Below are 72,089 nucleotides of genomic sequence, written 5' to 3'. Positions count from 1 at the left end.
TTCAATATGAATTCAACCCCAACCTCTATTGGGTGACTATATTTCACATCGACCACATTATATTTCTTTGTAGATAGCTTGGGTGACATAAAGTTTTGGCATTGTTGTTAGCGAATACAATTATAGATTGATTGATTGAAATTGTTGAGGCTATTGGGTTTTACTATTCTTTTATTCTTGTGGTGTATGCACAGTACTAGGAGTCAAGCCATCCTCTATTCAGGTGAAGGGCCGTTGGTCATTAAGGTTGAACTTTTAATTTTTGACAAATTAAAAAGAGAGCTAGGTTGAAAAAGGGGTACCTATGGAAAAATCCCTTAGAAGAATTGTATCTCCATAAAATTGGTCTGGAGAATCATTCTCAAAGAATACAAGTCCATTACCTCATCCCTTTGAGTTTTTATGCTCCTTTTATCCATTGACTTTTGAAAAAAAAAGACTTTTTTGTAGTGGATATTGTAATGACCCTTTAGATCATTTCCTCTATTTACATTAATTTCTAGAATTTTAAGCCTCCCACAGCTTTTAAAGATCATTTATGTCTTGTTGAAATTATTGATTAAGTTATTAGACAAATCATTTGAGTTTTAGGCTCATTTCCTTATCTTTTAGGTTTCGTTGTTAATGAAATTTGTCTCAAACCAAAATTCCTAGTAAACAACCTCAAATGAACATTTAAGGACACCCTTGGTTTAGGCCCTAAGACTTCTGAACTTATTTTAGGCTATTGGGTGGATTATATTAAAATAAAACTAATGTGTGGCCCCCATATTTACTCGAAACAATCTCAAATAAATGTTTTGATGGTTCTATTGAGTTTAAATTTTGAATTTTGAATGGTAGCATAGTTTGTATGCATAAATAGGATTCTAAATGAATCTCGAGCCCCCGATGTAGTGCACTTAAGATGGTACTTGATATTTGGGTTGACCAATTTATAAGTCAAAGTTCCCCTTAGCGACCTTGAGCCACTTTAGCGGGCATTGCCATTTGGAAAAGGTCCAGTTAAGAGGTCAAGAACTACTTAAGCAGACATTGATTTAGTGGCTATACGACCATTATAGCACTCCTCGTACCCCTGGTACATAGCATCTTTAGAGAACTTATGCCTCCTAAGCAGACAAGTGGTTGCTATTGCGACACCTGGGGGTTTGTTAAATCCATTTTATTCACCTAATTTTCCTTATTTTTCTCTATCATTTCACATTATTTTTGGGAGCGTGAAGAGTGGAAATTGTGGGAAACATCCATTGAAGCTAAGGTAAGCTAACATAATACTCCTTTGTCATTTTCTTTTATTTTTCCCATCAATTTCATTTCAAATTCTTAGAAACTAGGTATTTAAATTACTAGACCTTAAGATCTAATTTTTTTCCCGATTTATGCACCATTTGTGTTCAAATTTTGAGCATATATTCTTTGTCCTTTGAGGGACCTCATGATGGATTCTATGTTCTTGCCCAATGGTCACGTATTTGACCTAAATTTTGACCTGAACTTTTATAAGTAATATAGGTATTGTTTTACTCCTAATGATTTATAGATGACTATTATTATCGAATGGCAGCATTTCAAGATAGTAAAGCAAAGACATACGGTTTATGGATGATGCAAGGACTTGTAGTTCGGCATTGAGATACGCTTAAGTATACTCTTCTCTACGATATAGTGAATGATATATATTTTATGTTAAGTAAGGAGGTTAGGAAATGATTATGGGTCGAATACAATGACTTAGCCTAGTTTAGGAGTTTGAGGAAAAAATAGTGTACCAACTTTAAAGATGACATAGTTGTTATGACTATTGGATCTATTACCTTAGGTTATTAACATGTTGATCATAGTTGATACTAAGTACGGCTTTAGTAAAAGGTTTAATACTTCAGTAGGTTAATTATAATAGTTTCTTAAATCATAGTATTTTTATCATGTTAGAGGTTGATATCGTTGTTATGATACCATTTGGACTGTAGGTGTGTATTTTATCTTTTTAATGGATATGGTTTAGTCTATAGATTATTGGATGGTAATGATTATATTTTTTGGATACTGGTGATGGCATGAATAGACTATGGTACATTCATGCTCACTTAGTTATACGGTTCCACCTAAATGTTGGCTTTACTACAATTTTCCTAAAAAGGGATTTATTCCTCTTTTTACCTTTAAATTGGATTTTGCATAACAAAAATTATACCACCTTATGGGATGATTTATGAACTTTTGTAGCTAAAAATTATCTTTTGGAAATTCAATCGAGATGTATTTTGATAGATAATTTTACCACTTCTATTTTATTCAATTATGAGAGATTTTAAACCTTTCTAGTATATTATGATGATTTAGTCCAGGAGTTGACCATAGGTAATTGATTTATAGACTTACACTTTTAGACATAGTTCAAATTCATGCATATATTATATATACATCTCTCCGGTACTGCATAGGAGAGATTCATGATGATGATGATGATTATTGAAAATCCTCGATTGGGACTACGTTAGTGTATATGTGTTCTCCTAAAACCCCTAAGGAGACCTTCATCCGTGAGTCTTCATGTCAGAGTATAGAGGTCTTCATAGGTCCTACTTTTTTGAGTCATCAAGTTGGAGGAGGTGTATACACTAGGTATATTATTGAACTTGGATCGATTATGGTATTATGAATTTAATTTTCATGCATTTATGTGTGGACATTGCCTATCACTAGTATGTTATTTGGTTCCTATATCTGTCAGCCTTATGGGGGCTTACATAGGTATAGGTTATGGGTGCGATTTGTTGAATATTGATTGAACTTTCTGGTTTATGGGCCCCAATTTGGTATTATTTTTTTTGACTAGTAGATTACTGTATTGTTGTTATTATGATTAATTCGTCGTAAGCTGATTGTGGACTGATTCTAAGATTCGAGGTATGATCCTGATCCTTTGTATTTTAATGGTATTTTATACAATGGATAATTATCTCATGGTTAGATACTATGAATAGGGACCCTGATTATGCTAAAACAAGTTCCTATATGATTAAGTGTCCTTGAGATCTTAGAATGAATACCTTAGGTTATACCTTTGTGTTAGTCTTGTACACCTATACATACATATATATCTTGCTTTGGCATTATTGTATATCCCCCTCTTCCTTTATTTATTCACATTATATATTGATTCCCTGGCCTTGTATAGTGCTATATATGATCTGTTTATTCTTTATTTAGATATTTTCTAGTGATATATGAAATAGTGCTTTAGCTCCTATATACAACTAGAATAGGGTAGTGTATCCTTATTTCCTCTCTAGCCTTATTATGTTATCTTCATGGATAGTTGCTTGTTATTTATATTACTGCACTTTATGTTATCTATAATTGTATTATCTTTGTATCAAAGTCAAAAGTTGTCTATTGAGTACTACATGTTTGGTACTCATACTATACTTCTACAACCTACATATCAAAGTGGGTTCTCGCAATTATTGTATGCATCATGTGAAGTAATTATGGGTTAGAGATTTGAGGTGAGCTCCTAACATTTGGATCATTATTACTCTCCTTCTTGTTGTTTAGGCTATCTTTATATTGTATTTAGAGATGGGGTGTACATTTATATTTTTCTAGTATTTGTCTTTGTTCCTTTATAGTGTTAAAAGATCTTGTATTTATTCAACCAAGTTTTGGAAATGCCTTTTGTATATCAGTCTTCCATCATTTTTTCTGCTAACCTTCATTCATTTCTCTTAATAGTGTATTACTAGCTATTTTGGACTAAAACTTGGCTTACCTACTGGTAGTTTACAGTAGGTGCCATCATGACCAAAGAAATTAGGTCTTGATAAAAGATTTGTCAAAAAAAATAGACATTCTTTTATAGAATTCAAAAAGGAAATAATTGTAATTACATCCTCAACATTAACGTATCACTTTCTGCTAAAGTAAATATATCCCATTCGAGATTTAAAGAATCCCTATTTTATGTACTAATAATCGCGAGCCTTTTACATATCATTAAATTGAAATTTTATGGTCTAAACATATTTTTGGATATAGGGCATTTTACATACAATTTCGAAGGATAAAATATCTTGGGTTTTCTTATACTTTGAATTTCCCAACGGCTCGTAACAGTCCAATAACTACAATTTAGATGATGGAGAACAAAGAAAGAGATATACACTATCTCAGCCTTCTCTAACTCTATTTTCTTCTTTCATTAAACATTGTACTCTCATCTAGTTTATTGTGTCATTAGTAAGAGTGAAAATAAATGCATAGTTGGTGAAGTTTTTGTATCAAAGAGAGAAAAGAAAAGAAGAGTGAGTTAATTTGAAAAAGCTTAACTCAAATCTTGTAACTTTTTATTTACAAACAAAAATCTAGTAGAGTCTCTTGTAACCCAAGGGGACCGGAGTGTCACCTATTAGAGATACAAACCAGTATAAAATATTTCATGTAATTACTTTTCAACACTTTATTTTGGGCACTTTATATTACTACTTCAGTAGTTGGCTGTCTCTCAAATTAAATCGTTTATCTAATCAAAATAAGTAATTCAGCCTCTATTCTTACCACTTTTATGATAGAGCTCAAGAAGCTACAGGATAGGCTCACAAATGTTTAGTATCATCCACCCCCTAAATGATCATTTGAAGGAAATAGAGGCAGTAGAAGAACAAGTAATGGAGTCTGAGGTAGCGACACTAACTTGAGTTGCAACCTTACCTCAAATGTCTTCTGAGCTTGTTCAATAGGTGTTAAATTTTCTATGTAGTTTGGATGGTATAAAATCCAATCCTACTATGACAACTGTTTAGGCTCTAGGTGTTTATCCTATAGTAGATATGGCTTCTAGGATGGATGATGCTTTAGGGATTGATACTTTGTGTCATCTTATTTTGGGTTCAATTACGAATAGTACTAAATATGATCTCCTGAACATATTTCTAAAGAGGACAATCTAACATTCTAGGGTACTATGTTTGAGGATGCTTTTGAGTTTATAATTGACAGTTATGAGAGTTTACACAATATAGTTTTTATGCAGCAACATAGATTTGAGTTTGTAACCTTTGTACTGGTGAAGGGTGCAAAGAAATGGTGAAGGGTGTATATTTAATGTTTCTCATTTGTTTTAGCTCCAATGAATAGGGATAAATTTCATACTTTGTTCTTAATGAAGTATGTGACTCGATCCCTCCATGATTATCAGAAGAATGGTTTTTGGCATTGAACATGGTGATATTTTAGTTGCATCTTATGGAGATAAGTTCCATGATTTATCTTAGTATGCTTCTCAATTGTTAGCTACTAAGAAGGAGAGAATTTGATTTTATGTTACGAGTTTGAATTATGATCTTCAGGTTTTATTTTAATATATGACTTCTGTAACAAAGAGGTTAAATGAGGTGTCAGATTATGTAAAGAAGTTTGAGGTGGTTATGCATGCTGGTCAGGCTAAGATGTTAGTTAAGAAGGCCCACAATGTTGGAAATTTCAGTGGATTGTACTCGAAGGGTCATTGTCAGTAAGCCTACCCAGTTGTCCCTATTTAGTCAACATCACCAGCTTTTACTATAGTCTAGCTAAGGTCTCTTCTTAGTCAAAGGTTATTATAAGCCAAGGAGCTTCTTAATCTTCTACTAGTTGACATTTTCTCGAGTGGAGATGTTACTATTATGGTGTTGTTGGTCACATTAAGAAAGAGTTTCCTTTAAGATAGGCAAATATCCAAGTATAGTGAGAGTTGGGATTTTTTCCAATGTGTAGAGAAGGAGGTAACGACAGGTTCATCCATATGGTGGATGTGTGAGGCTACGGATATACCAACCCTATCCATATCTGCCATGTACCGTAAGCCCTAGTGAACATAATTCTGGTTATTTCATAAAATCTTGGTTAGAAACATTGAAATTAAAGTGACAATCAATCATTTGTGAAAATTAAACCCCCATTTCAGGAAACATTAAACTATCAGTGAATTAAATCGCAAACGACTTGACTTCACACCATATTACCTGTGGGATTCGACCCCAACCTCGTTGGGTTTTATATTGACAACGATTGTTTATACCCATTCAAGAGTTTAGTTTGAGCGTTATCAATTATTTGAGAGAATAAAGAAAGATGATAGAAGAGAAGAGAGAATAATGAAAAAATAAATAAAAAATATATAACTTTAAAAAACTAAAAAATTTAGGGTTTGTTCGGCAAAAAAATAGGAGTTTTTAATGTTTTAACAGTTTCACGTGATCAATGCGCGTGACTAACATGCAATGGGCCAAGTGCCAGATATATGCCATTAAAGTAGCAAAAAAAGTCGGGGGGGGGGGGGGGGGTAATAGGACCCTTGCAAAGTTTAGTATGCTCAACTAGTAATCCGGTCAAACTTCAGGTATTTTTTTGAGTATTCTCCTTTTATTCTTTGAAAGTTTAATTAAAAGGTCAGTGAATACTATTATACCAAACCAACAATAAAAAGAGTGATGATAACGCTTAGTACTTGAATTTTAGAAGCCAATGATTGAAATATTACTTATGATATTTGTATTGAATTATGTTAATTTATCATGATTATGAAGCAATAAGTTGAATTGAAACTATACTCTTATTAATTATCCACAGTGGATGGGAATGATAAGAATCAGTTTACGTGAATAAACAAGACAATAATTTAAAAGCAATACTACGAATATTAAAGACAAGAAAATAAGAATAAGTGAATTTTATTCTTAAGTGAATAAGTATTAAGACTTAAAATCTTTATTGATCTTAGTGTTCAAAATTAGCAGATTAAGATTAATTATGATAGTACTAGAGTGAATTCAAGAACTTAGATCTCAAAAATGTTTTAGATTCCTAGTTTAAAGAAAATAAAGAAAACAAATAGTATAAGAGTTATCTGCTTCTTTAATTAAATTTGATAGAAGTCAAAGACACCAAGTTAAGAATTAATCTTACCTACTAAAGAGTTTATAGATAAATTCATAGTCACCACACACAAAGGTTTAATGAAGAAAAACCTCTCAAATAATATTAATCATGTTTTATTGAAAATAACAAAACACATTCCTATCTATAGAGATAAACCCTCCCAAATAGCATGAGTATCAATTCCTGCTTTAACGAAAATAATAAATAAAAAAAGCTAAATAGAAAACTTTTAAACTGGAAAAGGTATAAACTATGAAACATTTTTACTAGTACCCCTTTCAACATCTTTACTTGTTCATAATACTAAAAATAAATGTCTACAATATATGTTCAATTTAAAAAATCAATGAATAATTTACCCATTTATTCCTATTTACCCTTAATGTTAAATGCTATTCACGATGCAATGCATTTTTCATAATATTAAAGAGTAATTTAATAAAAGCACCCCTATAATTTATAGTTTCTTAAGTTGTGTGTCAAGTCGATATTGAACAACTGTTCTTGGACAAAGGGAATAATTTTAAACAACAAAAATAAGTAAAAATGATACCAAAAACCTTTCCTGAAAAGATTAGAAATAATTTTCAAATTGTTTATGTGCCATCTATAACACTTTTCGTTGAATGTGGATACCGCTTCTGTAACTCTTTTTGAAGTTCATATACTTAATGAATGAACATCATTAATTCTTGTAGCTTAAGAAGACACCTGCCACTTCAACTCTTTTCCCTTCTCTATCTGGCTCTTTGTATCACATATACTTCCCAACTAATCTGAATTCCAATAGCTAGAAATTCTCTTGATTCTATCATAGAATTACGAAGTTTGTTCTTAATTCTTCTCAAATATTTCATCAGAGTTGATACCATCTTCTCCCGTTAGTCAAAACCTAGAAAATACTGATAGAGTAAGAAGGTTTTTTTAATAAAAATTTACTATAAAAGAAGAAACTTATAATCTCTTAGAGAAAAGATGAAGATAAGAAATAGATTTTTTTGAATTTATAGGGAGTACCCATTAGTTTGATTATATTTTGCTTACTTTGTTTTCCTTACTGCAATACATTCTTAACTAATTGCTGGTCAATTTAAACGTGATTTTGATAATTTTTTTCCACTTTGTTAATGGGTATTTTATATTTCTTTTTCAATTTAGATTTTTGGTTTTCTATACAATTCAGTATAGTTTACAAATTGGTCCTCCTCTTTCCTTTCTTATATTTCATGAACTAGTATTACTAAACGTTGTTTGCCTCCTAAAAATAAGAAAGAATTTAAGTTCAGATATTCCAGGTATAGTAAGGAGGTGACTCACACTAAAGATCTCACGTATATAAGTATAAAGGTTTTGAAATGCCCAAGACTATCTCCTGAACTTCATACGGTGCTTAGAACCACAAGCGATCTCAATCTAACCCATGATACAAATATAATTCATGAGCAACTGAATAAAATTCATAAAACTGAAAATAATAAGATGAAATAAAATCATTATCTGAACTTGTTCAAATACAATATTGTTTCAAATATTGACAACATGGGTTATCCACGAACAAAACTGAAAACTAAATATATAAAGTCCGACTAATTGTCTATGAAGCTTTTATTAATAATGACTATAGGTAGCCAGGATATTACCTCAGCTATCCCTAATTAGTACTATTAAATAAAATAAAATACTGAATCTACAAACTAACTAGTGCCTTCGAAAAAAAAAAAACTTATAACCTACTGGTTGGAAGCTGTAAACTATCTGACCATGCTATTGTAAGAAACAACTGGTACCTACATTAAGCAACAATGTAGCCACACAGACATATATGTTTTCAGTACTTCTGGAATATACTGAGTATGAGGGTGAATGGAATAAGAAAAACTAAAACAATACATAATCTAAACATGCATGCTAAGTGAAAATAGAATCACCTTGTCCGTGATAAAACCGAAAGCTGAAATAACATAAACATAAATCATAAACAATATTTGAATAAAGCTTATGAGTCATTACACTTAGTTCAAAAATTGTTTCTTCTGTAGGAGATTCTTATAACCGACATAAATCATGTGAGCTAACATAGAGTCCAACATCTGATCTACATTGAAGGGAGAGAGGTTATTCTATCCTTGCTAATGGTATAAAACCTTGATTTTAACTAGAGTGATTACTAAACATGAGCCCATATGGTCTAGAGGGACACTCTCTACCGAGATCCGTAAAACCCATAATGACACGTAGTTTCTAAAAAATAGAATGCATCAAACCCATATTTTCTGGGCAGTCAATAAAAGCCTATTTTCTCAAATTTTCTTTTATTTTTCAGACTTTGAACTTTGGGTTGTGAGATTTTTGGACAATTTCTTTTACTTTCGAGCTTGGGTAATATCTAAATCACTATTCCAACTATTTAACTTCTATTATGTCATTTAAAACATATTTACAACATGATTTCCTTTAGGATTTTTAGCCCAAAAGGCCTAAAATGGTGTTTCTTGGATTAAAAGCCTATTTTAACCCAGTTTTACTTTATTTTTCTGTTAGTTCTTCCTTTAATCATGGATAAGGCCTTCCTAAAAAATCTAATTTTACCCTTTTGTATAGATAATCCATTTCACAAGTTCATTTTTACCCAGATCTAAAAATTGGTGATATAAATATTGTTGGCATTCTTTTAATATGAAAATTTTATATTTGTATGTTTTAGTTGATTCTGAGGCAGTTCGAGAGAAAAAATCTTCATGTTGAAGGGCTTTGGGCATGGATTTTAATATTGATGGGTAGGTTATGACTCAATTTTCTTCAGACTAGGCTAAGTAGCAAATATATATTTAAAAGTATGCTATGGGTATGGGTAATCAATCATGGAAATCATCTTTCAATTATATTATTACTATTTTTTGCCCCTGTGGAGGCTTCTATTATTATTGTTGGTGACTTGAAATGATATTTACAGTATGGTGCCCATTTGGTGGATTTTATCTGATATTATTGGCCTTGTATATGCATTGCTTTCTTTCTTCATGATAGAATACCCTAGTTGGGGCTAATGTGATATTAATGATACTTGCATGCATACTTATTCAAATGATACATTTCTTATACTAAATCAGGGATTGTTAATATACTAAGTAGATTTTGAGCTCACGTGTACATGTCTTAACTGGATTCAAGATCTTCATATGAGTTTAATTTTGATCATTATATCCTCATATCATTCAAACATTCATGAAACATTAGTACTATTGAGGAAACATCATTTTGACATAAATAAGAAACATTTACAAAACCCTCTGTCATAGCCCAAGAGTCAAGAAAATGATATGGATATTGATGTTGGGATTGAATATTGAGAAAGTATGTAATGATCCTTCAAGTCATTTCTCTTATTTCCACTTATTTTTTCCACTTGATCTGTCCCAAGTCATTTATAACTTACTAGGGCTGATCGTTTTCTTACCAAGCAGTTCGTTGAGTTTTTATAACTAATTCCCTATTTTGAAGTCTTTACTAGCTCCAAATGTCCACCGAGCAAAAACTTTGGTGAGACGATCTTGGATACAAATTCTGACAGTATCAGTAGATTTGGAATATGATTTTAGGCAAGGTAGACCATTGGCTTGAGTCCCAGTGCATCCAAGCTTATTTTGACCTATTAGTCGGAAAGCTAAAATTTTGAAATACAGGTATGGAACCCACATTTGGTCGAATAGACATCAGATTGATAATCTAACTTTGCCAATGCATCTAAAACATTTATTATAGTATGGTTACATAGTTTATTTACAAAAATTTTATTCTGAATGTATCTCAAGACATTATTGGAAACATGGAAGACTTCCAAGTTGTTGGTGCTATTGCAATGATGATCATGCAAGGTAAATGGCAATCACACCATTGCAATTACGTCGAGCATAGAGTGATTGTACTAACATAATAGCGACCCTCCTAATGATGATCACGATACCTCTCTACCTGGTAGGGGTACTTAAAGGCCCCTAAGCCAGGATTTTGGTCATTTTCTCTTCACCTTTGAGAGCCAAAATCCCTTAATGGGTGAGAAATTAAAAACTATATTGTATGGATGACCTAGGAGCTTGATTATCATTAATTAATACAGATATCTTCAAATTTAAGGTAAGAATCCTTCGAATTCATGCTTCAATTTCTTAGCTTTGACCTAAAACTACAAATCCACTTAGGGCTTGGCTTTAGCCCAAAGTTTGGTTGGCTTGCACCCATTTATTGAGGTTTATGGTTCCTTGTTAATGTACGAACTTTGGTTTGATCTCAAAAATTTATGGATGACCTAGGAGCTTGATTATCATTAATTAATACAGATATCTTCGAATGTAAGGTAAGAATCCTTCGAATTCATGCTTGAATTTCTTTGCTTTGACCTAAACCCACAAATCCACTTGGGGATTGGATTTAGCCCAAAGTTCGGTTGGCTTGCATCCATTTATTGAGGTTTATGGTTCCTTGTTAATGTACGAACTTTGGGTTGACCTCAAAAATGCATTTTCTATAAGTAGGATCCACTTGGGGTTTTTGGTGTCATTTTTGGACTCGAAACATTATGATGCAATATGTATATCATTAAACTCATATTGATGAGTAGATTTCTATTTTATAGCATGATGATATTTTGGGGATTTATGAAGTAAAGACGGGTAAGTGGTGAATGGTGTAACATTTTATGGTTCGGCTTTGAGGTAGGCTTCTATCTACTCTTCTTTGTAGATGATGTTTGATATATAGTGCATGTGAATATGATTGTTAAGTTTGATTATGGGTAATATAACTAAGTCTTTATTATTGAAGTGTATGATTTAGATGCAATTTTTGGACCCATAAAGTGATATGATTGCGGATTTTTAAGAATCCAATGGAATTCTCCCTCAATTGGACTTTATTGTAGCATGGATATAATATTATGCTAGGTTTTGTGATTTAGTTTATGTGTTGGAATCATGGTTAGTAAGATTAACCTTAGTTTGGCTAGCCTAGTGATCTTGAAACCATAATGTGAGTAGGATTTACTTTAATGCGCTGGTTATACACAATGTTCCTATCTTAGAATTGGTTACAACTTACTTAAAATCTAGAGTTACTAGATAACTTAGTCTAGTTTGGGGCATAGATTGCCTAAATATGGAAATTTAAGATTAGATATGGGTTTATTCCTCTAACTTAAGCCAAGACTTTTGTTAGCCTTTAAGAATCCATTTATGGAGGTTAGGCTCAGTTGAGACTAGTAAACCTTAGTGTGAGGTTACTTTGTGATTTGATGAATAGTGATGGTATTTTCCCCCAGATAATGACTTATGTCCATAAAATCCCTCTTAGAAATGATAATAGGCCATTGGAGATGCTATTTCCTCTTAGATATAATGTTTATCCTTTAGTAATGCTTTTCTCTCTTAAATAGGATATTGGGGCCTTTAGATATGTCATTTCTCTTACATATATAAATTGTCATATAGAAATGATATTCTTATTAGTCATGATACATGACTTATTAATACGAGTTGACTCAAAAATGAGATAAGCCTCGATGTTATCAGATATACTTATTGTGGCATTATAACTCATAGATGTGAGATGCCTCTTCTTATGCGTGAGATGATTATAGATATGTATTTTGGTTTATAAAGATTCTAGGACTCGTGACTATGTTAAGGATTATATATATGAAATAATGTATGGATATGACTATAGACATGAGTTCTAGATATGTATATGGTCCTAAGGCCGTGATCTCAATGTTGTGAGTATTTTGGGTATATTATTAGGCCAAGGGCCATGTTATGATATCGGTTGGACATCCAGGAAGTAATTACTCTTGTAAATGATACAATTGTAGTTTATGAATATATATATATATGTGTGTGTGTGCGCGCTTATACATTTTTCTCTAATATGGGATGGAGGAGGATTCGATATCATGTTTATGATTCCAATGTTTGAATACTAGTGGCATGAAAAGATTTGATGCATTCATAATCGTTGTATCGATGTTTGATAAGATTCCGATTAGATTATTGTATTATTATGGTTTCCACTAACTAAGGGTCAAAGCCAACTTTATACCTTAATAATTTATTTCTTCATAATGATAAATGGAAATATTTAATGGGTAACTTATAGGTAAAAGAGGTTAATAGTGTTACTTTAAAGACTTGACCGAGATAAGTTTTGGTCTATGATTTGATACTACTAATAACTTTGGTTGTGAAAGATTCTAAATCTTTTTACACTTTTGTAATGATTTAGTCCCGAAGATCACTATATGCAATGGATTTACAAACTTATACTTTTTTATCCATGGCTTGATTCCATGATCCTTTCATATATACATGCTTATTGATAATGTTATATTGATGACGAGCGATGAATTATAGAAATATAAGCTACCTTGCTTCACCTTTATGATTCTTTATTTTAGCCATAATAGGGCTTTTTATTTACTCTAGCCCTTGTGCAGTTTGCACTTTACTTTATCCCTTAGGGGGCTGGCTTTCTATTATTTACATTGACTTTGATGTTATGATGATGATATTGATAACCGACAAGTCCATAGAATATTATAATAATATGATGATACCCGTTAATGATGAAGGATATTATGATGATATGATAATACCCAATAAGGCCAGAGAATATTATGATGATATAATAATACGCGACAGGGCTGGAAGATGTTATTATGATGATATTGATAACTTACAAAGACAGAGGATTTTATGATGAGGTTGATGATTATGATGATTGTTATGGTATTTTGAATTCTATTGCATTCATACTTTCATACGCATCGACTATAACCAATAAGTACTTATGTCTATCAGCCAGTATGGGACAGTTTCCTAGATATGGGTGATTATTATGCCTTGTGTTTATTGTATGTTGATGAGGTTTGATTTTTGCCTCTTCTATCTTTTATATCATTTATTCCATAATTTTTTTAATATATATTGGGTAGTCTGTTACATGTCGTTCCAAACTACTGGTATGGCTTGCCCACTGGTGGATTATTGTAGGCGCCATCATGACCTGAGAAATTACATCGTGACAAATTGGTATCAGATCCTAAGTTTCACCGGTGTGTTAGTAAAAGAGCTAAGTGTTTGGTAGAGTTTTATGGATTGGTGCAGAGACATCCATAACCTATCTTTGAGAGGCTATAGGGACATTTTTGAGATTTTACTTCTTGACTCCTTATTGTCTGTCTGTATTTCTATGAACCTAAACATATTCTTTGACTATATTATATCCTAAGGGATGATGCGATGTTGTTGACAGATGCAGATTAGACTTCAATACATGTTTCTTGAGTTCCAGTGCAACATTACAATAGAGAGTCAAAGATGGATGTCAAAGATATTCAGTGACAGCCAAAATGATTTTTTGGCTAGCTCAGGGCTAGTTGAGCTTGTGACTACTTTAGCTCTTTGAGGTTCAACATTGGGGATTCGAGTCATGATTGTAGATTTCTCTCAGCTATAGATAACATTCGAGTCATCAAATAAATCTTCCACCAAAGTTGGGTCTTTTGGTATTCATCAGGGTTCTTTACTAGTTTTGAGTAGGAGATTTGGTATCTCTAATGGGATTGACTTATTCTGATACTATATATTTAAGAGCAGGACTTGGTGCATGGATTTTTTAATGGAATAGCATTTCCACTCCATTTGGTGTCGAAGAATACGATAGTAGTTTGTTCTTTCTTCTTTTATGTTGTGTATTATTCGAGGGCCATAGAGAGAGCATGTACTGGGACTTATGGAGGTGGTGACAAAAGGCCATGCCATCAGTATAGTGCTATTGTTATTCTATTTAGGAGCATGTTTTAATGGTGGAGATATAAGACATGGGTTCAAAAGACACCCCGAAGGTGAGTTAGTTCATCAGTGAGAGACAACATTTGTTCCCCGCCAGCCTAGAGTTATGAGATAGGATATGATTACAAGAAGGTTGGATACCTACTAGAGTTTTCTCACAACGTCAATTGGCCAGCCATTTGGTCTTAGATCATGTTTCTCTCAAGGATTAGATCCTCAAGAGCTTGCTACTACAATAGAGAGATCGGTTATTGGCCTAGAAAGTATCCCCGACATGGGATGTCCAGTCATTTTAGCTTATTCAGACCAGCCTCATGATGTTGTGGAATCTTTAGTTAGAGATAGTGAACTTGGCACCTCAATAATGATTTAGTCGATCAATTTGCGTTTTGATTCGTTCTGATTTATTCTCACTATACTTGATAACGCTCAAATTACACTCTTGAATAGGTGTAAGCAATCGTTGTCAATATAAAACCCAATTAGGTTAGGGTCGAATCCCACAGGGAATAAGGTGTGAACCCAAGTTGTTTGCGATTTAATTCATTCATATTTTAATGTTTCCTGAAATGGGGGTTTTAAGTTTAACGAGTAATTGTTTGTCGCTTTAATTTTGATGTTTGTAATCAAGAGTTTATGAAATAACCAGAATTATGTTCGCTAGGGATTACGGTACATGACAGATGCAAAAGGTGATTCAAGATTCTTATGGTGGGTAGGATATCAAGCTATCTTTATCGATGTTATGCTCAAATGTCTCTCGACCTACTTAAGCATTTAATTTCCTAATCCTCTCGGACTTAGGAAATTTCTATTCATTTCCCAGATTTTACCTCAGGTTAACCAACCTTGTTATAGCGCTGATTATGAAACAAAGTATTTTCGAGTCCCTATTGATAATTCGCTTCCTACTATATTTGATTTCTTTCTCAAGAAAATCAAAGCAGGTGTGTCTACTATTTGCAACCAACAGACGTTAATTAAAGCTTCAGAATTATCAAGAAATCCTACCACCTACTGAATCTTGAATACTTAGCACCTTATCAAGACCTAACCCTAGATCCCATAATTTAGGTTAATGGAGTTAAGCCACTCATGATGCAATAAATAAGTACACAAGTTGAATTCATAGTTGGGCAGATTAACTTACAACGATGATGAAAATTCAGAGTGTAACTTGAACTGAATCTTAATACAAAACTCCCAAAATATTATCGACAATCTTCTCTCAACAATAATGTTCTGGAGCGTATTGGAACTCGAGAGAGAGAAAAATCGTGAACATATATATTACAAGATATGTCAATGATAATTAGAAAACCCTAAAGGCTCCTATTTATACTTGAGTCTAATTAAGGAAATAAAATAACAACTTAAGTAAATTTCTCAGACAGGTGACGCCATTAGATGACACTTTATCAAGGGTCTGATGCCTTATTAGGAATGACGTCAGATTTCCTTCAATGTTTAGAAGCTCTGCCTAAGGATGAAGATGTGAATGGCGACGTGTCAAGAGTCTAATGAAGTATCATGGATTTTGTTAGCTCCTCTTCCCTTTTTATAATTTTTGCCTAAGTCTGATGATGATCCCGACGCCTTTTCACAACTCTGACGCCTTTTCACAAAATATCATCACAACTTCTCTTAAATTTTATTCTCTGGTTAAGTCTGACGGTGGCCTTGATATCTTATCACTAGGCTGATGACTTATCATGAATGTCGTCATCCATACTTGTCCTTTATTTGCTTCAGAATTCAGCCTTTTTGCTTCCATTATTATTGGTTCCCCTGCACCTTATCTTTTACTACAAAATTAAAGTAAAACCAATCAAATACGACTAAAGTTGATTAAGACTTCACAATTATTCATGTCTAAAAGTATAAAATGTCTTAGCATTTGCTCACACATCAACACCATAAACTTAGAACAATTTCTTTTCCTCAAGGAGCTAAACACACCCAAGGCGATAAAGAGCACTTTTATCAGTCAGTTATTCACTTAAGCTCAAAGCATATTGACCATCTCCAAGGTTAGCCAAATTAAAAGCAATTGTGTCTCATATTGAAAAATAACCAAGCAACTCATAAGGATCGAGATATGGCAAAATTTTAGCAATAACAACCAAGCATATATCCAGATTACACTATCCGAATAAGTCAGTGACTAGTAATATACCTGGTGTTCCCTCACAACAAAGGAATCCCCTTTTCACTCATATCAGGATTCACATACATAACATAGGGATAATCACAAAACTTACTCTCAGAATGAAGTTCCAAACATTATATGTCAAATAGGCTTGCCCTTATAGTCGTGCCCAAGTCTTCAGATAGGTCAGTTAGGATCACTATAAGGCTTTTCTTAAGCTTACAACATAGGTCAGGGGATGGTATGATATTCATGGATATTTTAGAGTGATTATTCCTCCTTGACACTACACTAAGCTCTTGGGGTTTCAACTCCCAACCTTTTTTCATTCCTCTCTTTTATTGATCACACATGCTCAAGATGGATGCGGTCTTTTCAATTATCATATTATCTTTTTATCATCTTTTACGCAGCTTTCTCTTTTCTTATTTCTTTTTCTCAGCACCTAAATTTTTATTCTTTTCTTTTATTTTTCCTCTCTTCATACTTATTTTGCATTATTCACCCCTATGATAGCCACCCTCAACTTAGGCTGTTTACTGAAGTCAAGTGCATAGTGTCCAAGGAGGACCAGGGCCAAAATAGATTCATTGTGATGTAAACAGAAATGTGAGAGGTGTCGTAGAAAGAAATAAGCTAGTTAGGCTCAAAACACGGATCAAGAGATATTATGCACATATGGAAGATCATTTTAGCTAAAGTGGGCTAAAATAAAAAATGGCCTATGATCCTTTCCTAACTCCTATCCTATGATCATGGCAAGACTAACAGGGCAAGTTCTAGATTCAACACACAATTGGAACTGAGTAAGAGCTTGCACACACATGGCACACAAGTATCTCTCGTATCACTACTGATCTAATTCGTGCACTCGTTTAACAAAGGTTATTCAGTTGCCAGACTAATGCCACAAAAAGATACACCATGGTCACAAATGGATGTAATTCACATAGTAAGATATCAGTAATATATCAGAACAATGGAGAGGTGCTCAACAGTCACAAAACAAGCTAACTGCCTCAAATACCCGTATTACTCCTAATTATCTACCACAACTTTTTACAACAACATTCTGCCCTACAGCCTCAACTTAAAACTGAAAATAAAATGAACTCAAGGTTTAGGGCATACCTGGAGTGAATCAAGTGTGAGGCTTATGGATTTCCAACCCTGCTGCTGCATCATCTGTTTTTTTCTCTCCTTCGGGAGCACCTGGCCTTGCCGTGGTTGGAGCCTTGAAAAATGATGCACCGACAGCCCTAGCTCGAATGGCTGCCTCCCATTTCTCTTTGTCCTCTAGGGACTCCATTATTTCTTCCTTTAATTCCTTTTTTTCAACTTTATTTTTTGCCTTTTTTTCTCCATTCTTTCTTTCTTTAATTCCTTTTTTTCAACTTTATTTTTTGCCTTTTTTTTCACTCTTCTTTGTTCCTCGCTTTTTGGTTCTTCTATCTTATTTTAGCCCTTCTTCTCCCTCTTTTTTTTCTTTTTCTTTGGTGAATCTCCTGTAAGGTCAAGTATTGGAATTTCTTCCTTAGATTCATCCACAGTCGGACTCGTCGACACCATAAATTAATGTTGTTGCAATACCCCAACATTTGCCTTTACTTTGTCCAATGTCGCTCTGAATTTAGCAAGATGGGCTCCTGACATTTCTTTTGCCCATGCATCAAATTAATTCTTTGAATCTGCAAATAGTTCAGGTAATGTCACAAAAGGCTCAAGGGAATCCTTGATTCTCTTGTCTACTACAACAACAAACTATTTGGCAAAGGCATGTAGCTGTGCCTCACACTGTTTGGCTTGTTTAGCCACTTTTCTGATATTAATTGGATGAATTACAAATCCTGCTACTGCTGTAGGAGCTGAGGGGTTGGGTTCATTCTAAGGCACTAAACCTGCATGTGCTAAAGAAGTTGGGTTCGTAGCCTCAAAATCTTGCACCTCCACATTAGGTGCTAAACCGACATCTATATCTGGAGGGTCTGCTGCTACCCCTGCACCTCTATCAAGTCTCAGTCCTGGCTTATTTTTATCATACCATATGGGGTTGTGAGTTTTTTGATAAAGAATATCATCATCAATCCCTCCAATCTTTGGCACATTAGAAGCTCGGCACAACTCTGTGATAAGATAAGGAAAAGGATAATCAGTGTTGGTTCTTGACATTCTAATTTTCATCTCATCTGCAATGATTTCCTCAAAATTTAGGGGGAGCTTCTGCATTATGCTTTCTACTAGGATAGCTTGATCATCACCCAGAATGTTGTCTCCATTAGTGGGCATCAACCATATACATGCTATACACCACAAAAACTTTCCCTCTTGAGTCAAAGAGGACTTACAGATTCTCTCATATGGGTTGGTAACCTATGCTGGTTCTTCTTTGGCTATGATGTTTGCCAATCACGAATGTTGTTTTGCTTGATTCTTAATCAGAGCATAGACTAATGGTGCAATGGCCTAAGGAGTAAAGTTGGGGCCATGCAAGAACCTATTGATGGTTCTGATTGAGACATCAACCCTTACGCCCCTTACCTGAACTCTATCCACCAGGGGCTGGTCTGCAACTCTTTCTCCTGGTCTACACATGTTTTCTAACTAAACTTGGTAGTTTGCATAAAACTCCTGGACCAGTGTAGGGAAAAACAAGCCTCCCCCTTTTATGGTCCATCCTAAGTCGTACTCTTGGAACTTCTATTCCACTTCATGGAATCTACTCAACCCTTGGGTGATAATCTTCTTTTCTTCCTGAATCGGCCTTTTAGCTGTTCTTCTATCAGTTCTGCGAAGCCCTGCAGTGAAGATGCCCTCTGCTTTGGGAATTTTCCATCTAGGATTGTCTCAAAATTCAGGGTTCTTACATTTGATAAGTATTCCCCGAGCTGGAGACTCTTCATCATCTTTTTGTTCAGTGGACGGGGATCAGGATGCTGTTCCCTTAGAATCAAACTCCTTGGTCCCTTCCTATTCCTTTTCTTCAGATCCAGCATGCTGAGACTCATGCTGCTCATGTTTAGAGTGTTTATATGCCTCCTTCTCAGAAGCTATTGTTATTTCAGAGTCCTCACTATCCTCCACCTTAACTAGTGGGAGTGGTGGAGGTTTTGTAGGGATTTGCTTCTTCTTTCGCTTCCAGAGCATAGGTTTTTCATCATCATAATTTGACTCTTCGTTCATGACTTTTCAACATACACTTTTCTATTGTTCCTTCTTGGCAAGTTGATGAATCTTTCCTTTGGGTGCCATTATAAGGTTCCTATAGCATTAGAAAAACATTAGTCAATCCTCAAGAGCATAAACATAAATACATTAATCATTTAAGCTTTACATCCGTTCAGAAGGCTTATTCATGCTTCAGGTTCCAAGTGTGACGATATTTCTTGATAAGCCGTCATGACTGTGATAGCTTATCATAACTATCGTCAACCTCATATAGAACCTACGAAACTTTATTAACTTCTGATGACATTTTTGATAAGCCGTCACAATTGTGATAGCCTATCATAAATGTCATCAGCTCTAAACAAAATCCACTTTACTCTTAGTAGCCTTTGATGATATTCCTGATAAGCCATCACGATTGTGATAGCTTATCATGAATGTCGTCAGCTCTTATCATAACCCCACTTTTAACTTTAACTAAATTTTTGGTCCTATTATTCCTCAAATTCCACTCGAGTTCTAATTTATGAGCTGACTTTTAAACCTTGGGCTTGCACAACAAACCCTAGGTTAAATTTTTATCCCCTTTTCAAGTTGAATTTGGTTCAATCCTCTTAGGAACTTGGGTTGTCATCCATCTATCACTTACCACAAGAAAAGAAAAGTCAAATTTGGAGCATACCTGATGGAAGCCCTTAATATGATTACACGCATAAGAGAAAGTAGGAAGAAATTCTTGATTTTGAATTTTAAACCCACACATAAGGAAGATTGTTCTTCTTGATAAACTTGGGGAAATTAGTTGAAATGGGTAAGTAAATAAACTAAGTAAATAAATAAATAAACTAAAGAAGGAAATAAAATAACATATGTGGGAACATGAGGAGGTTCAATTGTGGTCCGGGTCAGATTTTCTGAACTGGGCCCAAAATGGTTTACCAATGCATTCAAGGTCTTCTTGATGACATCTTATGATGTCATATCACAAGTGTGATAGCTTATCACTGATGTCGTCATCCCTAACAGAAACTACCTTGAGTTTGGCCTATCAGACGACATTTTTGATAGCCTATCACAGTTGTGATGGTTTATCAGAGATGCCGTCATGACCTTTTAGCTGACCTCCTCATTTTTCACCTTCTCTGTACTAAATCATAATTATAAAAGTAAAAACACTTGCTTAAACATAAAAACTTTGGGTTGCCTCCCAGTAGCGCCTGATATACTGTCGCAGCACGACTTGGTTATCTTGACTACTCAGACTTTGCCAAGAAAACCAGTTGATACCCCTTTAGCATCATCATAAAAGACATCAACAATTGAGAAAACACTCATCTATTTTTGCTGAATCATGGATAAGTGTATTTTGAAACGTGCTTCTTTGTCATTGAACCTGAACTTTAGCTCATTCAACTCTATGTCTACTAGTACTCTCCCAGTTGAAAGTAATGGCCTACCCAAGATGATGGGCACTTTAAAATCCACCTCACAATCTAAGACCACAAAATCAACAAGAAGAATAAAATCGGTTACCTTTTTCAAACATCGTGTAGTATACCCACAGGCCACTTCACAGACCTATTTGCCATTACCAACTACATATTTGTTAGAGTAGGATTCACCAAGCCCAATTTCTTGTACACAGCCAGTGGCATTAGATTTATACTGGCTCCCAGATCGTATAGTGCTTTCGTGAATTTCTAGGAACCAATAGTACACGGGATGGTAAATGCTCCCGGATCTGCCTTTTTCTGCACTAAAGACCTTGTAAAGATAGCATAATAATAGAGAAGATTGTTTCTAGCTCATGGATAACCTTTTGTTTCTTGGTTACATGGTCTTTCATAAACTTTGCATATCTTGGCATTTGCTCAAGCGCTTCAACCAGAGGCATATTTATTGTCAGTTGATTGAGCATTGGTATGAATTTGCTGAATTTTGCATCATCAACTTTATTCTTAAATCGTTGAGGAAAGGGATGTGGTGGTCTTGGAATAGTTTTCAACACCACTTCCTCTTCCTTATCTTTTTCCTTATCCGAAGCATCAACAAAACTATCCGGCTTCTCAGACTCCATTGGACTGCTTTCTTCGGATTCCTCAACAACTACTTCACCATCTATAGAATTTCTCACAGATGGGCCAAGTAACATCTTGCCACTCCTAGTGGTAATCTCCATTTATGAGATATTATTCCACAAATTCTGAACTGTATCACTAGGTAAGTACCACTTTTTCTCTAGATTAGTGTTACAGAAAATTGACTTATCTGCTGCTCCAACTGCTTGATAAAAGTGGAGTGTGAATTTACGACTGACTCAAGGTAGAGAATTCACTCTTCATAGTAGTTACCCCTGAGTTGGTAGCCTCAACTCCCTTCAATAATTTTTCCATGGACATCTTGTCAGAGCTAGTTGCAGTAGCTTCTCAATTTCTAGGAGGAACATATAAACAACTCTTATCATTATTGCTTCTCCAGTTTTCTTTCTCCCTATCTTTATAATCAGGTATGTCATAAAAGTTCTGACCTTAATTCCCTTGGCTACTGCCTCAGAAATGCCCCTGATTACTCACATAGTTTGCCTCTTTATCTACATTAGTAGCCACAGTGCTCTGAGATTCCACAGCTTTGACCTTTTCAGTCTTGCCTTATAATAAGTGCTTGGCCAGCAAGTCCATCGGTGTCTTTTAGTGGTCCATGTCTTGGTCTCCCTCCTCATCTCTTCTGCACTGCTCCGTAGTTATACCAACAAAAACATTTGGGCTAGCTACCATAAAATTCCTAGTATGCCAAGCCCGACTCTGTTTGGTCATCCTATTCAGCATATTTGAGGTATCTTGAAAAGACAAATCAACAAATGAACCACCAATAGAATTATCTACAATCGGCTTTGTTACAGAGTTGAGAGCCCTTAACAAAGTTTCCATCAAGTGTAGGTCCTTCATATTGTTGTTCGAATACTGTGTCATCTTCTTCTTTAACCTCTCCCATGTCCCATGAAAACCTTCGGTAGGGAGCTGTCTAAAGTTGCTGATCTCGTCTCTCAACTGTACCTTTCTGGAGGGTAGAAAAAACTATTCTAGGAACGCTTCTTTCAACTCCTTCTAGTGGGTGATGGAATCAAGCGTAAGATTATTTAACCACATTATTGCCTCTCCAAACAGAGGTAATAGAAACAGTCTCAATCGAATTGCATTCTGGCTCACTCCTAGATTATGAAAAGATTTGTAGATAGTGCTAAAGTTCACCAAATGCATGTTCGGATCATTACTAGGCAGGCCACCAAGAAATGCCTTCAGATTCAGGAGTTGAATCATGGTACTTATTATGCTGAATTTTGCACCAGGTGCCAACAGTGGAGGAATGATCACACTCATTGCACCTGCTCTGTCCATTACTTCATCATCGTCATCCACCTCGTATTGGATAGGATTTTGACCATACCTTCCTCTGACTAGACGATTTCTATTGAAATTTCACTGCATTAGTGTAGTAATTTGCTCTACTCATCTTGGGTTTTAAGGATTCAGCAATTCCTCACCACCCCCGTCTTCATCACCAAGGTTCGGATAATGTACTTGTTGACCCTAGTTCTATACGTTCACCTGATCCTCGACGACGACATCATTTTTGATAATGCTCAAATTACATTCTTAAGTGGGTGTAAGCAATCATTGTCAATATAAAACCCAACTAGGTTGAGGTTGAATCCCACAAGGAATAAGGTGTGAACACCAGTTATTTGCGATTTAATTCACCGATAGTTTAATATTTTCTGGAATAGGGGGTTTAAGTTTCACGAATAATTGTTTGTCACTTTAATTTTGATGTTTCTAATCAAGAGTTTATGAAATAACCAAAATTATGTTCGCTTGGGCTTGCGGTACATAACAAATGCTAAAGGTGATTCAAGATTCTCATGGTGGGTAGGATAAAAAGCTATCTTTATCGATGTTATGCTCAAATGTCTCTTGACTTACTTAAGCGTTCAATTTCCTAAACTTCTCGGACTTAGGAAATTTTTATTCATTGCCCAGATTTTACCTCAGGTTAACCTGCCTTTTTACAGCGCTGATTATAAAACGAAGTATTTTCAAGTCCCTATTGATAATACACTTTCTACTATATTTGATTTCTTTCTCAAGAAAATCATAGTAGGTCTGTCTACTATTTGCAACCAACAGATGTTAATTAAAGCTTCAGAATTATTAAGAAATCCTACCACCTATTAAATCTTGAATACTTAGCACCTTACCAAGGCCTAACCCTAGATCCCATAATTCAGGTTAATGGAGTTTAGCCACTCATGATGCAATAAACAAGTACACAAGTTGAATTCATATTTGGGCAGATTAACTTACAACGATGAAGAAAATCAAGAAGTGTAACTTGAACTAAATCTTAATACAAAACTCCCAAAATATTGATGATAATCTTCTCTTAACAATAATGTTCTAGAGCATATATTGCAAGATATGTCAATGATATAGAAAACCCTAAAAGCTCCTATTTATACTTGAGTATAATTAAGTAAATAAAATAACAACTTAAGTAAATTTGTTAGACAGGTGACGCCATTCGGTGATGCCTTATTAAGGGTCTAATGCCTTATCAGGAATATCAGGAATAACGTCAGATTTCCTTTAATGTTGACAAGCTCTGCCTAAGGATGACGATGTGAATGACAATATGTTAGGAGTCTGATGACATATCATGGATGTCGTCAGCTCTTCTTCCCTTTTTATAATTTATGCCTAAGGATAACGATGATCCTGATACCTTATCACAACTCTGATGCCTTGTCATAAAATATCATCACAACTTCTCTTCAACTCCCATTCTTTGGTTAAGTCTAACAGTGACCTTGATAGCTTATCACTAGGCTGGCGACTTATCATGAATGTCGTCAGCCACACTTGTCCTTTATTTGCTTCAGAATTCAACCTTTTTGCTTTTATTATTATTAGTTCCCTTGCACCTTATCTTTTACTGCAAAATTAAAGTAAAACTAATAAAATACGACAAAAGTTGCTTAAGACTTCATAATTATTCATGTCTAAAAGTATAAAATATGTTAGCATTTGCTCACACATCAATGCTCATTAGGCATATGATGGAATATTTTACTATGATAGGTGTGTTTTTATTTCTTGCATTTATCTTTTTATTATGTGATTAGGGTCTTCATATCCATTGATGATTATATGACTTGATGAGTTTATATTGGTTGATTAAGTGCCTTGTTAGTAAATTCATGATTTAGTGACTACTCCATGGTTTTTTCTTTTTAGTAGTGGATGGAATAGATCTGTGTTGATATTTTTCCTCTATGGGTGTAGCTTTTGTGTTCAAGTCCCATTTATCTTGGCACATTGGCCATATTGTTTCCCTTGGGTAGTATATGATATTGATGTTTATTTTGGTACCTCCTATTCATTATATTCACCTTGATATTATTGTTACTATTGTTATCACTATTTGAGGTTGTTGATATTATTTGATATTGTTTCTTGATGTAATTGATCCTCACTGGGTAGTTATATAGACAAGTGTTATATAGTTATAATTTTATATCCTTGCGATTCTTTTTCAGTGGCTTGAGTAGATATTGCCTAATTGGATGATTTCTTTTCCAAAGCATGGTGAGGTTGATTGTTTTCCTTCTTCGTTAACTATGTTTGACTAATTTAGGGATGTATTATGGTGTTAATGGTATGTTGACCTTCTGTGGTTTTCCTATGACTCTAGAGTTGACAATTTAGTTATATTGCATGTTATTGAGTTTGAGATTCTTAGAATTGCCTTCTGAGTTACGAAGGATTTTGTGTTGGTTGTCCCTTCCTATTTAGCCCATTTGTGAGATTACCAGTTTGAGGCCCATTCTTCAATTGTGACTATTTCATCACTAATAGTAGTTTTGATATTTAGATTGCGAGGTCTTGAGTTCATCTCTTAGACTTGGTGGGTTCATTTCTTGTGATGGTTTTCCCTTTTTATTAGTATGGAGATTAGATGCTCCGTTGTTAGTGTGCTATAGTTTTGTATAGTGGTGTTGGAGTGTTAGAGGCAGGTGTTGTTTCCTATGATCACTTCTTGAGTTGGCAAAATAGAAATTCTTTACCCTGAGTTGTTTGTTTTTTAGGTGGTGATCTTGATATTCAATTTGGTTTTGAGATGGGTGTTTTCATTCTTTGATGTTGTGATTCATAGATGGATCGATTGATTATTGTCCTTCTTGGGTGGATTCAACAAATCCCTATTTCTGTATTTTTTTAGCCTAATGAGACTTGGTGGAGTGTTTCTCTTTCATGACATGTTCTTATGGCTATTCTTTGCTGAGATGTAGTGCTGGATTAGATAGTTTTTGGCTCAAGTTTTATTTCTTTGAGTTGCTAGAGTTCTTGCCTTTACTAATATGGTTTTTGGCCTTTATGAATCCTTAAGTATTCCTTGATAATTCACGCCCTCCAACGAATATAGATTGGGTTTCATGTGTTTCCAGCCGGTGATTTATCCTGTATCACAATTTTGTTCTTCGGCTAAGTTTGGATTTTTGCTTGGTATAATCGTATATAGACAATATGGTTGATATTAGTATTTGGCCTTAGGTAGGGTGTGTTGGATCAATTTTTAATTTGACGCCTTCGGATGGTGATTTGGAATTTATGATAAATTTGGAGTATGGATGCCTACTGATCTTCAGGTTTGATTTTGGTGTTAAGATTTTATCTAAGAGTTAAGGCGATCATTGAAACCTTTATTTTTAGATTTGTCTCTGTTCAGATTTTATTTATAGGCTAGTTGAGCTTACTATTCAGTTACCTATTCGGTCCTCTCGACTTCAGATGAATGATAGTTGATAAGTGTTCAGATGATATCTCATGGACCCGATATTGGTCCCTTCAACTTTGACCTTAAATCTTTTGTTTTTTTGTGGGATTTTTGATGATATAATCAGTAGGAGTAATGTACTTGAGATGGTTTCAGTATGGGCCAATTCTTGTATAATTGGACATCCAGGGTTGATTGTCCAGTGATGAATAGTTATGCCTTACTCTTTTGGACTCCAGTTTTGATTGCCAATTGGCTAGTTGTACCATTTTCTTTGACCACATTCCTTGATTATCTATGATTGATTGCCCAGACAATGCCTTATGAGCTTATTCTAATTTTTCCATATGGACTTTCAGCGTATCGACTTTAGTTCTTTGAATTATTGTGATGAGATTGCACAAAAAAGAATTCAATTATTTTCCTCCTGGTTCGAAATAGATAATAAGTATGGTTTGATAAGGGAAGTGTATACACATATTTAGAGTAGACTGCATTACTCATGTCTTGGTTTGTTTTGGCTTAGATGAGACTTTAATGATTTGTGCGAGTTTTGAGATGGTATTAATGTGTTGTGGTTCAGATTTGTGTTCATCAGTCTTTTCAGTTCAGTTGGAGGCCAGTTAGTGGTTAAAGTTGAGTTTTGGTTGTTTGGAAGTGATGTGAGAGAGCTGGTTGCTAAATGGGATACTAGTGGTAGAATCCCTTGAAGTTTTCCCTCTTTGTAGAGGTTGTCTGGGAAGTCATGCATGGAGCATATAGGCCCAATAACCCGTCTTTTTAATCTTCTGAGATTCTTTCAATTTGTTGACTTTCGAGAATGAAAGTCCTTTTAGTAGTGGATATTGACCCTTCAAGCCATTTATCATATTTTCACTTATTTTTGCTGTTTTTTCTTCTCTATAGCTTCCCCAAGTCATTTATGAGTTGTTGGGACTGACCATTCGGTTATCAGGCAGTTTGTTGGGTTTTTAGAGCTAATTTCCTATTTTGAAGTCTTCTCTAGTTCCAAATGGTCATGGGTGAAAACTTTAGTGAGACGATCTTGTATACAAATAATGACTGCGCCAGTAAATTCAGAATATCAATTTTATTCTAGTTATACCTATGGCTCGAGTCCCAATGCATTGGAGATTATTTTGACCTATTAGTCGTAAAGTTAAAAATTTAAAAATATGGGTGCGGGACTCACATTTGAAGGAAATGACCTTAGATTGAAAATACGACTTTATAAATGCGTTCGGAACGTTGAACTTGGTGTGGTTACACAGTTCATTTGCAAAAATCAAATTCAAAATGAATACCGAGGCATCATTGGAAACTTGGAAAACATCAAAGTTGCTGGTCTTAGTGCCACGATGATCATGCAAGGTGGATGGAAATCTCACCATGGCAATCACGGTGAGTATAGGGCGATCTCACTTACACAATAGTGACCCTCCTAATGGTGATCGCGACACCTCTCTACCTGGTGGGGGTATTTAAAGACCCCCAAGCCGCAATTGCGGTCATTTTCGCGTCACCCTTGATAGCCAAAATCATTAAATGGGTGAGATAACTAGAATTTGAGTTGCGTGGATGACTTGGGAACTTGATTATCATCTATTAACACTGATATCTTCGAATCTAAGGTAAGAATCATTCAAATTCATGCATGAATTTCTTAGTTTTGACCCAAAATCCCAAAGCCACTTAGGGCTTGATTTTACCCAAAAATTTTCTTGGTTTGCAACTATTTATTGAGGTTTCTGGTTCCTTGTTAATTTATAAATGTTGGGTTGACCTCAAAAATGTGTTTTCCGTAAGTGGGACCTAATTGGGATTTTTTGTGTCATTTTTGGACCCAAAGCACAATGGTGCAATATAGATATCATTAAATTTGTATTGACGAGTAGCTTGCTTTTTTGATAGTGTGATGACATTTTAGGGAATGTGAAGCAAAGATGGGCGCGTGGTGAATGGTGTAAGGTTTTGCAGTTCATCTTTGAGGTAGGCTTCTATCTGCTCTTCTTCATGGATGATGTGTGATTTATATTGCGTGTGAATGTGAATGTTAAGTTTGATTGTGGGTAGAATAAGTTAGTCTTTATTATCAGAGTTATTGGATTAAATGAGGGTTTTGGAACTATAAGGTGATATGTTTGGGATGCTTTCAGAATCCTATGGCATTCTTGGGATGTGGTTTAGGTGTAGGAATCATGGTTAGTATGACTGACCTTAGTTGGTTAAGTCTAGTAATCTTTAAAGTGTAATGTGAGTAGGATTGACTTGAATTCCCTCATTCTAGATAAAATTCTTATCTTAGGATTGGTTGCGGCTTACCTTATATCAAGAGTTGAACTAGATACCTTAGCCTAGTTTGGCGCATAAATTGGCAAAATATGAAAATTTAGGATTAGACGTGGGTTCATCTGGCCCACTAAGGCCAAGACTTTTGTTAGCCTTTGTGGATCTATTTATGGAGGTTAGGCTCGGTTTAGACTAGTTAACCTTTGTGTGAGGTTACTTTGTGCTTTAATGAATAGTGATGTATTTTCCCCCGGATAATAAGTTATGCCTGTAATATTCCTCTAAAGATACTAGGCCATTGGAGATGTTATTTCCTCATAGATATGATGTTGGGCCTTTACTGATGTTTTTCGCTCTTTATTGGGATATTAGGGTCTTTAGATATGTCATTCCTCTTAGATACGTAAATTGTCCTATAGAGACGATATGCTTCTTAACCATGATACATGACTTATTGACACGATATGCCTCATAGATGTGATATGTCTCCGAGTTATGAGATATGCTTATTGAGGAATTATGCCTCCTACATGTGAGATGCCACCATGCATGAGACGATTATATATATGCTTTTTGATTAATAAAGATGTTAGGCCTCGTGAATATGCTACGACTTGTAGATATGAAATGATGTAAAAATATGATTATAGACATGAGTTTTGAATATTTATATGGGTCTAAGGAAGTGATCTCGATGTTGTGTTTATCCCAACCATATTATTGAGCCAAGGGTCGTGTTATGATATCGGTTGGATATCCGAGAAGTAATTACCCTTGTAAATGATAAGGTTGTAGTTTATGTATATGTGTGTGTGTTTATACACATCTTACTACTCGAAATTACCCCTATGGCGACATTTCAAAAACCGTTACCATAGAGCTACCGAAATGGTTTGGAAGGCGTCCTATATATGAGCATTGGCATAGACATATGACAACAGTTTATGCGACGGTTATGCCAACCGTTGCGATAGACCTACCTATAGCAATGGTTTTGTTCAACTCCTGTTGGGACGTATTAACTTAGATTTAGTAATGGTTGTCACCCGTTGCAATAGACCCTATTGCAACAATTTTATTACTCTATTACAACCATTTAAAAAATGTATTGCAACACTTATTTGTATTTGCAAAGGCTTTTCATGACCTATTTCAACTATTTTGGATACCTATTGGAATGATTTTTCAATCTATTGCTACATTTTTTGCTAGCTATTGCAACAGTTTAGATGAAAGTCACCCCTATTGTAAATTAGTATTTTCATATATGTATATATAATAAATTATAATACACAATTATATACACGCATCACAAAACAAAATCTTTCATTTATAATAATCCAAAATATGCAACAAACTAGTAATCTAAGCCCAAAAGAAAAGCGAAATGATTAGTTTTCCAACACATAGTATCCAACGAGCTAGTGTATGTACTTCAAGAGTCCCTAATGGTGAATGATGAAATCTATGAGAAACCAAGTGAGATGGTTAAAGTGCTAATGCAACTCTCTGAACAGATGAAATAATGCTTCGAACATACTGTTGATACGTCGAAGCAACACTCTCTTGCATTTGGCTTTCTAAAGAAAATTGAAAAGCAATTGTCATAATAGATCTTGAGGTGCCACCAATAGTGTGAAGTTCATTGGTGTAATGCCCCGAAAATGAGTCGCGAGATGTCACACGATGCTCAATACTACGAGTAGCCTCAAGCTAACCCCGTAAGCCTTCAACTAAATCTGAATATCATAAATAGAGAAATATAATCATAAAATCAGTGCAGAAGTCTGTTTGATCTAAGCTAAAATTATCTAAATATAATATCTGAAAATGTTAGTCTCAAAAGTTTGGAAAAAAATACTGGAAATCTGCATCATATCTAGCCGTCTAAGAAGCCTCTACTGCTAATAACTAGAGTATCACTGGGACAAGACCCTAGCTAACTCGAACTATCTGAAAAAACTGAATCATCTATACTAATAAGCTAAAAAACTGAATAACTAGGTTCCCTAACTATGAGGACTCTCCAACTATCGGGATGCAAATAGAGATGCTCAAAATTATTTACGCTGTTGAAACAGAGCACGTAAACCTACATTTTGAGACAATGTTGCACATAGACGTATATGTGGATAAGTACTTCTTAAACATACTGAGTATATAGAGGTGAATGCATAGATAAACAATATCTCAATATTTATGTATATTTGAAAAAGAATACATGCCAAGTGTAGATGACTCACAATAACTTGAATAACTGAAAACATAAAATCATGATCATGAGTGATAAAGCATGCTATGTAAATCTAGTGAGTCATAACACTTAGTTCTAAAAGTTGTACCTGTATTCTATCTTGAAATCATAATGTCTAAGTGTAGAAAGGACTCACTTTTATATCTATAAACAGAACGCTAAAATCTAGTAGCTAATGAATTATATAAAACAATAGCTGAATAAAATTGTAAGACTTTACACTTAGTTTCAAAAAGTTGTTTTCTTATTCTTTCTGTAGGCTGTAGGCTTTAGGCAGGTTCTTCTAAATGACACATACTATGTCAGCTATCATAATGCCCAACATCTAGTTCCCTAATGGGAACATCTCACGTTGGGTAGAGGTGTCATACTCTTACCAAGGAATATAACCTAATATAAGTGATAATGTCACGCTCGAACCAGGGCCTGGCCGTGACTAGCATTTCAAACCATGAAGGCCCGAAACACCCTTATCTGTTTGGTAATCATGCACCTAACTCATATGATCAAAGTAATGCGGAATAAATACAAGAATTCGGAAACATGGCCATAAATATGAAAAGAAACAATAACGGGGAAATAAGGTACCCCCAACATCAATAAACCTCTAAATAACTATCTGCGAAAAATCTCTAACAAATGACTGAGTCAAGTAACTGTATACAAACTGGGACAAGGCCCCTAGTAGACCCCAAAACTAAATATAAGATAAAAGGACTGCAGGACATAAGACCTTCCGAAATATAGAAGGCTCACCACTTGTCTCTGCAACTCTATCTGAATGATCTACCGATTCTCTTGACCCCTATACTGGGCCTCTGAACCTGAGAGGTTGGAGAGGGGAGGGGGTCAGCACAAAAGTACTGGCACGCAGAGATATCAAAACAAAACATAATATTTTTTTTTAACAAAATATAGTTGAGAGCCATTATAAAGCAAATTCGTGTCAAATCATTTGAAAACACATGGGTGTAATGCAATAGTTTCTCAACAACAATGAAATGTAACTGATCTAGGTGCAATACCCTAAATAATTTATACCAACTACCAAACCTCGATTGCCATCGAGATTAGAGTATAAGTGAGGGAGAGACACACAAGACCACAAAGCTTGGTGTCTCGACCCAATGGTTGTGCCCTAGATCACTTAGCCCGGGGTCCTACCTATAGTCCCAATTTGGGAATGACATAAATTCAAGTACACAAGATCACTTAGCCTAGTACCAAATTTTCGTGTCGGCAAACACGATTTCCAGTGATGAGCCCTTACACTTAAACGCCTTCTTCGGGCATCCACCTATCTCATGTAAAATCCATCCATTCAAAATTTCATCTGATTCAATCTCATATCATATTATATAGGGTATCATCATACCTAACTTGAAAGTCATCAATATCATATCCACATAAGCATAATCATGTAAAAACCAAGGTGCTTCATCATTTACAAGTGGTGAACAATAATTATTTCAAATTCATGTTCACTTTTATTGGTCACAATATGATATGGGGTATCAAGACATTATCATGGGAATTTGAAAGAAATTTATCATTCATATTTATCAAACTTCCATGGAAAATCTCAAATCACATATGCATGGTATCAACCATTGAAGTATATAGGCAAACAATTCCCATGACATAAAGAAAAATGACTTAGAAATATTATTGAAAGCAAGTTATTAGCATTTGATTGAAAATCCCCATTTAAAAGCATGCATGTTCATAAAAGATACACCCTTGAGATTTTAGGATAACCCCACGTTCCTCTATATGCGAATATGATAGGTGCTTCTTGAAGCCTACGTTGAGAGGATTCCAAATATGCAATTAGTTTCTAAAACCCACGGTTGAATCTTGAGTTGCTTGAGTTTTTATTTTGAAACCCTAGAGAGAGTTATTGAACAATTTTGATGGATGAAGGTGTATTTTGTGGTCCTTGGAACTGAATTTCATGTTTTAGGGGTAAGTAAGGGTGGAAAAGGACCATTTTGCCCCAAAAACGGAGTGTTTAAGTCACTTGAATTCTTTACATAGGAACTGCCCATTCCATCGCCTATATTTACATAGGAGCCGCCTAGGCTATCGCCTATGTTTACATAGGAGTAGCCTAGGCTATCACCTATGTTTACATAGGCACTGTCCAGGCTATCGCCTATGCTTTCCAGTGGCCATGGGCGATTGGTTAGGCGACAGATATCACTTTGAAAGGCCATAACTTATTGCTCAGGTGCCGAATTTTAGCAAAATTGGTATCGTTGGAAAGTTAACTCGAAGACCTATCATTTGATACATAGTAATCTACCTAATTCGACATATACAAAGAGTTATGGTCGATGGAAGCAGACACAATTTACAATATCCACTAAAACATAGTCGATCGAAATAGTTTCAACTCGTCCTTGAGTTGAAGGACCTCTATGGTCTAAATTAAAGCTTGAATAGATTCACATGGCACAAATAATTAACATTCCATAGTGGTATAGGATTTTATGGCATCAAAATTTATCAACACATCGGAATCATGGTCTATATTATAGCTCGAAATGCGGGGCGTTACATTATCCCCCCAGCATCATTCATCCCCGAATGAGGATGCGGGACACAGACAGACACGATTTTAAGCATAATAAAGGACTAGGAAAGATAAGATAGGAATAGTACCTTTTGTCTCATCCTCTATCGAAGAAAATAAATTGGGATATCTAATTTTTATGTCATCTTCTGAAACCCAAGTTGCTTCTTCGACTTTCTTATTCCTCCACGGTACCTTTACTAAGGCTATCTCTTTGCTCCTCAACTTTTGAACTTGGCGATCTAAAATTTCAATGGGCTCTTCTTTGTAAGATAAGGAGTCTGTCACTTTGATACCCTGTACTGGCAATACCAGAGAATGATCTCCAATGCATTTCTTCTACATGGATACATGAGATACCGGATGAACAAAACCCAAACTTGCAGGCAATTCTAGCTCATAAGCAACTGTACCAATCTTATTCAGAATCTGATATGGCCCCATGTAGCGACGGCTCAATTTACCCCTTTTTCCAAACTGCATAACTCCTTTGATAGGAGAAACCTTGAGAAACACCCAATCACCAAATTCAAACTCTAGTTCTCTTCTTCGAACATCGTCATAGGACTTCTAACAAATCTGAGCAGTCTTGAGTCATTCTCTAATGATCTTCACTTTGTCCATCACTTGATGAACTAGATCAGGCCCATATAACTGGGTCTCGCCCACTTCATACCATCCTATTGGATACCTATATCTCCTCCCATATAGAGCCTCAAAATAAGCCATCTTGATGCTGGCATGGTAACTATTATTGTAAGTGAATTCAGCTAGTGGCAGGTGATCTACCCAACTACCTTCGAAATGAATGACGCATGCCCTCAACATATCCTCAATGGTCTGAATGGTACGCTAAGCTTTCCCATCCATCTGAGGGTGGAAAGTTGTGCTCAAATTCACTTATGTACCTAAACCCTTCTAAAAAGATTTCCAAAACTGAGATGAAAAATGCGTACCTCTATTGGATATAATGGACACTAGTGCCCCATACAACCCAACTTTCTCGTCAATGTAAATCTTAGCATAACCATCTCCCGAATAATTAGTCCTCACAGGCAAAAAGTGGGCTCACTTTGTCAACCGATCTACCATAACCCATATAGAATCATACTGGTTTCGGTATCTCGAAAGTCCTATAATAAAGTCCATGTTTATCATCTCGCACTTCCATAAAGTCAGGGCTATCTCTTGGGAAGTACCACCTGGCCTCATGTGTTCTACCTTCATTTGTTGACAGTTCAAACACTTGGATACAAAATCAGCTACATCATGTTTCATATTATTCCACCAATACAAGGTTTTCAGATCATGGTACATCTTCGTAGAGCCTGGGTGAACGACATACCTTGAAGTGTGTGCCTCATTAAGGATTCTTTCCCATAGCCATCAACATTCGGAACGCACAACCTACCCTGAAATCTCAGAATACTATCTCCTCTAATTTCAAATGACATAACCTTTTGTTGACCCACATCTTTCTTGATTTGCATGAAGATGGGATCTTTAACCTATTTCTCCTTAACTTTAGCACAAAGAGATGACTTAGCTAACTCATGAGCAATCACCCCTCCATCTTTGGAACCTAAGAGTCGCACACCCAAATTTGCAAGGCGGTGAATATCCTTCACCATCTCTTTCTTTCCTTCTTCTAAATGAGAAAGGCTGCCCATTGACAACTTGCTGAGGGAGTCGGCTACAACATTTGACTTACCCGGATGGTAATGCAAACTCATATCATAGTCTTTCAAAAGCTCAATCCAATGCCTCTGCCTGAGGTTCAATTCTTTCTGTGAGAAAACATACTAAAAACTCTTATGGTCAGTATAAATATCAATATGCACCCCATAGAGATAGTGCCTCCAGATTCTAAGTGCAAACACCACGGCTGCTAACTCCAAGTCATGAGTGGGGTAATTGCGCTCATGCACCTTTAACTACCTAGATACATAAGCTATCACCTTACCATGCTGCATCAATACACAACCAAGTCCCACACGGGATGCATCACAATAAACCACAAAATCATTTACACCTTCGGGAATGGTCAAAACAGGAGCAGTAGTCAGCTTGTCCTTCAACTTCTCAAAAATGTTTTCACACAAGTCAGACCACACAAACTTCATCTTTTTCTAAGTCGGTTTAGTAAGCGGAGAAGCTATGGAAGAAAAACTCTCTACAAACCTTCTGTAATACCCCGCCAAACCCATGAAGCTCCGAATATCGATTGGAGTCGTGGGTCTGGGTTATTTTCTAACTGCTTCAACTTTCTGGGGATCCACTCTTATCCCGTCACTAGACACAATATAGCCCAAGAAGGCAATAGCATCTTACCAGAATTCACACTTAGAAAATTTGGCATACAACAGATGATCCTTAAGGGTATGAACAATAATTCAGAGGTGATTGGCGTGATCCTCTTTACTCTTAGAATAGATCAGATTATAATCAATAAATACAATGACGAACAAGTTAGGAAACTGATCGAACACTCTATTCATAAGATCCATGAAGGTTGCAGGGGCATTAGTCAACCCGAAGGACATGACTAGAAATTTGTAGTGACCATATCGGGTTCGGAAGGCTGTCTTGGGAATGTTTGACTCCCTAACTTTCAACTGATGATAACCTGAACAGAGATCTATTTTTGAAAAAAACTTGGCACCCTGAAGCTGGTAAAAAAGATCATCAATCCTAGGAAGAGGATATTTATTTTTAATCATGACCTTATACAATTGGCAGTAGTCTATACACATACGAAGGGACCCATCCTCCTTTCGCACGAAGAGCACGGGTGCACCCTATGGGGAAATACTAGGACGAATAAAACCTTTGTCTAGGAGGTCTGCAAGCTGTTCCTTTAACTCCTTTAGTTCCGTGGGAGACATTATATATGGTAGAATAGAAATAGGACGAGTGTTTGGCAACACATCAATGCCAAAATATATCTCCCTATCAGGGGGTATCCCTGGGAGATCTTTAGGAAAGACTTCTGGGAATTTATTCACTACAGGGACTGACTACAGAGGAAGATTTTCAACTTTTAAATCTTTTACTCGGATTAGATGGTACATATAACCTTTAGAGATAAGCTTTCAGGCTCTAAGATAAGAGATAAAGTGACCTCTAGGTTCCACAGAACTACTTACCCATACAATTGGTGTCTCATTCAGGAAAGAAAAAGTGACCTTTTGGGTCCTACAATCGAGTGTGGCATAGCACGAATAGAGCCAGTCCATCCCAAGGATGGCATCAAAATCTATTATATCAAGTTCTATAAGGTCTGCCACAGTTTCTCTACGATGAATAGACACGACACAATTTCTATACACCCTTCTAGCAATAACAAAATCACCTACAGGCATGGAAACAGTGAAGAGTTCTCCAATGACTTCAGGCTCGAAACCCAAAACCAACAGCCACATAGGGGGTCACATAAGATAAAGTAGACCCGGGATCAAGTAACACATAAACATCATGGGAAAAGATTTGTAACGTACCAGTAATATCTTGGGTAACTTCGGTCTCCTGGCGGTTGGTCAAAGCATATAGACCGCTCCCAATAGCTAAAGGGGCACCCTTAGGAAGAGGAGTTGTGGAGGATCCTTGCACCGCAGATAAGTACGACGATGCTGGGCCATACTTTCCTTAGACTATGTACCTAGATATTTGGATCTATGAGGAGTCTGAAAACTCTAAGTTTGTCTGTCTGTCGGTGGTCTGGGTGCTGGGGCGCTGGCTGCTGACTGTGCATTATTCCAAAAATTCTTCTTCTTTTACCACTTATTACCCTAGTTACCACTCTGCAGTTGACTCTGGTGCTGGTGCACAGATCTAGCTCTCTTAGACTATCTTTCTTTCTTTCTAGATTCAGTAATCTTTTTCTCCCTCTCTTCCACCTGTTGCATATGAACGATCAGTCGAGCAAAGTCTAACTTCTTATTTAATATAGCCCCCTAGCACTCAAGTACCAGGTTATCAGCAAGGCCGGATGCAAATTTCCTCATCCGGGCTCTCATATTACTAGTCAACTCTGGTGCATAGCAGGCTAGTATATTAAACTTCAAAGTGTACTCCTGGACACTCATACTGCCCTGCTTCAGATTCATAAACTCTTCTGCTTTGGTCACCCTCAACTCCAGAGGAAAGAATCGATTAAAGAAAGCTTCCATAAATTCTCCCCAAACTGTGGGCTCAACACTCTCACCTTTTGCATATTCCCAGTCGTTATACCACTGATTCACAACGTCCTTGAGCTGAGAGGTTGCTAGTTCTACCCCTTCAACCTCATCCATGTGCATTACCTTAAAGATGTTTTCCATCTTATCTACAAACTACTGTGGATCTTCCTCCACCTTGGTGTCAATGAACTTAGGTGGGTTCATCTTCATGAAATATCCGACCCTAGTAGCCACAGACATAACAAATCCAGACCTAACATCTTCCGATCGTTAAGCCTGGTTAGCTACCAACTGTGTCAGCATATGAATAGACCATCTGAATTCTGTGTTTGAAATAACTCCCTGAGCAGTTGGGGGATGATTGACGTTGGTCCACGGAGCCCTAGGTGAACTGGTTAGGACTGGAGAGACTCCCAGAGTAGGGAAGTTCTGGAGTGTGAGCCCTGTTATGGGTCTGCATCCTATGAGTGGGACAGACTTTATCTGCCTGAGCATTCTGATCAATGATACGATGTGGAGGCATAGCTGTGTTTCTGAAACACAAGTGATCATTGATTAGGGGATAGTTCAGACTCTGAAGCACGAACTAAATCACAACGAAGGGAAACATTTCCTAAACTCCTAGCGATGCAATTTTGCAGACACCCTGGGACCATGAACCGTGCTTTGATACCAAGTTTTTCACGACCCGAACCAGGGTCTGGCCGTGACGAGCATTTCAAACCATGAAGGCCCAAACACACCTATCTGTCTAGTAATCATGCACCTAATTCATATGATCAAAGTAATATGGAAGAAACACAATAATTCAAAAACATGGTCATACATATGAAAAGAAACAATAACAGGGAAATAAGGTTCCACCAACATCAATCAACCTCTAAACAACTGTCTGCGAAAATCTCTAACAAATGACTGAGTCAAGTAACTGTATATAAACTAGGACAAGGCCCCCAGTAGACCCTAAAACTAAATATAAGATAAAAGGACTGCAAGACATAAGACTTTTCAAAACATAGAAGACACACCACTTGTCTCTGCAACTATATCTGAATGATCTACTGATTCTCTTGACCCCTAGACTAGGCCTCTAAACCTGAGAGGTTGGAGAGGGGAGGGGGTCATTACAAAAGTACTGACACGTAGAGATATCAAAACAAAACATAATATACTTTTTTTAACATATTATAGTTGAGAGCCATTATAAAGCAATTTCGTATCAAATCATTTGAAAACACATAGGGGTAATACAATAGTTTCTCAACAACAATAAAATGCAACTGAGCTAGGTGGAATACCCTACATAATTTACACCAATTGCCAAACCTCAGTTGCCACCGAGATTAGAGTATAAGTGAGGGAGAGACACACAAAACCACGAAGCATGGTGTCTCGACCCAATGGTAGTGCCCAAGATCAATTAGCCCGGGCTCCTACCTATATAGTCCAAATTTTGGAATGACATAAAGTCAAGTACACAAGATCACTTAGCCTGGTACCAAATTTATATGTCAGCAAATACGATTTCCAGCGATGAGCCCTTACACTTAAACGTCTTCTTTGGGCATCGACCTATCTCATGTAAAATCCATGCATTCAAATTTTCATCTGATTCAATCACATATCTTATTTTTTAGGGTATCATCATACCCGACTTGCAAGTCATCAATATCATATCCTCATATGCATAATCATGTAAAAACTAAGGTGTTTCATCATTTACAAGTGGTGAATAATAATTACTTCAAATTCACGCTCTCTTTTGTTAGTCACAATATGATATGGGGTATCAAGACATTATCATGGGAATTTGAAAGAAATTTATCATTCATATTTATCAAACTTCCACGGAAAATCTCAAATCACATATGCATGGAATCAACCATTGAAGTATATAGGCAAACAATTCCCATGAGATAAAGAAAAATGACTTAGAAATCATATTGAAAGCAAGTTATTAACATTTGATTGAAAACCCCCATTTAAAAACATGCATGTTCATAAAAACTATATCCATGAGATTTTAGAATAACCCCACGTACCTCTATATACGAATATGATAGGTGCTTCTTGAAGCCTACATCGAGAGGATTCCAACTATGCCATTAGTTTCTAAAACCCATGGTTGAATCTTGAATTGGTTGGGTTTTTATTTTGAAACCCTAGAGAAAGTTCTTGAACAATTTTGATGAATAAAGGTATATTTTGGGGTCCTTGGAACTGAATTTTGTATTTTAGGGCTAAATAAGAGTGGAAAAGGACCATTTTGCCCCAAAAACAGAGTGTTTAAGTCACTTGAATTCTTTACATAGGCACCGCCCATTCCATCGCCTATATTTACATAGGCGCCGCCTATGTTTACATAGGCGCTGCCCATGCTATCGCCTATACTTTCCAGTGGCCATGGGCGATACGTTAGGCGACCCATATCAATTTAAAAGGCCATAACTTCTTGCTCGGGTGTCGGATTTTTGCGAAATTGCTATCGTTGGAAAGGTAACTCAAAGACCAATCATTTGACACATAGTAGGCTCCCTAATTCGACATATACAAAGAGTTATGGTCGATGGAAGATGACACAGTTTACAACTTTCACTAAAACTTAGTCGATCGAAATAGTTTCAACTCGTCCTTGAGCTGAAGGACCTCTATGGTGTAAATTCAAGCTCTAATGAATTCACATGTAACATAAATAATTAACATGCCGTATTGGCATAGGATTTTATGGCTTCAGGATTTATCAACACGTCAGAATCATGGTCTATATTGTAGCCCAAAATGTGGGGCATTACAGATAACATCTGTATCTGTCATCCATATAGAAATAGGAATAATCTGATAATCTGAACATTCATTGGCTCATACTTCTGGGGTATGTGAACATACCTAATTCAGTGCTAAATACTACTCCCTTTAATCTATATGCTCATTCTGTTGGAAATCCACTTTTAAAACTAGCATAATGGTTTATAATGAAAAATAATTATGCATCTATCGATTTCAAACTGTAAGGAAAGCTATATCTGATTTCTGTAAACTATAATAAAATTGAATAGTGGATTCCATATATTAACTGAGGATCGAAATATCAAATCGTTATTAAATTCTAAAAATAACTATTCATGGGATGCTTAAAACATAGCAATTCTTGAAATATCAACATACAAACTGGGGCTTGATAACCTATGCATCAAATTCATGTCAAAACATCATAATTTTCATGCTTGATATTGTAATTATTGATAATTCAATTCCAAATCTTTAAATTACATCAATATATTTTAAAATAGAAAAGAAGACATGTAATTCAACATCTACATTACTTGAAATCTCATAATCTTCAATTAGTGATAAGTGGGTATAAACTCTAAATTGAAATTCATGTAATTTCATATAAAAATCAACTTTAAAACTAGTTTTGGGCCCAAGGATGAAAGAGTTATCCTTGTTGAAAACTCCACATACCTTAATTAATGAATAGATGAGAAGCTTGAACTTTGAGTTTCTAGTTGTGCTCTTGAAGATTGATTGTTGAAGTTCTTAAATTGAGAATCCTCAATTTTGAGTTATCTTGGAAAAAGAATGATGGAATTTGGATTTCAAGGGGATTAAGATTTAAGTTCTAGGGTTTACTTGGAGAGTAATTTTGCTGAAAATATGCGTATAATGGTCAGAGTAGGATTAATTATCTGTTTTTTTATGGATAAGGGCTTGGGTAAATGATGAACTTGCCCTTTAAAAATTTAATTTGGAACTGGAGGTCCCGATTTTTATCCCCACCGTGATGCACCACCATTGTAGTGGTCTATTAGGAAAGAGACGATTGCCATTTTGGCCTCTGATACGATATGGTGTAATCACGTTGCATCACTTGAAAAGGATGACTGCCATTTTGTACTACACCATGACACGATGTTTGTCTAATTGGGGTTTGTAGTGTGATACAGGTTAATTACAGTGAGCTACTTGATTGGGAGGAATGGGAACTGGATATTTACCGCGACGCGGACTAATCGTGGTGCTTCACTGGAATCAAGCATATCCAAATTTGTTGTTCACTAAGTCGCGGTGCTTATCATGGTGTTCTACTATTTTCACTAAAATCACCATAACTTATTAACCGAGTATCGTATTAGGGAAAAATTGGTATCATTGGAAAATCGATTCAATTATCTACACATTGGTGGGTCTAGAGTTTGAAAATTCTATATGCATAAAAAGTTATATTCTTTTGAAGTTGACACACTAGGATCTAAATTGAGGTAAGAAAAGTATGGGGTATTACAATATATCCCCCTTAGGAACATTCGTCCTCGAATGAGACAAATTAAACTGAAGATACTGACGAATTAAGGCTATATGCTTGCATGTACCACTAAAACAAACTGCACGACTGGATCTAAAATATACAGAGTGGCTGAACTAATCTGTGAATGCATAAATTTATATGAAGATAACTATATATCTAAATTTGGGACCGGAAACAAACTGAATTAAGGAGTATTGTTACCTTCGGCTAAATTTGAGTTTGTGGAGAAGAGGTAAGGATACTTGGTACGCATGTACGCTTCTGCTTCCCAAGTAGCATCCTCAACACACTGATTTCGCCCCAAAACTTTAACCAATGGATCTTCTTTGTTCCTTATTCTACAGATCTGATGATCAAGAATCTCTATTAGAATTCTTTGTATGAAAGGGTATTCTGAATATCTGTTCTTTCTAAAGGGATTACAACAGTTGAATCGTCCATGTACTTCTTCAATAAGGACACATGGAACACTGGGTGAACTATTGACAAGTCTGCAGGTAACTCAAGCTCATATGCTACCTTTCTCACACGACTCAAAATCATATAGGGGTCTACATACCGGGGACTAACCTTCCCCTTTTTGTCAAATCTCTTCACCTCTTCATGGGTGAAACCTTTAAATACATAAGATCATCTACTTCAAACTCAAGATTTCTCTTTTTATGGTTGCATAAGATTTCTAACGACTCTGAGATTCTTTCAATCTCTCTCAAATCAACTAAACTTTTTCTATTGCTTCAAACACTATATATGGTCCAATCAAAGTGGCCTCACCCACTTAGAACCAACCGACTAGTGATCTACATCTCTGCCCATAAAGATCCTCAAATAGGGTTATCTGAATACTACAATAGTAACTGTTATTGTAGGTAAACTCGATCAATGTCAAATGGTCATCCCAACTGTCTTTGAAATTAGGAACACAAGCACTCAACATATCCTCTAAGGTCTGAATGGTCCTCTCTACCTAGCCATCTATCTGCGGATGAAAAAATTAAATTGAGCTGAACTTGGATACCAAAACCCTTCTGAAAGGCTTTCAAAAACTAAGTACCCCTATCAGAGATGATGGACAAGGAAACTCCATGCAATATAACTAACTTTCTCATACACAATTTAGCATAGTATTCAGCTATGTAGGATGTGTGAACTAGCAAGAAATAGGCTAATTTGGTCCATCTGTCTACAATAACCTAAATTGAATCATGCTAATGATGCGAATGGGGTAATCCAGTCACAAAATCCATATTCACCTCTTCCCACTTCCAAGTGGGAATACCAAACTCCTATAATGTGCCACCAGGTCTTTAGTGCTCTACCTTAACCTGTGACAAGTTGTACAGTTGGCTACAAATTCTTCTATATCTTTCCTCATACCACTCCACTAATAGACTTTGCGCAAATCACGATACATTTTGTTGGCTCTTAGATGAATGGAGTAACGTGCACCATGCACTTCTGCCATAATCCACTGTCTTAAATCGTCAACACATGGTGCACACAATCTACTCTTGTATCTCAACTTACCATCTCCCCCTTGAGAGAAAACCTCTTTGTTTTGGTCTTTAACTGAACCCTTTTATTGGACCAAACTAGAATCGTTGTTTTGCTGCTTTTCCACTTCAGAAACTAGAGAAGATTTTGAACTACTCTGAACCCAAACATTTCCTTCAGCTAAGTCAACAAACCTCACACCTAATCTAGCTAACCAGTGAACTTCCTAAACTAAATTTGTCTTATTATTCTCCACATGAGCAACACTGCCCATAAACAATCTACTAAGGTTGTCTACCACTACATTGGCCTTGCTAGGATGATACAACACACTCATATCATAATCCTTTAACAATTCTAATCACCTTCTCTGAGAAAGATTTAACTCCCTCTGAGTGAACACATATTGCAAGATTTTGTGATCCATGAACACATCAACATGCACCCTATAAAGATAGTACCTCTAGATCTTTAAGGCAAACATAATTGTAGTTAACTCAAGATCATGGGTAGGGCAGTTCTTTTCATGAGGCCTAAGTTGTCTATAGGCATAGACTATAACCTTACATATCTGTATCAAAACATAACCCAGACCGATTCTTGAGGAATCACCATAGACAACTAACCCATCTGTACTATCAGGTAGTGCGAAAACTGGAGCTGAAGTGAGTCAAGTCTTCAACTCCTAAAAACTCTTTTCACAGGAATCTAACCACTGAAACTTAACTTTCTTATGAGGCAATCTAGACATAGGGGATGCAATAGACGAGAAACCCTCAACAAAACATCTGTAATAGCTAGCTAAACCCAAGAAACTTCTAATGTTTGATAGAGAGATAGGTCTAGGCTACTGATCTTATCCACAATTCACATTTACTACATTTGGCAAACAAATAGTGATCCTTAAGAGTTTGAAACACAATTATAAGATGGTCTATATGATCATCCTCACTACGAGAATAGATAAGAATATCATCAATAAAGACTATGACAAACATATCCAAATATTGTTTGAACAGTCTGTTCATAAAGTCCATCAAGGCTGCTAGGGTATTTGTTAGACCGAAGGACATGACTAGAAACTTGAAATGACCATAATGGATTCTGAAAGCTATCTTTCAAAAATCACATTCCCTTACTCTAAGTTGATAATAGCCGGATCTAAGGTCTATATTTTGAAAAGTAACTTGTACCTTAGACTGGGTCGAATAAGTCATCAATCCAAGGAAGAGGATATTTGTTTTTGATTGTAACTTTATTCAACTGACGATAGTTAATGCACTTTCTCATAGAACCATCTTTCATTCGCAGGAATAGGACAAGAACACCCTATAGAGAGACACTGGGCCTTATGAAACATTCTTCTAAAAGATTGTTTAGTTGTTCTTTTAATTCTCTAAGATCAACTATTTCCATACGATATGGAGGAATATAGATAGCCTGAGTATCTGGCAGAAGGTCAATACCAAATTCTATTTCCCTATCGAGAGGTACCCCTAGAAAATTTTCCAGAAAAACATTAGCAAACTTATTGACTACATGAACTAACTGAATTGTTGGAACCTCAGACTTAGTGTCTTTGACTTGCACTAGATGATAGATATACTCTTTAGGGATAAACTTTCTAGCTTTAAGATAGGATATGAAATGACTCTTAGGAGACACTAAATTACCTTCCCACTCAAAGACACGCTCATATGGAAACTTAAACTTCACTACTCAGGTGCGACAATATATGGATGCATAATAGGAATAGAGTAAATCCATACCAAGAATAAGGTCAAAGTCAACCATATCTATCTCTATTAAGTCTGCTAACATAATTTTATGAAGCATAGTGATAGGACACTTTCTATAGATCTTTTTGGCAATAACTGACTCACCCACATGGGTAGAAACCATGAAGGGCTCAAAGAGTATTTGAAGACCTACTTTAAAATTTACTGCAACTAATGGGGTCACATAAGAGAAATTTAACTCAGGGTCTAACAACAAAGATACAAACATACCAGTAACAACATCTGGTAAACTTTCCTACTCCTTATGGGATGGTAAAGCATAAAACTAATTTTGGTGTTTACCACTACCGGTACTAGATGATGCACCCTGAGGAAGGACTGGGTGATCAAAAGGAGCTGGTGCGCTAGTAGCCTAAGTTCGAGGACGAACATATCTGTTTACCTACCTAGCATAAGGAAAGTATTTGATTCTATGTCCTAATTTACTACAACCATAACAATATTTTTGTCCCAATAAACACTCACCAAGATGATTGTTACCATACTTAGCACATGGAGGATAACTGGGCTTTCCATTCACACAATTCTAAGATTTAGACATAAAAGTCTTAACCCACAACCTTTGCCTATCTCTAGGGTTGGAGCACTAGCCAAAGCTGGCACTGGCATAGATAAGCAATTCTTAAACTACGAACAATTTCCCCTTCCAAACTTTGTTTGGCCATAATCAAATTGCCTGGTTCTAGCCTTTTTACTTTCTCTTTTTCTTCCCTTCAAATTTTCTGCCTCAATCTACTGGGCATGAATCATCAACCCAGAAAGATCCATATCCCCTATAAGCATGGCAGTCCTACACTCCTTAACTACCAAATTAGATAGTCCAGTAACAGACTTAGTCATACTCACCCTAGGGTCAACCATTGTATTAGGGGTATACGTAGATAACTGGTTAAACTTAAGGCAGTACTCCTGTACTATCATCGAGCCCTACCTTAGATACAAAAACTCCTCTACCTTAGCTTCTCTCATTTAATATGGAAAAAACTTGTCTAGAAATGTAGAAATGTATTCTGAAGCACCTGCAAACTCATACGAGTTGCATTCTAACCTCTACTATTCTTCCACGTAACCATCCAATCAAGCGCCACATCCTTCATCCTATAGGAGTCCAACTCTACACTCTCTTTCTTAGTAAAATATGTAATCTAGGTGATCTTTCTTATCTTCTCTAAGTAAATCTATGGGTTCTCACCTTCTTTTAACCTAAAAAACTCAGGCAGATTCATTCTCATGAAGTCACGAATTCTGGCTAACACCACAAAAATGGGTCTTGAGATGTCACAAGGTGCTCAAGACTACGAGTAGCCTTAAGCTAACCTTGTTAGCTTTTTGCAAAATATAAATAATCATAATAGAGAAATATAATCATAATATCAGTGTGGAATTCTGTTTGATCTAAGCTAAAATTATCTGAATGTAATATCTAAAAATGTTAAGGTCTAGAAAACTAATACTAGAAATTTGCATCATATCTAGCAGTCTATCAAACCTCTACTACTAATAATTAGAGAGCCACTAGGACAAGCCCCTAGCTGACTCGAACTATCTAAAAATACTGAATCATCTATACTAATAAGCTAAATATTGAATAACTAGATCCCCAAACTATGAGGACTCACCAAATGATGGGATATATATAGAGATGCATAAAATCACTTACACTGTTAAAATTGAGCACCTAAACCTACATTATGAGACATGTAGCACATAGACATATATGGGGATTAGTACTTCAGGAATGTACTTGTAATACCCCATACTTTTACCTAGCTTAAATTCATCTTGAAGATGTCAAATACATGCTTTAAATATGAATACACTATAATATATGTGGAATTTTAAAGATTTTCACTTTTTTTTGTAGAAAATTGAATAAGCTTTTCATCGATATCAAATTCGCCTAAATCCGATAACCGAGTAAGAAGTTATGGAGGTTTAAAGTTTCTGTTGTAAAACACCATCATTTCAGCTAGCGGCACGTCACGCCATAAGCCAAAATGATGTTTTTCAGTTTCTAGTAAGACTCCGTGATTACACCGCGTCACGGAGGGCTTCTAAATCCCAATTTTCCTTTTCCCAGTGATCCTCCGCAATGTATCTGCGTCATGCCAAACTTCAAGGTTGAAAACAAAGTGGTAATATGATAGCTCCATGTCGCTCTATCTCCCAATTTCCTAGTTGTCAAATTTAAGAAACACAGCGTGATAGCGCCGCGTCACGCCAGCCTGCCAAATCAGGAAATTTTGATGAAAAATAAATATTTCATCCAAGGATAAATTGGTCTTTTACCATGGTTTTAACACGTCCAGGTGTGGGATTTAATCCATAAAAATGTTTCAAATCATTATTTACTCACTTTTCTCCCAAATCAAGAACATTCTCTCCCAAGAAACAAAATCCTAGCTTTCATGAAATCAAAGCCTATTTTGAGAAATTCTCCAACAACTTCAAGAAACTTACAATCAAGGTATGTCAAGTGCTGATTCATGGGTCCCTTTCACCCATGAAGCTCAAGAATATCTTTTTCAAAGTTCAAGTATATGGATTTTTATGAATCTCTTGTTGGGTTTGCTTTTGTTCATGTTCATAATGACCAATTGAATTCTAATCCATGTTTGGTGATAAATTTTAAGTTAAATTTGTTATTATATGAGTAGATTCATGTTAACCCACGATTATACCCTTGAATTATGAAATTAAAATTGAATCATGATGTTTACTTATTGTGTAATGTTTTCTACATATACTATGTTCATTATGTACTTGATGAATTGCCTATAAGAACTAATAAGAGAAGAAACCATGCCATGATTAGTTTATGTACAAGTTTTTGATAAATTGACCATGAGAATGGATTAATGCCTCGATATAGTATGTAATTATGTATTCCCCATTCATGTATAAGTGATACACCCTAAGTGTTTGTTGAAATATCTTAATGAATGAATCGTGAGTATATAACAATTGTTGGGATTTTAGGATTGTTTCATGATTTACATATTATGCTATCGAGTCCTGGGGGTATCTAATACCCAAAAGATTCATAATGTGCATGTTTTCACGATATCCTCTATCAATTCATGTTCAGTATAATTCATTCAGTCATGTGACTTTAGAAAACTCAGTAATCTCAGTAATCCCAGTAATCTTAGAAAGCTCAGTAATTCAATAATCTCAATAGTATTCAGTCATTCAATAGAACTCCATGAACTCAGTCCAGTTCAGTTCAATTAATCATGTTCAGTGTCTATTCAGATGGGATAAGGAGTTACCATCGAGTAAGGCCAAGAATGGGAACTCACCTATAATTAGAGGGTGTGATTCGTAGAAGCAATCTTTGTGTTCTAGAGCTACGTAGCCAGCGTAGGTTGAGATATCATAACCTGTTATATGAAGGTGGATGAGGTGTCTTAACTTGTTATATGAGGTTCCCACTATTCTTATTAGAGTAACCGATTATATGAGGGTTACTCACAATTTGTCCTTACCAGTGGCGTGAAATTGATACCCTTCTATTAAGTGGGAGGATTTTTTTACAGCATTCTTAGATAGATTCTTTCCCCAAAAGCTGAGGGAAGCTAAGGTGTTAGAATTTATCAAGCTCAGGCAGGGCAACATGACGGTGAAATATTATTCTCTTAAGTTTACTCAATAAGCCATATATGGTCTTCATGTGGTTGCAGATAGCAAGGCCAAAATGAGTAAGTTTGTTTTAAGGGTGAATGATAGTGTGGTCAATGAGCACAAGTCTGCAATGTTGAATAGAGATATAAACATAGTCAGGCTTATGACCCATGCTCAATAGATAGAAGAGCAAAGATTATAAGAGAGAGACAGAATAAAATAGCAAGGATGGGTAGTTTTAACATTGCTCAGCGTAAGTCAGAGGGAGGAAATCGTTCTCAGTTCCACTCTAAGTAATCCTTCCCATTTCCTCCTTCAACTAGTGCTCCAGTGCCAAAATTTAGAGATGAATATAGAGATAGGCCGCCAGGCTCTAAATCTCAGGGCAGTGTTATTGGTTCCCAAACCTATCCTCTTTGTCAGACATGTGGCAAGCACCATCAGGGTACTTGTAGAGCGGGCAGTGGTATTTGTTTCAAATGTGGCAAGTCAAGCCATAGAGTCAGAGATTGTCCTTAGCCAGGTCCTCAGGGTCAGCTTAACCATTCCTCAGCCCAATCCGATCGCCCAAATCAGTAGGGTGCCACTTCCAGTGTTACTAGTGGGCAACACCGAAATAGAATTTATGCTTTCCACTCTTGGCAAGATCTGGAAAATTCTCCTAATATGGTTACTGGAAAATTACAGATATTTCATGTACATATTTATGCTTTGCTAGATCCAGGAGCTTTCTTATCTTTTGTTACTCCTTATATAGTAGTTGATTTTGGAGTCAGTTCGAAAATTCTAGTAGAGCCCTTCTCATTATCTACCCAAATGGGTAAAACCAACATAGCCTTATGGAAGGAACTGCCCGGTTATGATATTTCAAAAAGTCACCTCAGCAAACTTTGTCAAATTAGAGATGACTAATTTTGACGTCATTCTCGACATGGATTGGCTTTATTCCTAATATGCCATAGTAGAATGTAAAAAGAGAATAGTCCATTTCTAATTTCCGAATAAACTTGTCCTAGAGTGGAGGGGTAGTACTTTAGCTTTTAGAGGTCAGCTTGTTTCCGACCTTCGTGCAAGGAAAATGATATCTAAAGGATGTGTCTATCATCTTGTACGAGTTAAGGAAACTAGTTCCAAAACTCCTAATCTTGAATTAGTCCAGTCATTAGTGAATATTCAGATGTCTTTTTTGAAGATCTTCTAGGAATTCCTCCCAAAAGAAAAATAGACTTCGGTATTGATCTTCTTCTAGATACTCAGCCTATATCTATTTCGCCATATAGAATGACATCAGCAGAACTTAAAGAACTGAAAGAGTAGTTGAAGGATCTCTTAGATAAGGAATTCATCAGACCCAGTGTGTCCTCGTGGGGCGCACCAGTCTTATTCATACACAAGAAAGATAATTTTCTCATAATGAGTATTGATTACAATCAGCTCAATAAATTCATGGTCATAAATAAGTAACCATTTCCCTGAATTGATGAAATGTTTGACCAACTTTAGGGTGCCAGCTATTTTTCTAAGATAGACCTCAGATTAGGTTATCATCAGCTCAGGGTTACTTTCAATTCTTAGTCATGTCCTTTGGTCTTACCAATGCCCTAGTAGCTTTCATGGACTTGATGAACCATGTGTTTAAGCAGTACTTGGACATATTCATCATAGTCTTCATAGATAATATTCTTTTCTATTTCCACATGTGAACGTGATCACACAAACTATCTCAAAATTGTACTTCAGACTCTCAGAGATCATCATCTATTTGCCAAATTCAGTAAGTGTAAATTTTAGCTAAGGTCAGTGGAAATCCTTTGTGTTATCATTTTCGATAATGGTATTAGAGTAGATCCTCAAAAGACTGAAGCAGTAAAAAAATTGGACTAGACTTGTCTCTCCATTAGATATCAGGAGTTTCTTGGGTTTGGTTGGCTATTACATACAGTTTGTTAAGGGATTTTCTTCTATTGCATCCCCTATGTACAAATTGACTCGGAAGAAAGTCAAGTTTCAATGCTCAGATCCTTACGAGAAGAGTTTTCAGGAGTTGAAGAATCGACTCACCTCAGCCCCAATTTTGACTTTCCCAGGCGGTCCAGATAGGTTCGTGGTGTACTGTGGTACATCCAGAGTAGGTTTGGGTTGTGTCCTCATGTAGCATGGTAAGGTATTAGCCTGTGCCTCTAGACAGCTTAAACCCCATGAGAAGAATTATCCTACTCATGATCTTGAGTTAGCAGCCGTAGTATTTGCCTTAAATATTTGGAGGAATTATCTATATGGAGTTCATGTAGATGTGTTCACAAATAATAAGAGTCTTCAATATGTCTTTTCTCAGGAAGATCTCAATCTTCGTTAGAAAAGGTGTTAGATCTCTTAAAAGATTATGACATGTGTGTCCTCTATCATTCGGGCAAGGCCAACATAGTGGCCGATGCTCTCAGTAGACTGTCTATGGGTAATTTTGCTCATGTTGAGGACTGTAAGAAGAAGTTAGTTCAGGAAATCCATCATCTTTCCAGACTAGGTATTTGCTTTGTCGATATAGAGGAGGGTGATATGTTGGTTCAGAGTAGTTCAGAATCATCTCTAGTTTTCAAGTAGAAAGAAAAGCAAGATAGAGATCCCAGTCTAGTCAAATTTAAAAAGTCAGTCAGGGATTAGAAGGTTGAAGTTTTCTCCCAAGGGGGAGATAGTGTATTGCATTGTCAGGGTCGTCTATATGTTCCAGTTGTAGATTACTTAAGGCAGCAAATTCTTGCAGAAGTGCATGGTGCGCGCTACTCTATTCATCCAGGGATACAAAGATGTACTGCGAATTGTGAGAGATCTACTAGTGGAGTAGGATGAAGAGAGATATGGTAGAATTTATGGCTAAGTGCTCTACATATCACTTGGTTAAGATAGAGCATCAGAAGCCTAGTTGGTCTATGTAGGAGTTTAGTATTCATACTTAGAAGTGGGAAGAAGTGAACATTGACTTTGTGATGGGTTTTCCTCATACTCGTTATCAACATGATTCAATTTGGGTTATTGTAGACAAGATAACCAAATCATCTCATTACCTTCAAATCCATACCTCTTATTCAACCAAGGATTATCCCAAACTCTACATCAGAGAGTTGGTTAGATTGCACGGTGTTCTGTTATCTATTATCTCAGATAGAGGTACTCAGTTCACCTCTTTTTTTTGGAAATCATTCCAAAAGGATATTGGTACCCAAGTTCATCTAGTACAGTCTTTCATCCCCAGATAGATGGTCAAGCATAAAGGACCATTCAGACTTTAGAAAATATGTTGGAAATGTGTGCAACAGATTTCAAGGGTATTTTGGGTCACTACTTAACTTTGATTGAGTTTTCATACAACAACAGCTATTATTCCTGTATTAAGATGTCTCCATTCGAAGCTCTCTATGGCAGGAGATGCAGATCTTCTGTCGGTTGGTTTTATGTTAGTGAAGCCTCAGTTATAGGACCTGACTTAGTATTTGATGCTTTATAAAAAGTCTAGTTGATCAGAGAAACACTTTGGGCTTCTCAGAGTCGACAGAAGTCTTATACAGATGTGTGCATAAAAGATATCGTGTTCGAGATTGGTGACTATGTTTATCTAAAGATCTCTCCCATGAAGGGAGTGAAGAGATTTGGAAAGAAGGGAAAGCTCGGTCCCCGATATCTCGGTCCCTTAAAAATTCTCAGTGGCTTTGGTAAAGTAGCTTATGAGCTAAAATTTCCTTCATATATAGCCTTAGTTCATCCAGTCTTCCATGTCTCTTTGCTGAAGAAGTGCATAGGTGACCCCGTAGTTGTAGTCCCTATTCAGAGTATAGATATTCAGAAAAACCTCTCTTTCGAAGAGATTTCGATTGAAATTCTCGACTATTAGATTCATAAACTGAGGAACAAAGGAGTCCCTCTGGTCAAAGTCCTTTAGTGGAATCAGTCCATTGAGGGAGCTTCTTGGGAACCAGAGGCATACATGCGTACCAAGTATCCTCAACTCTTCTCTGCTAATTCAGACTCAGCCTAAGGTAACAACTTTCTTAAGCCTTTCAGTTTCATGTTCAGATTTTAGTTAACACTTGGTGTCCAATTCATGGTCAAAATTCCATTATAAACTTGGTAGCAATTACCATTGCATAGTCATTCATTCATGTATAATTTCAGTCATGTATTTATACATAAGATATGTACGTTCAATTTGATTAGAAACTCATCTTATCAGTAATTCATTCATTCAATCATAAATCCGTTATTCATGCATCAGATATGCATATTCAGCATAATACATTTAGCTTATCAGTTATATCAGTCATGAAATTATGTTTCAGTTCTTCATGTTCAACATGTGCTTTAGTCTATAATTTCTTCTGTCTCAGTTAGTTTCATTCGAGGATGAATGTTCCCAAGGGGATATATTGTAATACCCCGTACTTCTACCTAGCTTTAATGCATCCCAAAGATATCAAAGACATGATTTAAAGATGAATACACTTATATATATATATATATATATGGAATTTTCAAGATTTTCACTTTTTGTTGTGTGGAAAATTGAATAAGCTTTCCATCGATATCAAATTCGCCTAAATCCGATAACCAGGTAAGAAGTTATCGCGATTCAAAGTTTCAGTCATAAAACATTGTCATTTCAGCTAGTGGTGCATCGCGTCACAAGCCAAAATGATGTTTGTCCATTTCCAGTAAGACTCTAGGATTACACCACATCGTAGAGCGCTTCTAAATCCTAACTGTCCTTTTTCCAGTGAACCTCCATGATGTTTCCGCGTCGCGCTAAATTTCTAGGTCATGAACAAAGTGGCAATGCGATAGCATCGCATCAAGCCATCTCCCATTTTTCCAGTTGTCAAATTCCAAAGACACGGCGCGATAGCACCGCATCGCGCCAGCCTACCAAATCGGAAAATTTTAATAAACAATAAATATTTCATCCAGGGATAAATTGATCTTTTTCAAAGGTTTTAACCCATCCAGGTGGGGTATTTAATCCCTAAAAATGCTTCAAATCATTATTTACTCACTTTTTCTCCCAAATCAAGAACATTCTCCCCCAAGAAAAAAACCCTAGCTTTCAAGAAATCAAAGCCAATTTGGAGAATCTCTCCAACAACTTCAGGAAACTTACAATCAAGGTATGTCAAGTGTTGATTCATGGGTCAATTTCACCCATGAAGCTCAAGAATCTCTTTTTCAAATTTCAAGTAAATGGATTTATATGAATCCCCTATTGGGTTTGCTTTTATTCATGTTTATAATGACCAATTGAATTCTAATCCATGTTTGGTGATGAATTTTTTGTGGAATTAGTTATTATTTGAGTAGATTCATGTGAACCCATGATTAAACCCTTGAATTGTGAGATTAGAATTAAATTATGATGTTTACTTGTTGTGCATTGTTGTCTACATATACTATGTTCATTATGTTCTTGATGAATTGCCTATGAGAACTAATAAGAAAAGAAACCATTTCATGATTAGTTTATGTACAAGTATTTGATAAGTTGTCCATAAGAATGGATTAATGCCACAATATAGTATGGAATTATGTATTCCCATTTATCTACAAGTGATACACCCCAAGTGTTCGTTGAAATATTTTAATGAATGAATCGTAAGTATATAGCCATTATTGGGCTTTTAGGCTTGTTCCATGATTTACATACTATGCTATCAAGTCCTAGGGGTATCTAATACCCAAAAATTTATTTGTGTGCCTAGAGCCAGTGTCATGTTTTCACGATATCCTCAGTCAAGCCATGTTCAGTAGAATTTAGTCAGTCACATGACTAAGGAAAACTTAGTAATCCTAGTAATCTTAGAAAGCTCAGTAATTCAGTAATCTCAGTAGTATTCCGTTTGTTAACGGAACTCCATGAACTCAGTCCAGTTTAGGTCAATTAATCATGTTCAGTGTCTATTCAGATGGAAGTAGGATTTAGCACAGAGTGAGCCCCAGGATGGGAACTCACCCGTTATTAGAGGGTGTGATTCTTAGAAGCAATCTTTGTGCTCCACAACTATGTAGCCAGCATAGGTGGAGACCTCATAACCTCTTATATGAGGGTAGATGAGGTAGCTTAACCTGTTATATAAGGGTCCCACCATTCTCATTAGAGTAACCGGTTATATGAGGGTCACTCACAGTTTGTCCTTACCTGTGGCGCAATATTGACACCCTTCCAATTGGGATTATAGATTGGACCCCAACTCAGCCTTAATAGCATATTAGGGGCATATCGATTAGATGACTACTTCCCATTGTTATAGTTTCAGACTCAGTCTCAGTACTAGAAATTAGATAGTTCTTTAAAATTTTAGGACTGTCAGATACAGTAAACTCAAAATAGTACAAAACTCAGTTAGTTCCCTCAGAACCTAGACTGTCAGATACAGTCGCTCAGTATCAGTTATATCAATTATTAATGACTCATGTTATCAATAATCAAACTCAGTAATTATGTTATCACAAATACAGTTACAATTTCTTATTCATGCATGTATTTTCACATTCATGTTATACAGTCAGGTAGATGTTCATGTATTTGAACCATTTGCATTCAGCCTACCTCAAATGCATACCAGTACATTCAAAGTACTGACACATTTGTGTTATGTTATTTTAGACCATAGGTTCAAAAGTACAAGCTCCACAGCATCAATAACATTCCAATATTCATCAGTCAGAGTCAGCAGTGAGTCCTTATCTTTCGAAGACATGAGCATTATTTTATCATTTCAGTACTTAGTTGATTTTAGTAGTAGGAGTTAGTTGGGGACATGCCGCATCAACTCTTTATTCCGACTATTAGAGTCTTTTCAGACTATCATGATTAGACAGTTATTTTAATTGTTTTTGGTATTTCATACCCTACCCAGATATTATATTTTATCAAATATTATTTCTCAGTTTTGAACCTTATGGCATTTCACCCTTTATTTCTACATTTATACAGTATATTATGAAATGGTCAGGTACAGATATCAGTCATGGATTAGCTTGTGGTCCATCAGGGTCATGAGCACCGTGTAGCGTTACGGGTACCAGATTTGGGGCATTATAGTACTACGTAAATGGGAGTGAATGCATAAGTAAAATAATAACTCAACATTTGTTTAAATTTGCAAAATAATGCATGCTAAGTGTAGATGACTCATAATAACTTGAATAACTAAAAATTAAAAATCAAGATCATGAGTGATAAAAGATGTTATGTAAATCTAGTGAGTCAGAGCACTTAGTTCTAAAAGTTGTACTTTTATTCTATCTTAAAATCATACTGTCTAAGTGTAGAAATGACTCACTTTTATATCTATAAACTAAAAACTGAAATCTAGTAGCTAATGTCCTCTATAAAATTGTATCTGAATAAAATCGTGAGCCTTTACACTTAGTTTCTAAAAGTTGTTGTTTTTATTCTTTTCTGTAGGTTGTAGGCTTTAGGAAGGTTCTTCTAACCAACATACATAATGTCAGCTATCATAGTGTCCAACTTCTAGTTCCTTTATTGGAAAACCTCACATTGAGGAGAGGTGTCATACTCTTGCCAAAGAGTATACCTGATCAAAGTGATCACATCTATATCTGTCATCCATATAAAAATACGAATAATCTGATAATTTGAACCTATATTGGCTCCTAGTTCTGGATATGTAAACATACCCTACTCGGTGCTAAACACTACTCCCTTTAATATGTTGGAAATCCACTTTTAAAACTACCATAAGGATTTATAATGAAAAACAATTTTGCATCTATTTATTTCAAAATGTGTTTTTCTGTAAACTGTAATAAAATTGTATAGTGGACTTCGTATCTTAACTGAGGATCGAAATATCAAATCCTTATTAAATTCTAAAAATAACTATTCATGGGATGCTTAAACATAGAAATTCTTTAACATACAAACTAGGGCTTGATAACTCATGCATCAAATTCATGTCAAAACATCATAATGTTCATGCTTGATAGTGTAAATATTGATAATTCAATTCAAAATCTTTAAATTAAAACAATACAAATAAAAATAGGAAATAAGAAATGCAATTCAACATCTACATTACTTGAAATCTCATAATCTTCAATTAGTGATAAGTAGGTATAAACCCTAAACTGAAATTTGTGTAATTTCATAAAAAAATCAACTTTAAAACTAGTTTTGGGAACAAGTATGAAAGAGTTATCCTTGTTGAAAACTCCACATACCTTAATTAATCAATAGATGAGAAGCTTGAACTTTGAGTTTCTAGTTGTGCTCTTCAAGATTGATTCTTGAAGTTCTTAATTTGGGAATCCTTAATTTTGAGTTATCTTGGAAAAAGAATGGTTGAATTTGGATTTCTTGGGTATTAAGATTTGAGTTTTAGGATTTCCTTGGAGAGTAATTTTGATGAAAATATGCATATAATGGTTAGAATAGGATTAATTATCTATTTTTCACGGATTAGGGCTTGAGGAAATTTGAACTTGCCCTTTAAAAATTTAACTTAGGACTGGAAGTCCTAATTTTTGGCCCTACAACGACGTGCCGACATCGTGGTGGCTTATTGGAAAAAAATGATTGTCATTTCTGCCTCTAGCACAATGTGGCGTAATCGTGTTCTATCACTGGAAAAGGACGACTTTCATTTTGCTCTACACTGCGATGCGATGTTTGTCCAATTGGGATTTATAGTGCGATACAGCCTAATCGCGGTTAGCTACTGGAATGGGATGAATGGGAACTAGAGCTTCACCGCGACGCGGGATAATATCGGTGCTTCAGTGGAATTGGATAATTGTGATTTTGTCCTTCACTGTGACACGGTGCTTATCGCATTGTTCTACTATTTTTACTAAAGTCACCATAACTTCTTAATCGAGTATCGAATTTCGGCAAAATTGGTATCGTAGTAAAGCTGATTCAATTACCTACACATTAGTGGGTCTTGAGCTGGAAAATTTTATACGCATCAAGAGTTATACAGTTTTGCAGTTAACCCTTGAAACACTATGAGCTAAACTGATCTAACAAAAGTATGGGGTATTACAATTGTCCACTTTGTTTTCCACTGGACCAGTTTCAAGGGCAGAAGTAAGATCATGGGTGCGATTTAGACTGGACACTTCCTACACCAAGTTGCATATTAGTAAACACATCGAGGATAACAAAGTAACAAACCCCAAAAAGAACTAAGAGAATAAGCACTAAGGGTTTGAATACAAATGCTAACCTTTCCAAATTCAAGTGAAATGATGCAAAACCCAGATGGAAGCAATGGTGCGTCATCAGCAAATTTAGCATCAATAGTAGTATAAATGTGTTTGGCGTAGGTTCAACCAAAATTTTCATCCATTCCACTACATATCTATCAAAAAACATGCAAAGTTTCTATTACCACAACTACAGAGACACAGAAACAAGCAATCAAAGCAGAAAAATTATAGCTTGCACAAGAACACCCAAGTCTCACAAGAAACAAAATCCACAGTACCTCATTATTGACTCCTGCTTTTGCAGTAAGGGAAACTAGAAAAGAAGTGGCTTCAAACTGTGTTAAGAACCAAAAGATTCTCATACACTCATCTTATGTTTAAGGTATTGACCAATATATGAATCTGAGGCAACTTTTGTGTTTGGCAGAGATAGAAGACAAATTAATCAAGGTTCAAGAAATTCTCCAGCCTGAGAAATTAAATATAAGTCCCTGAAACAAATATGCTAAGCACACATATAGAATAAAATTCCACCTTTTCATACAACACAATATTCACGAATCTCGTGTCTTCCATACAAAAAATTATATATTTTTATTTTGCAGGTTGATTTTCTAAATTTCCTGATATTAGATACTCTTTCAAGTTATAGAAGATATTCTCATAATGCACAACTTACATGAATAAAAGACATAGATATAAATTCAACAATTTTATGGTTTTAATAAAAGTAATTCTCATTTATAATGAACCAAGGTGACAATGTGAAGAGTAAAAATTACTTAATTTACCCTGCATAAATAAAACTTACTTGCAGCAGAAACATATCTCTTGGCATTATAGAATCCTTAGGAGAATAGACTTCCAACCTAATGACCTGCAACAACTATAGGCAAAAAAGGAGCACATTACCAGTAACTATGAAGAGAAACCACAAAAATCACTAAACAAGACCAATTAGAACAGTTTAGGATTGCCAACAATGCAGATTAAATAAATCAACTGAATTTGCCTCTTCATGCTCAACAATGTGTGCAAGTGGGAGGATCACTTGACCCCATAGTTACCAACTCGAGCCCCAAGTAGGCTGCAGGGATCAACTTTAATGGCTGCGGTAGCATAATTATCTATAGTATTGTTTGACAATTTAGATTGATGTTCCCGCAGAAACGTCAGAAGTATAGCAGGAGGCACATTCTGTACAACTCAAGTGACACTTGACCAACATCATAAATGAAATTTACATATTGTCTAGGACTTAGCAGAGTATAAAATTTATATTAGAAGAGAACACTAGACATAATGTAACCATACCACGAGACTGCCATCATACTTCACAGTTATATACCATAAGAGCTAGAAGTCAAGGGAGGGTGCCAACGTCATTGATGCATAATGCTAAAAGCAAAAACATTTACGTTCAATAAGAAGGATATAGGGAGTGAATGCACAATCATGAGAAATAACAGTTCAGTAACATACCTGAATGTAAAGGATTTCAATGGTTCCACCATTGACAGTAGGTAGCATACTTATAACAATAATAATATGACAATCACAAAACCACTAACGTCGATCGTTAAGGATTTTGGAGACCTGGAGGGATCTCAGAAATTAAATTCATATTGCAATGCCAGAAATATAATTTTCAAACAATATGATGTACTTACCCTCATTGGCTCTAGAACAACCAGCCCACATGATCATACAGGCACGCTAGTGAAACCATGAGAAATAACAATGCTTCTTATGGAATCAAAACCAGGCTATTCATTTCAAGAGAGATGATTAGAAAGAATTAAAGTAACATTGAGAATTTGTAACAGAAATAACATAGTTACAAAAAATAAGACTGGAAAATGTGGAGTGATGTATTAACATCCTTATGATAAGTGGGGTATTGTACCACCATTTTGCTATCACAACTCACAATTAAGAGTCTGATGTATGGCAACTATTATCATAAATATGAGATAAGAAATGACACTAATACATTAAAAGTGTAGTAGTGGCATAGATATCCCAAAACTTCTATAATGCAATTTCACAATAATTCAATGCGTTAATGATAACTGATAACATAAAAAGTGGGCAGCAACCCATACTTTATCTTATCTCTTTAATGGCTATAAGCTAAGATACAACTTTTATACTAATTGACTAACTGGAAAGAAGAGGTTCAATGAAAACTAAAATAAATTATTGTATTTATATTAATTGTATATTAATTGTATTAACTGGCAAGAGGCATAAGCTAATTTCTAAGATAATAATGGATAGATACTGCAAAAGGCAAACCAACAAAGTTCATTGGAACATGGAAAGTAATATAGTCCAGGTTAGTTCTGTTTCTCTCATTGACATTTGACTGTATTTTACTAACCATTTTTGTGGTTGCCCGTTGATAGTAATTTTGGACTGTACATTCTTCATGTCCATTCTATTTATGTATTCCAGTAACTGGTATAGACCATTTACAACATTTCCAATGATGTCATTCAACTATAATAAGTTCATTACTGCTAGATTATATCAACTTATTCTCGAGTCTTACAGTTAGCATCTAGTATCATTTCTATTTCAAACAGAGAAAGGAATGTAATTTTATATTGAAAACACCATTATACCAAAAACAAGAAAAGGTTGTGCAACACCTATTCACATCTAATTTGTGCATAAACATCCAAAGATTATAGTTCATTCATTCCAAATTTGAAGAAATAGATAATATTGGAAAGTAGAAATTCTCAATGTTCAATGCAGTGTTATCAATAGAAAAATAGCTCCATGGACTAGAGATTTTAGTGTTGCACATAGATGAAATAGATGAGCCCTCAAGGTTGGATAGGTTTTTATTAAAAATTGATTGGGATAATAAGTTCAACCTCATTATATTGAATACGCTTAATAAAACTGCTTTAGATCATAATCCAATTGAACTATAGTGTGGAAGCTGGAGAACAAAAAAATCTTATTTCATGTTCTATTCATGTGGATTGATAATGATGGCTTACTAGAAAGGGTGAAGGGATGGTGGAATTCTTTTTCCGTTAGAGCCACTGAAAATCACCAAACCACACCGGTACATTTTATAGACACAAAAATTTTCAAACCGCACTAGATTCTTTAGTTGTAGAAATTTGAAGTTCACAATAATTGTAAAATTCGTGTATGAAAAAAAAATTAAGCAATAAGAGGTATCAAATGTATGATACAAAAATTACATTTATGATGATGTTGCAAGATCACATAGAATATTACAATAACATTAGATCAAAAAGCAAGCAACAATCAACATAGTGGATCATAGTAAGAGTGTCTACATTTGTCTTTTAGAAGCAAAAGTTAATCACTCCAGTCATGGTTATACAACTAAATATTCCCTTATGTTTATGGATTTCTAAGTCATAGTACACACAAAATCAACAACTATATGGTCAAGAGTACGATCACACTTACAGAAGTACTCCATTATTAATCCTTTTCCATGCATAGTCCTTCCTTCCATATGGCTGGGCAGCAATGTAGTCCTTCGTGAGTACTATGGCTCACCTAGCAATCATCCAATTGTATTTAAATCAACTGTAGTATGTAAAATAATATGCAAGCGGTAAGCTTTAGGTAACCTAGCTTCAAGCAAATTCTCTAGTCAAAAAATACACTAACCTTAAAATCCCAAAACAGAAGCAATTGAAGTACCAATTTTAGAGAAATTGAAGTGCAAATTCAGTTTGACTTTTGAACACTAGCAGAAATTAAAGTGCAGAATTAGTTCCAATCGCTAATCAAAGTACAAATTTGGTTTGAAATTAAAGTGCAATTTGAATATGGTTTATCATTAACTCTCCAAAATGCAATCTCTAAAATGTTGATCTAAAACTAAAGTCGACGAGAAGACCATGGTGGCCGGCGAGTGAGACTAACTTTTACCATTATAAAAAATCTAACCGATATAGACAAGTATTATTCTACCCATCGATTAGGTGGGGTGTAAGAAGATCAAACCAAAGTTTTCCCTATATCAAGAAAAAGAGGAAGAAGAAAGGTCCTAAAGTTTTAAATCATAAATTAAAAATTTTGGGCTATAACGGATCAAAAGAAGAGAGCTCCTAAGGTTTAAGAGAGGATTTTTATTAAAATGGGTTCATTTGGGCAATTTTTGTGAAATTTTTTTGAGGAAATTAAAAATATAGATGCAATAGGTATCTTTTTACTCATGAAATATTTTCATAGATATTTTACGGTAACAATTTTAATAATCGTAAGAAGAAGAAGAAGAAGAAGAAAGGTTCTAGAATTTAAAATCATAAATTAAAAATTTTTGGGCTGTAATAGATCAAAAGAAAAGAGCTCCTAGGGTTTAAGAGTGGATTTTATTAAAATGGGTTCATTTGGGAAATTTTTGTGAAATTTTTTTGAGGAAATTTAAAATACAGATGCAAAAGGTATCTTTTTACTCATTAAATATTGTCATAGATATTTTATGGAAACAATTTTAATAATCGTAAGAAGAAGAAGAAGAAGAAGAAAGGTGCTAGAATTTTAAATCATAAATTAAAAAATTTTAGGCTGTAACAGATCAAAAGAAGAGAGCTCCTAGGGTTTAAGAGAGGATTTTATTAAAATGGGTTCATTTGGGCGATTTTTGTGAAATCTTTTTGAGGAAATTAAAAATACAGATGCAATAGGTATCTTTTTACGCATGTAATGTTGTCATAGATATTTTATGGAAACAATTTTAATAATCATTGCCATACATCTACCTATTTCAATGGTTACTCTTAAACAATGAAGGTTATATTGCTACATCATAGCTAAAGAACAATTATTTTTTACAACGGTTGGAACAATTACAATAGACCTCCTATAGCAGCACTTTGAAAACCTTCACCATAAAGTTCATTGCCATAGAGATAATTTTTAGTAGTGTCTCTAGTATGGGATGAAGAAGATGTGGTAAGATGTTTATGATTTCAATGTCTAAATACTAGTAATGGCATGCATAGATTTCATACATTCATGATTATTGCATCTATGGGTGATACGATTTTGATTATATCATAATATTATTATGATTGCCACTAATTAAGGGTTAAATCCCATTTTATACCTTAATATTGGGTTTCTTCATAATAATAAATGACAATGTTTTATGCATAACTTATAGGTAAAAATGTTAATAATGATACTTAAGAACTTAATCGAGATAAGTCCAGTATATGATTTAATACTACGAATTAATCCATCCATGAAAGATTTTGATCCTTTCTATGTTATGGGCAATGGATTTACTAACTTATACTCTTTTAGCCATGGCTTGAGTCCGTGCACCTATTATATATACATGTTTATTGATAATGTGATATTGATGAGAAATGGTGAATTATGGAAATATAATCTACCTTGCTTCTATGTCATGATTATTTACTTTAGCCCTCATGGGGCTTGTTATTTACTTTAGCCTTTGTTGGTGTTGCACGTTACTTTACCCCTTGTGTGCCTTGCTCTATATTATTGATATTGAGTTTGATGTTATGATGATGATATTGACACTCAGAAAGGCTAGAGAATGTTATGTTGATATAATAATACCTAGAAAGGCCGGAGGATATTATAATGAGATAATGATACCCAGCAAGGCCGGAAGATATTATGATGATAGGATGATACCCGGAAAGGCTAAAGAAGATTTTGATTATGTGATGATACCTGACAAGGTCAGAGGATGTTATGATGATGATATTGATACTCGATAAATCCAAAGGATGATTATGATGATGGTTATGGTATTGTTAATTCTATTGCATTCATACTTGCATGTGCATCGCCTATAACCAATATGTGCCTATGTCTATCAGCTGGTGTAGATGATTGAATAGATATAGGTAATGATTATACCTTGTGTTAATTATGTGTTGAGTGAACCTTTCGAGCTTAAGGGGGTGGGGGTACACATAGTCTTGGTTAGGTATTTGGTAGTCCTGAATATTCAGTTACTCATGTTGTTTGTTATATTGTAATTATCATTATTATGGTCATTGTTATGTCTAGCTTATGAAAGTTTGGTCATTGATTGGGTATCGAGATTGAGGTACGGTTCTGGCCTCTTCTATCTTACAATTTCATTATTATGCATAATTAAATCCATGATGAGGTATATGGGTTAGAAACCCTGAGCATGTTAATGCTAAATTTAGATAGGACTAGAATGATTCCTCAAAATTAAGATATGATTATCTAGGTTATGGTTTGAGTTGACCTTATATCTATATATGTGTATATTTAGTTTTATGTAGCTATGGTATTACCATATATCCTTTCCTTTATTTATTTAGATTGTATATTCATTTTTTGGCTTTGTATATTGTTATACATCCTTCTTTAGTCCTTTAAATGTATATTAACCAAGGATATACAATATATTTTTAAGATTACTATGTATTGTCAGAATAGGAAAGTGTAAACTTATTATTTCCTTAACCTTATTATGTTAAGTCTCTTAGACAGGAATGGGATAGGTTATCCTTATTATCTTATTAGTTGTATTATGTTGTTTCTGAATATTTTTTGTAGTTCCCATTCTGTTTATATCTTGTATATATCTGCTTTATCTTTAGAGCTCAGTTGGAATATACCTATTGAGTACCATTTGTTTGGTATTCATAATACACTTTTGTAGCCTGCAGATCATAAGTATGAGTTATCATTATTGATGTGTAAGTCATGCAAAGCATCCATGGTTCAGAGACTAGATTGAGCTATGAACATTGGAGTATTTCTACCTTTCTCTTATATATTAAACTAGCCTCTATATTGTACTCAGAGATAAGTTATATCTATGTATTCATTTGTACTTCACATTAAAATCATATTATTGTAGAAGCTCTTCTACTGATACCACCATTTTTGGGGATTTCATTATGTATTTGATCTTTTATTTCATCTATTCTACATTCTTTCTTTATGTTTATTAGGTAGTTCATTACTAGCCGTTCTGGACTACAGGTGTGGCTTTTCTACTGGTGGTTATAGTAAACACCATCATGGACCTAGAAATTAAGCCATGACAAAGTATGTGGCTTGCGAACCCCCCATAGGTCCTACTTAGAAGATATAATGCTCAGTAGGTGTATACAAAGGTTAAGTTTAACACCCCAAATTTTTACCTCTACAAATTTCTTGACTTTATGCCCACTGTCTAGGTAACTACTCCCCTAATGAGTTGTAAAGACTCATTATGAGTCGTAGGACCCCAACCATAGCCATACCAGTGTAGGTGCCCAAGATATTGTTCTGATTACGATATCTATCTTACAAGTTGTAAGGTGAGGTCACGAGTTGTATGGAGAGGCTCATGACCAAATAAATAGTTTAACTAATGTTTTTATCCATAGTATGACTAGGACCTTATGAGTCATAATGTCATATTATGAGTCAGTGTAAAGTTTATACGACCAACAATAAGGATGCCCTGAGTCACTGCCAGACTACGAGTCCAAGAAATGACTAATACCCAAACATCATGAGTCATGACGTGACCCGTAGCGACTCACAACAAATTTTCCTACATGTTCTCATTAAGGAAAAATTGGTATACAATGTTTTATCATAACATAAGGATTATTCTTCTCTCTCAAATTCCCAAGGCAAAACAACTAGGATTTCTAAAGATTTGGCTTCCAGAGCTCTAAATGGCGATTTCCATCCATAATTCTCAATACTTTCAGGCATGTGTCTCTTCCCTACAAACTTGTGTTTGATTCATGGTATGTAATGTTGATATTCATGTGGTTTTAAATATTTATTTGGAACTTGGGTTAATGGTTTTGGATAATTATGGCTTGAATGGTGTTCCTATGATTTTATATGCATTATTTATGCTTTATTGATAGTTTTTGAATAGATTGGGTGTATAGGAATAGTAATATGGGATGGGGGTCATGGAATTCCCCTAAATTAATGATTTTTGGTATTTAAATTGTTTGGAAATTGTGTAACCTCAACCCACTTGCTTAATTGGATTTGAAACATGGTTAATCAAAAGGTTTGGCTTACTATCATAAACTGTTGCATTTCATAAAATGATAAATGGAATAGAAATTATTTTTTGGAAGGCCTTGATGGCCACATGTTTACTTAATTATAAACTACAGGGGTTGAGTCGTTCCCCTAAGTTGATATTTATAAACTACGGAGGTCAGGGCATTCCCCCAATGTTTGACTTATTAAATCATAGGATCGGGGCATTTGTCAAGTTGATGAATAATTGGAATAGCATAATGATATTATCTTGGAAGCATAACTAGTATGACAATAACAATGGTATATTCCGTAATGGATGAATTTTGGTTAATAGATATCAATGTGTAAACTATTTTAATTGGGATTACTAGGGATAGGGATTGTGTAGCTTGTTGTAAAGGTGTAAGTCCCATGTAGGACGAACACTAGAAACCATATTTATCGCTGCAGGGGTCTTAACGAACATTTGAATACTTCACACTTATAAATATTCACGTATTTTAGAATAACTTGTGGCCCGGGCATTCCCTTATGTTTCTTGGATATCTCTAGTTGGTGTAGCTAACATGTACTGGAGCTCTTTCAGTAGGTGGAGCTGAACCCATATAGCCCGTAGGTACCAAGATGAAGGGATAGTTACATAGTCTAAGTTAATGTTTTAAATCTCATGCTAAACCTTTTTCCCTATCTCGTCATTTTATTTATAGATATGTATATGTTCACATTTCATATCATTCCTCCCAAAGATCTAATGCTCGTGGAATCTCCTGTGTCCCACCTGATGATAATGTGGATGGAACTTATTTTACTTTTAGAGTACAGACACAGTCTAGGGTCCCTACTCCTAATTGCCCTAGTAGAGTTCCACTGGTCCTTACCAATCTTCCTCAAGTTTTAAGAGATAATGATGTTCTTACCCCACCACCCAAACGAGATATTTTTAATGTCTAGTTTTGTTGATATATTCATCTACTAACCTAGTCGTTGACTTCACAATCTCATCAGTCTAATTATGTGGGTTTTATTGCTCCATATTTTGAGGTCACTCAAGTTCGTTATTTTATAAGGTTAAATCCTCTAACCTTTATTGTCTCTAAGGTTGAGGAGGATCCTCAAGGGTTCATTGATGAAATAGAGAAGATATTTAGGGTAATGCATACTACTGATGTAGAGGGTCTGGATTTTGTTGTATATCAATTGAAGGATATACCATATCAGTGGTATAAGGAGAGCGAGTAATCAAGGGGTGATGGTGGTGAGTAGGGTATGTAGGAGGAGTTTTCTTATGATTTCATTAATCATTTCTTTCCTTAGGATTTGAGAGAGTCTACGGCTAAAGAGTTTGTGAACTTGAAGCAGGGAAGGTGACTATAAAGGACAATGCTTTGAAATTCAACTAGTCGTCTCGTTATGCACCGAAGATGGTATTTAGTATAAGGGTGAGAATAAGGTATTTTTCTTTAGGTTTGTGTCGAGACCTGGTACTAGAGTGTAAGACAACAACATTGAATAATGACATGAATATCTTTAAGCATGTGGTGTATATCCAGCAGGTTGAAAATAAAAAGATAAAATAAGCAGAAATGGCATAGAGGAAGAATAAAAAGTTTAGGTATATTCAGAGTAGGGTGAAGGCTAATAGAACATTGGTAGAGTTTGTAGGCAGTGGGCCAAGAAAGGGAATTGGGGAAACTCGAGTTCATATTCTATGGCTAGTCCTCCAAATCCTAAGTCATCTAGTGATCATCACTTTAAGACTAACAGTGGGTTAAAACCCCAAGGTGCCCAATCTCAGGTTAGTGGATCTCAGTCAGCCCCACTTAATACTCCTTGAAGATTCTGTGGATAGTTTTATCATGGTTATTATGATGAAGGAAGGAATCTAAGTTTCAAATATGGCAAGCCTGGTCATATTTAGTGGAACTGTCCGTGAGCAAATAATGATACTGGAGCTAATAAGGTTCTGGTTTCTATTTATTTAGCTTTCGAGCCAAAGGGTGATACTTATTTTACAAGCCTTTCTGATATCATCTTGATGTCGTTGCCACCCGTCTATAATCTGTGTTGTCTCTTGCTATTTTCACAGGCATATTATATCTTTTTCTCATGATGTATATTGTCTGCTTGATTTGGGGCCCACTCTTTCTTATATAGCCCTTTATATGGCTATTTATTTTGATTTTGTTCCTGAGTGCATTTCCAATCCCTTATATCTACCCCGATGGGTGATTCTATTATGGATACAAAGATCTTTAGGGGTTGTGCGGTGTCTATCTGTGGTAGGGAGACCTTGGTGGATCAGATAGAGGTAGATATGGTAGACTCTGATGTGATCTTGGGGATGGATTAGCTTCACTCGTTCTATGCATCTATTTATTGTAGGACCCAAAATATTAGTTTCCAATTCCTTAATGAACCGGTAATAGATTGGGAGGGAAATTTCCTATTTTCTAAGTGAAGATTTTTTTCCTATCTTAGAGCCTATAAGCTGATATTTTTAATAAGTATCTGATGGTCTTTCTCAATGATCTTCCTGATATTTGTCTTAATAGGGAAATAGATTATGAGATTGATCTTCTACCGAACACCCATCCTATCTCTATCCCTCCATATAGAATATCTACGACAGTTGATAAAAGTTAAGGAGCATTTAAAGAATCTTCTAGTTAATGGTTTCATCCATCCTAGTGTGTTCCCATGGGGTGCTCCCATGCTTGTCGTACGTAACAAGGATGTTTCCCTTCAGAGTATATATATTAGTGCCAACTGAATAAGGTGACAACATAGAATAAGTATTCTCTTTCTAGGATAGATGATTTTTTCTACCAACTTAAGGATGCTATATGCTTTTCTAAGATTGATCTTTGGCCAGGCTATCACCAGTTTGAAATTAGGTAGGTTGATATCTCTATGACTATCTTCAAAACCCGATATGGTCATTATGAGTTTGTGGTGATGTCATTTGGGTTGATGAATGATTTGGTTGCATTTATGGATCTCATGAACCAGGTATTAAGGCAGTTTTTTGATTTGATTATCATTTTGTTTATTGTTGATATCTGGGTATATTCCAAGAGTATGTAGGATCATCTCAATCACCTTTGAGTAGTGTTACAGGCTCTTATGGATCGACAATAGTATGCAAAGTTTTCGAAGTGTATGTTTAGGTTGATTATGTGACTTTTTTGGGTCATGTTGTTTCTTGTGAGGGGAGCATGGTGGATCCATAGAAAGTTTTTGCTGTTAAGAAGTGGCCTAGACTCATGTCTTCCACCGACATTCAGAGCTTCTTGAGTTTATATAAGACCCCGCAAAATTTTCTCATAGGCTGAGCCTTAGAGTGTATTCAGTGAAGTGTAGATCCAGCCCTAAAAGATTGAGAAGTTCCTTCCCAAGTGATAAATATTTTTAACCTTTTAGAATTTCTCTTGAATAAGCTTTAGATCGATACCAATTTTGTCAAAATCCGGCTTCGGAGGAAGAAGTTATGGCCATTTTACTGAAAGCAGTCGAAACAATCCAGGTGCGACGGCTGTGTTGATGGACTATCAAGCTTTTGATGGACCATTGCCCAGAACATCACAACAAAGTAAGTAACTCCCTTTTCTTTCCTAAGTGCGACGGATAGGACGACGGACCATCGAGGTTGCGACGAACCATCGCGCAGAGGTAGTGTAGCCTCATCATGGCCAACATACAATGGACGACCTGATGGACCATTAGATTTGCAATGAACCATCGCTGAGACCGTCGTATCGAGGCAGTGTGTTATTTTTATAACCAATGTACGATGGATGATCTGACAGACCGTCAGACTAAGTGGCGGACCGTCGCTTCGATCGTCGCAGCCCCCGTTGAACATTTTAAACTCACTTTTGAAAGGTCTTTTTTGTCTTTCTCCCACTCTTTTCATCCCCTATTTATATCCAATCAAGTCTCACAACTTCATACTTCATCTTCAAAATCAAAAGATAGGGTTTTTACAAAATAAAAACCCTTCTTTCTTCTTCAAGAAAAATCAAGAGAAATCAAGAAATCAAGAATCTCTCCAAGAGCCTTCAAGAAAGTGTTTCCTAAGGTATGCAGATGTTGATTCTTTGGTCCCTTTCATCCAAGAAGCTCAAGAATCCTTTTCTAAACTCAAAGATTCTTATGTTCATGAATTATGATTCTTGTGATTGAAATTGGAGTTCATGCTATTATTGAGTTTTAATTCATGTTTCTTTACAAGGTTTTCAAGATTTGACCCTAGTATGTGATATTCATGACAAACCCTATTCAAGTTGCTTGCTAAGTGATGTATTTATTTCAATTAAGTGTAGAAATTGTTGAATATGCAAAGCATACTCCATGCTTCTGTGAAGGAATTAGAGCCATTATAGCATGTTTACCAGAAATCCCCAATTGTGTGCAAGCCCATATATGCCAGGTGTTTATTGAAAAGCCTAAGTGAATGAATTGTGATATAAGAGCATGGAATTTCCCCAATTATGTGTTTTTTGATACATGCTAAGTGTCTGACGTAAGACCTTGTTGAATGGAGTACGAGCCTGTAACGCTCCGATTCCGGAGAACCGAAATGCCACATAGTGCTTATGATCCCAAAGGATCACAAGCTAACCCTTTTTCTGATATCTGTACCTATTCACTGCATAATATAATAAAATACATGCAAAAACTGGCTAACACTTCCCGTAAGGTTCAAACATCTAGAAATATACAATACCTTAAACCACAAACTAATACATTTGTCTGAAAAGCCTCTACATTGCCTGAACTATGGAGTTGAAGGGACAATTCCCCCAACTAAATCCATCTACTAAAATCAAATACTATAATAACAAAATCCTCGGATGATGAGGACTCACTGCTGCACCCACTTCTTCTATACAAGTGACTTCTAAGATGCTCCAAGTTTCACTCCTCTGAACCTATGGTGCCCCAAAATAAAAGAACACCATAGCGCGAATGCATCAGTACTAAGATGTACTAAGTATGCAAACAGGGAAGGCTAAATGCAAAGGCTTATGCATGAACATTTAATCAACAGAATAGTCATGAGAATAACGAACGAGTACACATATATGAATGCACAGTTCACAAACACTATAAAACTATAACAACTCCAGATACCACAGCTCGGATACCACTTTACTGTCCTCGAAACTCACTACTATACTGGGGTACTGCATTACTGAATCACAGGATACCAACACTGATCAATCGAATACACTCACACCCCTGAATCCTAAAGATTTATACTGACACAGAAACCATGGGAAGTATTTACATAACTCACCATGACTCCTCATAAGGAACTAACTATGTGGGGGTGCACGCAATAATTTGAATAATATCTTTGTTTTCGTAAAACATACATACAGAAAATGAAGACTCGCATGGCTTGAATTTCATTATC

At 35.5% G+C, this 72,089-nt stretch overlaps 1 long non-coding RNA gene across 9 annotated transcripts; it reads right to left on the bottom strand.

The window, feature by feature from the left end:
• Positions 1-28,691: 28,691 nt before the first annotated feature.
• LOC107838887 lies at positions 28,692-63,057 on the bottom strand. Of its 9 annotated transcripts, XR_007043961.1 has the most exons (5): positions 62,315-62,930; positions 60,319-62,200; positions 59,460-60,244; positions 58,666-58,800; positions 58,375-58,561 (listed from the first exon to the last, which is right to left on the bottom strand). It is a non-coding gene; the product is annotated as an uncharacterized LOC107838887 (long non-coding RNA). The 9 variants fall into 9 exon arrangements; XR_007043960.1 differs by lacking the exon at positions 58,375-58,561 and adding an exon at positions 28,692-30,938 and having other exon boundaries at positions 59,460-62,200; positions 62,315-62,931; XR_001664855.2 differs by having other exon boundaries at positions 59,460-62,230; positions 62,315-62,931.
• Positions 63,058-72,089: the final 9,032 nt, after the last annotated feature.

This window comes from Capsicum annuum, chromosome 8 (genome assembly GCF_002878395.1).
Source record: "Capsicum annuum cultivar UCD-10X-F1 chromosome 8, UCD10Xv1.1, whole genome shotgun sequence".
Lineage (NCBI taxonomy): Eukaryota > Viridiplantae > Streptophyta > Magnoliopsida > Solanales > Solanaceae > Capsicum > Capsicum annuum.
Note: the sequence above shows the minus strand (reverse complement) of the source record. Positions and strands in the feature narration are given on the sequence as shown.